The sequence below is a fragment of the Trachypithecus francoisi genome, unplaced genomic scaffold, assembly GCF_009764315.1.
Source record: "Trachypithecus francoisi isolate TF-2019V2 unplaced genomic scaffold, Tfra_2.0 Lachesis_group4, whole genome shotgun sequence".
Classification (NCBI taxonomy): domain Eukaryota; kingdom Metazoa; phylum Chordata; class Mammalia; order Primates; family Cercopithecidae; genus Trachypithecus; species Trachypithecus francoisi.
The window spans coordinates 147,259,796-147,331,884 of NW_022681469.1; positions in this window are offsets into that span (position 1 = coordinate 147,259,796).

Below are 72,089 nucleotides of genomic sequence, written 5' to 3' on the forward strand. Positions count from 1 at the left end.
GGCCCTGTCCTCACCTACCATGTATCCCTGTGTTAACACTGCTCTGCAGCCACCATATCTTGCTCACAGATGTTCGTGTAACTCTTTGTTTCTCCATAGCTTTGTATTTATAAACTATCCTCTTTTTTGATTCTGGAATTAGCCTTCCTTCATTTTACCCTCTTAATAAATAATTGCTAATCCTTTAAGAATAAGTTAAAGTTCTCTTCAGTCTAAGCTAGTTGATCACACTCTTCTTGTTTATTCTTTTTAGATAAATACATTGCATATCTAAGGATGAAATTCACTAATTATAGGCCTCTTTTCTTTCCATTAAACAGTTAATTTCTTGAAACAGTGTGCTTTGGAATTGAACAGATCTGTGTTCAAATCCTAACTCTGCAAAATAGAGTATCTCTCTAAATTAAAATATCCAAGTAAATTGTCTATAATAACAACTTACTATATTACTATGAAATTATTCAAAATCCCATATTTCAAATACATGTCAATATATTTAGTGATAATAATGTTATTTTTTTCATTTCTTAGCAAAATAGAGTTTAGCGTAGCTTCAGCTGGCAATCTTATTGTAAAAATTTACAAACAAGCAATCAAATTAATGAAGGATTGGAAATAGTGATAAAAGTGACTAAAAAAGAAAAAAAAAAGAAAGCCAGTATAAAGAAGAAGCTTGAAGTGACCATAAAGAGTAACAGGAAGCAGCATCTCAGAGGGCTTGATTGTTGGTAGTTGAGCTTCGAAAAACTTTTCAAGCCTTGAAACATTTGGTCTGCTTTTCCCAAAGTCAAACGTTGAGTCTTCGCTTTGCGATAAATGTTGGTAATGTGTTCTTTATAGCATTGTATGCCCTTCTGTCTCACGTATCACACTTTCCCAAACCTCATTCTCTCTGACAGACTTAAAACACAGTCAAGATTTCATGGTGTTCATGAAACAGGTTACATAATTATGAACAGGTTTCATAATTATAAACAGGTAAACAACATTTGAAGAAAATGCCATGGAGGCAAATTTTGGCTGATAGCTATATCAGAGCTTGGAGTTTTTATGTTTGTTTTTAAAATACGGCAAAAGGTCTTGAATCAGAGAGTGCTCTACTTACCTGACAAGGTACCCACTTAAACATTCAAGAATAGCAAATCAGTTTAAAATCTGTGCATGACAAAACATTTTACATCTTTTCTGTCTCTCATGCTTTGGAAAAGAATACATTTTCCTTCTTCCTGGAAGAATTTGCTCACATCTAGCTTACTACTTACTTGAAACATGCCACTTATCACACTTAATTTCAATTGACTATTTGCATGTTGGTTTGGGCTAGGCTGCACTACATTGTTTAGTATTTCTTCCCTTGTATGTTACTGGTTAGCATGAGCCACAGAAAACGTTTTTGAGCAAACTAGGAAGAGTATAATTGAAACATGCAGGGGCCCTTGAAAACAATATGCTGAGAATAGATAAGGCTCAAGGACCGTATCTCTAGCTAGTTGCACTTTTAATGAACTCCAGTAGTCAAGGACACTATCTTTAGTTGAACTTTTAATAAACTCTAGTAGGCGCCAAGAAGGCAGACAAATAAGAAAGAGCTTAGAGACAAGGAACTAAGCAGAAGGTTACATCTAGGTACAGAAAGTTTGTTTTGCATTATGTTATTTTTGCTGATGTGGGATTTATGGAGTATAAATAAAGTGAGGCGGAGGCTCTAGGCGCGGCCGCCATATTCTCTGTTTGTCTTTGTCTCTTGCGTCTATTCATTCTCCACCACCACCACCGCGGTCCTCAATAAGTGGCGCAGCGAGCAGGGTCCCCATGGGTGAGTAGCGGGGAACAAGAAGGGGAACCCCCTAGGAGCGGGTAAAACCCAGAGATTGTTAAGGGGAACCTTCTTAAGCTTTCATTATGGGGAATTCCAGTTCCTTGCCCTCAGAATATTTGAGATTATTACAAGGGCTTTTACTTTCGATTGGGGTTGATGCAAAAGAGAGAAGTTTGCGGAAATTGTTTGCTCATGTGGAACAACATTGTTCTTGGTTTCAATATCAAACTGAAGTACAATTAAATAAACGAGAGTGGCAACAGGTTGTTAAGACCCTTTGTCAAGCACACCAGTGCGGTGATGTAATGTCTGCACCTTTATGGGCCCTTTGTGCTTCTATTACCCAAGCTTTGGAGCTCTTAGAGACAGACTCTGAAAAAGGGGAAAATGGGGATGAGGAGTCTTCGAAGTCTCCGATAGCCATTTCCCCTCCTTTAGATAATCCTGTAGCTGGTGGAAATGGTCCTTTGTCTGATGACATGTCTCATGAAAAGGAATCAGAAATTCAAAAGGAGCTTCAGCCAGTTGTCCAATTGCTACAACAAATTTTACAATTACAGTTATCTCCCCCTCAGCCTTCTCCTCCACCCACTCCTGTTTTTACTTTTCCTGTGGTCCATCCACCCCCATTGGCACCCAAGGTGGAAGAGGAGGACAGTTTTCCCCCACCGCCACCGCCGGTGGAAATGCTGCCTCATTCAGGCACGGTTTTTGCTGTCCCCACTTCTACTGCTAAGGCTGTAATTGAGGTATTGGATTCTCAAGAGGATGAGGATCCTCTACAATTGTTCCCCATTACTAGGCAACCTTTTGGCCCTAATGGTCAATTTCCTCAAGGAGGTATAAATGTGCAGTATAATGTCCTTCAATTTAAATTTCTTAAAGAAATGAAGGCAGCTGTTGCTAATTATGTCCCTCAATCTCCTTTTGTCATGGGGCTTCTAGATTCTTTCTCCTCTGAGAATTTGTTTTTGCCTCTTGATTGGGAGACTTTGGGAAGGCTGTTTTGGACCGCTCTCAGCGGCTTCAGTTACGCAGTTGGTGGCTGGAAGATGCCAAAGAACAGGCTCACCGTAATGCCGCTAGAAATCCTCCAGGGCCAACAGAGGAGCAATTAACAGGTTCTGGTCAGTTTGCTACCATAGCGGCTCAATCTGGACTTGATGATGTGGCATTATCACAAGTTAAAGGACTGTTTTTAAAGGCTTGGTGTAAAGTAGAACCATCGGGGAAAACTGCCTTGTCTTTTGTTAAGGTTTTGCAGGGTGCCAATGAACCTTATCCTGATTTTGTTGCTCGGCTTCAAGATGCTGTAATAAAGACTGTGGGTAGTGGGGCTGCAGGCAAAATCCTGATAACCACACTAGCCTTCGAGAATGCTAATCAGGAATGTCAGAGGTTGTTGCGTCCTCTAAAGGCTGCTGGAAACTTACAAATAGATTTTATTAGAGCCTGTGCAGGAGTGGGAGGGGCTGCCTATAACGCTCAGTTGTTTGCTGGAGCTCTATCTAAGGCACTCCTGGGAAAAAAGGGAGTTTGTTTTCAATGTGAAAAGATTGGTCATTTTAAAAAGGAGTTCCGTAAGCTATCTAATAAGAGTGACTCCTCAAGAGTAGGATCTAAAAAGCTTCCCACTGAGCCCTGTCATCGCTGCGGCAAAGGGCGACACTGGACTAATGAATGTCACTCTAAGGTGGACAAAGATGGTAATCTTTTACCTCCGGATTGGGAAACTTGCAAAGGGGCCCTTCAGCTTAGGGTCCCAACAACAATACAAGCCCTCTTCATTTGCAATTTCCAGTCAGCTCGGGGGTCCAGCATCAGCAAGCCAGTCAATCAATGTTAACCCCCAATTTTCAGTAGCTCAGATTTTCTCTGCTACTTCTGGTAGCACCGCTGCTGATGTGGCGATTTTGCAGGCTGTCAAACTCACCTCGGAAATGGGAGTTGTTAAATTGGCTACAGGTGTTTTTGGGCCATTACCTCCACATACTGTTGGATTGCTTATAGGACGCAGTAGTAGTATTCTACAGGGTTTACAAGTTCATTTGGGTGTTATAGATTCTGATTATAAAGGGGAAATTCAAATTATGGCACAGGCTCATAAACCCATATCCTTGAAAGAGGGGCAGCGTATTGCACAACTCCTTTTATTACCCTATTTTCAGTCTCCTTCACGGAAGCAAGAAAGAACCGGAGGTTTTGGAAGCACGGGTAAACATATTTTTTGGGAAACTTTAGTAACTCAACAAAAACCCTTATTTCCCCTCGAAGTAGAGGAAAAAAATTTTCAGGGCCTGATCGACACTGGAGCTGATGTTTCCATTATTGCCTCCGACCAATGGCCTTTACAGTGGCCTAAACAGCCTGTTGCTGTTTCTCTTACCGGATTAGGTTCCACCTCTGAGGTGTATCAAAGTTCTCAATCCTTGAGTTGTCGAGGGCCAGATGGTCAAATGGCCCAAGTCCAGTTTTATATTTTTCCTATTGCCCTAAACTTATGGGAGCGAGATTTATTGCAGCAATTTGGAGCTTTTGTTTCTATTCCTCATGTCTCTAATTCTGCCAAGAATATGATGTTCCGCATGGGCTACAATCCCCTTGAAAAATCTTTAAACATGTAGCCACTGTTCAGCAGCCTCAAGCCCTTCCCTTGATTTGGAAAACTAATGTTCCTGTATGGGTTGAACAGTGGCCTTTAACATGTGAAAAGCTTGAGGCATTGGAAAACTTAGTTCAAGAACAATTATCCTTAGGTCATATAGAACCTAGTACCTCTCCATGGAATTCCCCTGTCTTTGTGATAAAGAAAAAAAGCGGTAAATGGAGACTGTTATCAGATCTTCGTGCTATTAATGCATGTATTCAACCTATGGGATCTTTACAACCTGGCCTTCCTAATCCTTCTATGATTCCTCAAGATTGGTTGCTCATGGTTATTGATTTAAAGGATTGTTTTTTCTCTATTCCTTTACATCAAAAGGATTGTGAGCGTTTTGCCTTCTCTGTCCCTGTTTTTAATAATTCTCAGCCACTTTCTCGATATCAGTGGAAGGTTTTACCTCAAGGTATGTTAAAGAGCTCTACCTTGTGTCATGAATATGTCCATTGGGCCCTGGATCCTGTTCGAAAGCGTCATCCTTCTGCTCTTTTATATCATAATATGGATGACATTCTTCTTGCTGCACCTACTAAAGAAAAGCAGCAAGATGCTTTCGCATCGTTGCAAACTCAGCTTTCTTTATACTCACTTAATATAGCCCCAGAAAAAATTCAAGTGGATTTTCCTATTCAATATTTAGGTTATACCTTGGGAGCACAAAATATTCGACCCCAAAAGATTCAAATTCGATGTGATCATTTAAAAACATTAAATGACTTTCAAAAGCTTTTAGGAGACATTAATTGGATGCGTCCTGTGTTAGGAATACCAACGTATCAATTACAACATCTTTTTTCTATTCTAGAAGGAGACAGTCACTTGGACAGCCCACGTCATTTAACTCCTTTGGCTTTACAGGAACTCCAACTGGTAGAAGAACAGCTTCAAAAAGCCCATTTACATTATATCCTTCCTGATGTTCCCCTTTCTTTGTGTTTATTTCACACTTTACATTCTCCCACAGGAATGATTCATCAAACAAATCGGCCATTAAAATGGATCTTTTTGTCCAACAAAACATCTAAACGCTTGACTACTTATGTTGATAATTTAGCTGAATTAATCATCAAAGGACGACATCACTGTCGACAACTCTGGGGAGGAGAGCCTTCCTTTATTATTTCTCAATTTACTCATAGTCAGATTACTTATCTTCTTTCCACTTCTGATTCTTGGCAAGTTGCTTGCGCTTCATTTGTCGGACAATTTTCTACCCAATATCCTAAGTCTCCGATTTTTTCATTCTTTAGGCAGCATTCTGTATTGCCCTTCTCACCAATATCTATATTTCCAGTTCAAGGTCCTACATTTTTTACTGATGCTAGTAGTAATGGTAAAGCTGGATATTGGAGTGTTCATCAATCTCGAGTTACAGTTTATCCTTATCCCTAGGTGCAACAGGGAGAACTGTTTGCTATTCTCATGGTTTTACTTGATTTCCCTTCCACCAGTTGTAACATTGTTAGTGATTCTCAATACGCCATTTATGTTACTTCTTATATTTCTCAGGCCACTCTACCTCTTTGTACTACTTCTTCTCTTCAAAAACTCTTTTCTTTGTTGTCTTCTGCTTTGAGTCAACGTCGAGCTCCTTTATTCATCACTAATCTTTGTTCTCATTCTCAACTTCCTGGACCATTAGTTCATGGTAATGCTCAGATTGATGCACTTTTAATCGGCCACCTGCAGGCTGCAGAACAAGAACATGCTGTACATCACACTAATAGTTCTGGTCTTCAACGGCGGTTTCATTTAACTTGTAAACAAGCTCATTCTCTTATTCGAACTTGTCCTTCTTGTGCTCCTTTAAGCATTCCATCTTTCCATCCTGGGGTTAATCCGCAAGATACTCAAGTTAATCAGATTTGGCAAATGGACGTCACACATGTCCCTCCTTTTGGACGATTAAAATATGTTCATCATACCATTGATACTTTCATTTTCAATGGGCAACTCCTTTGCCATCTAAAAAAGCTGACTCTGTTATTACTCATCTCTTAGCTTGTTTTGCCATCGTGGGCATTCCTCTTATACTTAAAACTGATAATGCCCCTGCCTATGTCTCTCGTAAATTACAAATTTTCTTACAACAGTACAATATTCGACATCTCACCAGTATCCTGGGCAACAGCCAAGGTCAAGCCATCATTGAGCGTGCAAATTTAACCTTAAAAACTCAACTGCAGAAACAAAAAGGGGGAAATGAGTCCCCCAGAAATCAGATTCTGAAGGTTTTGTTTACCTTAAATTTTTTGAATCAATGGAGACAGTTGCAGGACTCTGCTGCCGTAACTCATCTTTCCTCACCTTCCTCGGTGATAATCCCCGCCGACAATTTAAAGGTTTGGTATCCTAATAAAGAAGGTAAGTATGCTCAAGGGCAGGTTCTAAAACAGGGACGGGGCTATGCTTTTGTCCTTACAGAGAGCGGACCTGAGTGGTTTCCTACAAAGCAATTGAAACCCTGTTGAAAAGAAAACTGGACTCAGCATGCACCTCTTCTTTTGTTGGATGTGCCACGGCGGGGGACTTATTTCCCTTAGTGAGGCTTTGTATGAATATTGGACTTATATTCCCTTTCCACCCTTGTATCAGGGAGTCGCCTGGGGGGGAGGTGGAAATTAAGGTTTTCACCAATGACACTACTTAGATGCCGTCCCCCTATATGGACAAGGACAATATAGAACGGGAAACGGGAATAATAAACAGCACATATCAATTTGGAGTGGAAGGACTTCCGATTTGCATGGGAAATAGTCCTCATTGTCTCCAGAAATTTCATGAACCTTGGGCTGTTTGCTATAATCATAGCTATGTGGCTGCTAACACTGTTATTATTGTAACTAGAAGCTTTCAGTATAACCATACTGTATATAGTAATGAGACTATTCCTAGTTCCTTACCTTTTTGTCCTATCCCAGAGGTTTCCCCTAATATTGAGGTGCTGGAGTGGCAGCACTGTCGGGGAACTAAGCCCCGGATTTTAATAGAGTACAATGGGCTGAAAGTAACTGATTGGAGTGTGCACAGTGATTTTCAAACAAAATTTAGTCACATACCTTTGAAATGGCACCGGATAAATAAAAGTATTGCCGCTGATGGTAATGAGACCTTGGTATGGCATGAAGGAGGCTTGTCGCCACCTATGCCTCATCTTAAACACTCTTTACAAGTACAGAGTCATCTTTGGAAGTTATTAGCTGCAGGTGATGCTATTAGTACTTTTGTGGGAAATATGTCCCTTCATCTTTCTAACCTGAAGAGCTCCTATCATATTCACTTACGTCAGAATACCTCCCGATATATTATTGCTTGTGTCCGAAAGCCTTACCTATTATTAGCGGGAACCTTAACGTGGGATAATGATATGGGGATTGTTAATTGTAAAGATACGTATACATTTTTGTCTTGCCTCAATCATTCCTGGTGGCGCAGTTTTACGGGGGATATTTATATCCTCAGGGCTCGTAAGGAAATTTGGCTACCTGTCAACCTTACGCGACCGTGGGGGGCATCACCTCTTGAGACTTATATTTGGACTTCCCTCCAGCGGACCCGTCGTGCCCTTGGACTTATAATTGCCTCGGTGATGGGCCTTGTTGCCATTGCCTCCACTGCAGCCGTGGCAGGGCTCGCTCTACATCAAAGCATACAAAATGCTGAATTTGTGCAGCAATGGCACGAGCAATCTCACCGGTTGTGGCTTCAACAACAGAACATTGACTCTCAACTTGCTGAAAGATTGGACAATGTGGAGCAAGCCTTAACGTGACTTGGAGATAAGCTCACTGTCCTCAGTACGTGGATAACATTACAATGTGATTGGAACTCCACTCAATTTTGCGTAACACGTGTGCCTTTTAATGTTTCTCAGAATTGGACCGAAATCCAAAGATTATTAATAGGCCATAAAAATATTAGTTTGGAGATCCAAGAACTCACTCGAAATATTTCCAAAGCATTTCAACAACAACTACGTGTATTGTCTGGAGCAGCTACCCTGCAGGAGCTGAGTCAATGCTTTGCTGCCCTTGACCCATGGACCTAGATGAAAACATGGATTTATACCATCTCTGGAAGTATATTGCTTTGGGTGCTCGGATTGGGTCTACTTCTCATGGTGATCCGGCTAAGCATCGGCTCCCTCCATCGTATTCAAAAACAAAGGAAAACACAGGAACAAGTATGGGCTACCTTTCTAGGATTGAGGCAAAACAAAAAGGGGGAAATGCAGGGGCCATTAAAAACAATATGCTGAGAATAGATAAGGCTCAAGGACAGTATCTCTAGCTAGTTGCACTTTTAATGAACTCCAGTAGTCAAGGACACTATCTCTAGTTGAACTTTTAATGAACTCTAGTAGGCGCCAAAAAGGCAGACAAATAAGAAAGAGCTTAGAGACAAGGAACTAAGCAGAAGGTTACATCTGGGTACAGAAAATTTGTTTTGCATTGTGTTATTTTTGCTGACGTGGAGTTTATGGAGTATAAATACAGTGAGGCGGAGGCTCTAGGCGTGGCCGCCATGTTCTCTGTTTGTCTTTGTCTCTTGTGTCTGTTCATTCTCCACCACCACCACCGCGGTCCTCAATAAAACAGCCTCTGTATTCTCACGGAAGCATGCTGTCACCCATCTGCTGGCTCACCTTGTTGACATGAGCCAGCAACCAGGCTTGCAACAGCTCCTTCCTTCCCTGGCTCCTCTTGTAGCTTCTTCCAACCCTTGGGACAGTTGTGTGTGTAGTCTCAGTTACTGCAGAACACCCATACCACTGAAGTCACGGAAACAAGAACTTGCATTAATTTTATCTCCTTGGGCTCCAGTCTATGCTTGCAAGGCCCAGGTTGTTCTTTTTCTCCTCTCACTCTACATCTTTGTATCCCTCCTCCTCTCCCAGCTGTCTGCCCTGTGGACATCAAGCTCCATCATCAGACTTGAAGACAGCAGCCTAGAAGATGCTGCTTGATCAGCCCTCACAATCCCAAAAGGCAAAGTATGTACAACAAGTCACTTCATAGATAGACATGGATCTCTCTCTATATATACATATATTTATATGCATGCATGTATGTGTATGTGTGTATGTGTGTGTACACACAGACATGCACATACACACATGCATATGTAATGTATATTCATCAGAGACACAGAACCACTACACATATATGTGTATATGCTTATACACACACATATAAAGCCATTATAAATATATGTCTGTATCCACATCAGTAGGGATTCTACTTCTCTGATAAACCTCAGCATGGGTCATTAGCATTCATTCACTACACTATAAACTGCTGTAAGCAGGGACTCTAAGGCACTCTGTGGAACCATTGTATTAGCAACAACTAACACACGGTCTGACACTTTGTGGATGCTACATAAAACATAGCATATTATAATATTTTACATTTCAAAATATATTTTAAAATTTTTGTTCAGAAAGACTGAACAAAAGAATGGGAAAATTCCCTCTAGAAAACTCTCACAAAATAATGTAAAATAATATAAAGTTATATTATTAAAATAATATAAAGTTATAAACAGGATATAAACATAAAAATGTAAGTTTGAAGCAGCTATAGGACAATCGGTTGTTTACATAACTTCTGGAATGTGGCACCCGACTTTAAGAAACAAGTCAGTGCTAATGTGTAGAGGTATAAATCATTAGAACTCATGTTGTCATGGAAACTGTGGACATTAATACAAAGTTATATGTTTAACACAATTGAGGAATAGGAGCTGAAATTTGGGGAAGATCAATATTTAGGAGCAGACAGAGAAATATCTCTCAAGAGGGCTAACAATGAAAGTCAGAGAGGTTGTTAGAGAAATAAATAAAAGATAATGGTGCACTGAAAGTCGAGAGAGGAGACAGAGTTAAGAATGAGGGTGTGGCAAACAACTTTAAATATGACAGAAACAATGAATGAAATAAACAAGGAAGGATTTCCATTTGGCACACCTTTGCAGACGTTAGGAAGTACCATTTCAGTGGGATAATAATGGTTAAATCTAAATTTTATTGATTAATGAGTGAATTAGTGGTGAGCCATTGAAGGCAGTATGTAGATCAGTTATTCAAGAGAGGTATGTTTAAAAGGAACATGGTGGGCGGCAGTTGCAGACCTGGAGAATTTTATTCTTGATATTTTTAGACATGGAAACACCTAAGAAGATCAATGTATGTGCCGGGTAGAGATAAAGAAATAAGAAGCAGTTGTTAAAGACAAAAAAGAGCAGAAGCATTCAATAGAAGAAGGTCTCAGAAGAAGAAGGACATTCGCTATAAAATAGTGGGGTTTTAGGAGGCTAAATAATGCTATCTCTCTCTCACTTTGCTATCACCATCTTAACCAAATGATTAAACTTAGCATCATCCATGGCAGAAAAAGCTGACATGATACACCTTTTGACGTGATCCAATAAGAAATATTCAACATTGATTTTTAATATTAATATCCTCTGATTAAAGTTGATTAATTTAAAACCATCCTGAGTAAACTATATAAAAATAAACCCAGAATGTGGAGTGATCTACAAGTCAACTGACTTGCACTCTTCATAACAGTTGATTTCGTGAAAAACAATGTTACTAGCTCACTAACTCCACCATCAATTAACTAACTAAATCAGTCAATCAATGTGAAGGGATTGTTCTTCACCTAAAGAAACTAAGTAAATATGACAAGAATATTTAGTGTGTAAGCCTTGATTGGGTTCTAAAATAAACATGTAATTTAAAAGACTGTAACATGTATTTTTAATTTTAACATTTTGTGCATATTTTTTACATGACACAATAAAACTTTTGCTATATTCAGACACAATCATGGTATTGTGGTCCGTAAGAGGATAGCCTTACCTTTAGAAGATGCATGCTGACTTGAAGGGTGAAATGTCATGGTGTAGAGATAGGTAGACGGAGACAGAGTTTGCAAATGCAGCAAATGTTAACACCTAGTGAATTCTGGTAAAAAGCATAGTGGTGTTTACTGTATTATTTGTTAAAATTTCCTTACATTTCTAAGCTTTCAAAATAAAGCAATGCAGGAAGATAAAATTCCTCTCTTCCTTTTTCTTTCTGGATTTGGATATTAATGGAGACAGGGGGGACAGTGTTGGGGGAGGAGATGTATTGATATGCAGTTTATCCTAATTAGTCATGGATTTGATGTTTTCAAATTCACCTACTTGCTAATATTTATTGTAACTCCTAAATTCATACCTGTGGCATTTTCACGATGCCACTCTGCCATTCACAGAGCTGTGGAAAATGGGAGTCCCTCATCCCCATGTTCCCTGTTGAGGTGGAGACAGGTGAGCTACCTTTTCCTCATCAGCTCACACTGCAAACATGCGTCCTTTCCATGGCCCAGGTAGTGCCGTGAAGTTCATACTTTTTCTCTTTTTATTCATGATTTCACTGTTTCAATGCCCTGTGAGCCTAGGGCTGATGTGCCTTCTGGTGTCCCTAAGCAACAGTGGTCTGGGATGTCCCCTACGGAGAAAATGCCTGGGATAGATAACCTTTGTTTAGACATGAGTCACAACGCTGATGGCAGGAGTTCAGTGTTAATGAAGCAACAATATACAGTAACCAAAGTGTCTTCGAACAGAGACACACATGAAGCAAGGTCATGTACTGACCAGCTGATGAAAATGTAGATAAGAGGCTCACAGGAATCTAAGCCTGTACTTCCCCTAGGGACAGTGAGTGCTTTAGTATTCTTGGCCCCTTTGTAGAACGTAATTATCGCGAAGACTGAGAATCAACTGTAATATATGTAAGTCATTGCGGCTTTGGCACCGCCTTCAGCTGGGCTTGCTACTCACCAGAATTCAATTTTTTAATCCATGCAGTCATACACCCTCCACACCCTACCTCACCCCCAAACAACAAATAGACAGAAAAAGACAAGAGCAGAGCTTGCTCTGCTAAACGGACCACACAGAGAGAAAACAGGCAGGCAAGCCAGGACACAGGCTCCTTCAGCAAGGGTGCAGAGAGGACACCCAGCAGCGGAGCAGGCAGGCTGGCGGGAGGTGCACACCCGCTCAGTGCAGGAGGAAAGAGCCACCACAGCTGATGCCCTTCCAAGGGAGACACGGGATCCAGGAACTGCTGCAGTTTCCCTTTAACTCCACGCCCCAGAGGAAGAGAATATTTTTTCCGCAAGAGGAAGAAGCACTGTGGTGTGATACCCCACACACCTAGATAATGGTTATGAATCTGATGTCCTCAAGGCAAAGCTAGGAAAATAAAGGCACAACTGCCAGAGAAAGGCCAAGGGTGCCACAGAGGAGTGGACGCAGCATAGCACCCCACTGAACACAGTGATGGACTGTCAGGACAAAAACTGGCAAACCTAATGACCAGTCCCCAGAGTGTCTGCAGCCCAGAAGCCCTGACGGTCGAGGTCCCAGAGGCTTTGGCCTGAATCCTGGACTTTTTCTGTGACATCAGAGACTCGGTATTTGTAGACTCGGGGTTAGGTGGAGCCATTCATGGAGACCACTCAGGCCTTGCCTTAACAATAGCAGGATTCAACAGAAATGGGTCCCTGGAATATTGTTTCACAGCAAGCATTTCTGGGGAGGGTTTCCCCGTCAAGTTTCTGCCCTGTGTGCAGGAGGAGGTGCAGTCCAAAGAAGTCTCAGGCCCTCCTCCCTGACACGGGGCCTTTTCAAGGATGGAAATCTTTGGGTTTTATTATCTATGAGATTATTTCATATTTACATATACTTAGGGCAGAAAGACTATGCAAGGCTTGGCTTTAGGCCTAGATATTTAATGAAAAAACCTTCTTATTTGCTTTTAAGAGTGTTAAAGAAGCATTTGATTCACCACGTTCACTCAGCAGGAAGTAGGTGACTTTCCTGGGGTCTGTCAGATAATTAGTCTTCAGGGTCAGTCGCAGATTCATGGCTGGCTGCTCTAGGCACAAGCTGCTCCTTGATATGTAAGAATGTTTAGTGAATTTCTCTGGAAAATGCTTTCATGGCCCTCCAGTCCCAGATACAATGTGTGTCTCTGTGTCCTATGATATATACTATTAATTAAATTAGAGAGTCATAATTATATGTTCCAGAGTGGAAAGAAACAATAGATTGGGATTTAATGACGGAAGCATAAATAATCTGCCATAAAAGATGTTTTCTGTTTACTCAATAGGGGTCCTTGCTAACCCACTGCCAATGCCACCTACCCCCCTCCAAAAAAAACCTCATTTCATCATCATTTGACTTTCTTTTTTTTTTTTTTTTTTTTTTTTTTTTTTTTGAGGAGGAGTCTCGCTCTGTCGCCCGGACTGGAGTGCAGTGGCCAGATCTCAGCTCACTGCAAGCTCCGCCTCCTGGGTTTCCGCCATTCTCCTGCCTCAGCCTCCCAAGCAGCTGGGACTACAGGCGCCCGCCACCTCGCCCGGCTAGTTTTTGTATTTTTAGTAGAGACGGGGTTTCACCGTATTAGCCAGGATGGTCTCGATCTCCTGACCTCGTGATCCGCCCGTCTCGGCCTCCCAAAGTGCTGGGACATCATTTGACTTTCATAAAAAACATACATGGAAATGACTGGAATTGACTTAATCCATTCCTCTGGCCAGGAAGTTATTTAGGTCTTTGAGTAACACATCCTGATCTAGCGACGTGAGAAATCCATTGATGTGTTTCTAAGATAGATTTTCTCTTTCAATAAAAAGTTGCCCAAAAGGCATGCTCTTCCCTGGCACTATTGTGTGTGTGCTGGGAACTGCTGCACTTTGGGGTCCTTGAGGACCACATGGCCCAAAATGCTTGCATAGCAGAGGAACTAGAAGCAATTGGCCCCTAAATTCATCAACCCTAGAACCGCCTACTTCTAGGTTTCTAGATACATGAGTTAATGAACTCTTGTAATAGCCATTCTTATAACTGGGTCTTCTGGCACTTGCAGCTGAAAGCAATTTTATAAAATGCAGATTCATCTTTTGTGAGAAAGAACAAAAGGAATGAAGGCCTGAACAGATAACTTGCTTTATTTGCATATTTATCTAACTTTACTGAAAACTGTGTTGTTGAGATGTGATTTCGGTTAACAGAGAGAACCCATTCTATTTATAAACTTTGTTGTCAGAAACTTTATATCACAATCATCCTGAAATATTGTATGACATGTTTACTGATGCCAAAAATATGTCCAATAGAGTACAGTGGTCACATGCCATATTTTGATAATAAATTTTAAACTGTCTTATAGTAACGTGTTTTCAAAGAACAAATAACCACTTCATTCAAGGACACACACACACACACAGAAAGAGAGAGAGAGAATATGCATGTAAACCAAAGATGGGAGAAGTATATTTTTTTCTCTTGAGGTAGAAGAAAGTCAGAACTAAAGAGAGAAAATTGTGCAGAAAAATAATAAAAGGATTCATGAAAAAATGTCTTTGTATCACATAGATGAATAAAAACCATTCACAGAAGCACTTATGCAGCAAGCTTCACATAAAAGTTTAAGATTTTTAAAAATAGTTTTTGTTACAGAATAATTGATAATACTTGAGATGTTACTACACTATCCAGAGATCCACCATCATTTTTGCCCACTCTTTCAACTTGTAATATTTCAGTTTTATCTTCTTTTAATTCTTTCTGTTTCTAGGATGTTTTAAAATATTGTACCATACCTTCTTTTCACTAAATTTAATAATTCCCATCATGTTTAGAATCTATTCTTTTGAAAATTAACTAACTTGCCTATTTCTTTTTTCTTTCCTTTCTTCTTTCTTTTTTTTTTTCCTTCTTCTCTGAGTTGTGTATCAGGGGCAAAATGTTACCTACCTGCAAAACTCTAATGTGAGATTTCTTCACATGAGTGTGTGTGCTTTTCAATATCCCTCTTTCCATCTGCCACTTATATCTCAGTTTGCAAGAGAAGATCACATTCAATTCTACTTCCTGGCCTTCTTTAGAAGTTATTTGACTTGGAAATTACAGAACTTTCAGTTTCTGATTAAATGCAGATCTAGTATCAATGCAAGAAAAATTATTGTTTTTTCTTTTGAGTGATTTATGCATATGGATTAGGTTTCAACAACTATAAAATAGTCTAATTCATTTCTGAATTCTAAGTATCTTCTAAGATCAGTTTATCTTACCTATGTCTAAGTATAGAAATACCCACCTAAGCTTTTCCACTGGCATTTGTTCTTGTGGCCATTTGAAAACTTTATTTTGTTAAATCTATAATATTCACTGACAAGAATTTTGACAATTATTCATAAGATTAATTAACTATCATTAGTTTCAAGATATTATTCCATTAATGATTTCATTAATTGTCATAGCATTTATTTGAGTCTAACATCTACACATTAGGGGTTAACTTTATGCTGCTTTGCACTGTTTTCTATTATTAATATATACCAGTCTGTTGTTTTTTTTTTCTTCAATCACTTTGTAAGTCCTTAAGAACAGAGATTGTGACAATTATGTCTGGACCCAAATGCTCAGGCAGAAATTCAACCAAAAAATGCTTAGAAAGCCCTTCATTCCTCTCTGTAGAAGTGTGAATGTTTTGGTGTCCCTTGCAGGCATTTACAAACACGTTTCTTGGGGCTTATTTTATACCAAGAGATCATTAGTATGAGTGTGTGTGTGTGTGTGTGTGTGCATGCGCACGCATCACCTAGTTATACAACTGGAAAGAGGCAGAGATGAACGTCTCCTGACTGCACCAGTCTCAAGGCCAAGGTTTTCCTCCTTGGATGTCCTGCCTGTACCAGTAAATGAAATAATATTTGGTCAAACCATATGAGAAGCAAATCAGACCTTAAATTTCTTCTGAAAGTCAATGAAAGTGAAAAGCAACCTAATAGTAAATGAGCCAAGATTACAAGCAGAGTCATCATGAAAATAGATATTAGAATGCCCACTAAATCATGCCAGGTGCTCATCTTTAGCAGTGAACAGAGACACGCAGCATATGCAGTAGGGTCCCATATCTTATGTACCATGTGGAGACGGTGAGAAAGGCAATCATGTGAGGTGCCGAGTGGACTTGGGGAACTGTGTCTATACTACTCTCCGTGGGAGTGTTAACTCTTTTGTTTAATCAGAATGCAGTATTATAATTATATCATATGTAATATATATAATTATATAATATGTATAAATCTAGGAATGTATTTTACAAAAATGTAAATGAGGGCACAGCAATTTATTTAAAAAGCTAGTTATTGCCAGGTTGCTTATAATAGAAATAAATAAATTACTATCCACCAGAGTGGCTACAGAAAGCAGAGTGCATACTTACTGCGGGACATTATGCAGTTATGATGAGAATAACAGAGGCCTGTAGGTAAGGTGTTGGAAACATTTGCAAGATATGTTGTTGAACAGCAACAACAAAAAGATGTCACACTCTCCTACTCACCCTCACTCTTCTCTCTGCATATATTTATAGATTTATATATGCACACACATATACAAATGCACATATATTTATGATCTTCTCGTATAAAAATGAGCCCCAAGAAACAAAATGAAACATGCATTTTGTAATGCTTGAGAGACCTACCAAACTGTCCACCCATCTAAGAAAAAGGAATGAGAGAGGATTTTCAAGTTTTCATTGTTATATTATGCATTATTTGATTCTTTAGATGAGAATATACTTATATATCAGATAATAAAACAACAACAGCAAAAGTTTATCAGATGGTCTAAAGGAGGGAATTTGCATCCAAGTTAAGCAACAGAGAACACTTAAGCCGAAGAGAATACACTTATATATTAGGTAATAAAACAACAGCAGCAAAAGTTTATCAGATGGTCTAAGGGAGGGAATTTGCATCCAAGTTAAGCAGAAGAGAACATGGAATTCGGAGGTGAGGCAACTGGAGAGGACCGGAAGCCCCAAGTGGAGAGGTAGAGCTGAGTGAGAGCTGTGGGCAGGGGGCACAGTGCGGGAGGGAACGTTTCTCACACAGTGAAGCATCATCTCTTGACTGAGAAAAAAATATTTCGCAAAACTGTGTTGATCTTTAGAAATGGATAAACTACATTTGCTTCAAAAATGTGATGAGATACACACAAGTGTAGGCCCCAAATCTTTTGAACTGAATGAACTCTAGGTTATTGGCTGATCAAACACTTTATATTCATGTATTTAATATTCTAAATTTTTATAAATATTCATGTATTTCATAGTCTACATTTTTAATGGAGTAAACTATCCGGAAGGTCCTTTATGTAGTAATTTGGGATTTTTACTGAGACTCCACTTTGAACAATGCACGCTTACATTCTTAAGTTCAGAGCCTGTCATTACCTAGTGTCTGCCCATAGGCTGAGTGTGGTCACGCACTGAAGAAAGACAGTGAGGACACAGACAGAAGGCAGCCACTGCCTGCAAACCGAATCATCTAGCATCTTCATCTTGGATTCTGTTGCCTCTGATTTTTGAGAAAATAAATTTCTGTTGTTTAAGCCACCCAGTCCATAGTATTCAGTTATGGTAGCCCAAAGAGACGAATGCAATATCATATACATTTTATCTGAGAAATTAAATACAACAGTGATATGAGGAATACACAAAAACACAGGTTATACTCTATTGTAAGTGTAAAGGGTTTTCTTTCTTCAAATATTCTAATAAGGAGTTTCAAAAGCTTCTTACCCTGTCTTCATAAATCATTCACTGTAGTGTCTTCCACTTAAGGGAAAAATAAAGATGTCAAAAGATTATAATTAAAACACTTAATTTTAATAATTATTATTACTTTCCAAAGCAGTGATTTAATAATACATTTTTTTTCTAAAATTAAGGGGTTTAAGCATTATAAAAAATCTAGTACAGTGCTTAAGACAGCTATGTATATTGGAAGAAAATTAAATCAAAATTTATTAAAGGTTTAAGATAAAACATCATCACATTTTAAGTACAGTTTTGAAAACTGCTCATGATCTATAGAATCCTGTCAACAGAATAGTCTATGGCATTAATATGACCCATTTTTGGACTCGAATAGAATCTCTCTTTGAAAAATTGAGAGGAGTGTAGGATGAATTTCAGTGGCATCCAACAAAAGCTTCATTGTATTTGCTTAATACATTTTTTAAGAACGGTGTCTAGAGTCTTTTTCTGCTTGAAAACAGAATTCAGGAAACAAATGTATAGAAAGGGTGTCCTATTCTCTGTCGCTGTGCTAGTGCGTGTTCCTTATAGTTCACACTGGTTATACACCTGCTCTTAGGGAGAGACACTGCTGAGATTTCTTTATTCAGTTTTTTATTCAGTTTTGGAGAATAAAAGTTTTCTGATTTTCACTGCAGTAGACGTGTTGGCATTGTTGATGTCCTCTAGGATATGAGGAGGTGACTGGTGAGTTTCAGGAGGTGTACTATAGCAGTTTGTGTTGTTCGGACACCTTCCATCTCTCTTTCATGGATGTCCTTTGCTCTCTTCTAAACGGAGGTCCAGTGGTTGGGCTCCTCTCGGCTCTGCTGGAGAGAATTTAAATGTACAGTCATGCACCACATAAAATGATGTTTTTTCATCAACCACCTATATGATGATAGTCCCCTAAGATTATAATGGAGCCAAAAAATGTCAGTGATTAGACCTCTGTAGCCATTGTAACATCATAGCACAACACATTACTCAGGTGTTGTGGTGATGCTGGTGGAAATGAACCTGCTGCATTGCCAGTCCTGTAAAAGTCCTATGATTATGCACAGTACCTAATACTTGATGATGGTGATAAATGGCATGCTACTTTTTAATGTATTTACTGTATTTTTATAATTATTTTCGAGTATACTCCTTCTACTTACAAAAAACAAACAAAAAACTGTAAAACACCTTAAGGCAGGCCCTTTAGGAGGTATCCAGAAGAAGGTATTGTTATCACAGGAGCTGACAGCTCCCCTGCCTTCTATTTCCTCTGAAGACCTTCCAGTGGGACAAGATATGGAGGTGGAAGGCAGTGATACTGATGATCCTGACCCTGTATAGGCCTAGGCTAATGTGTGTGTTTGTGTTTGGTTTGTAACAAAAAGTTTAAGTTAAAAAATAAAAAAATAAAATATAAAGTAAGGCTGGGTGCGGCGGCTCACGCCTCTAATCCCAGCACTTTGAGAGGCAGAGGTGAGAGGATCACGAGGCCAGGAGATCGAGACCATCCTGACTAACAGGGTGAAACCCCATCTCTACTGAAAATATAAAAAATTAGCTGGGCGTGGTGGCATGCACCTGTATTGCCAGCCATTCAGGAGGCTGAGGCAGGAGAATCACTTGAACCTGGGAGGCAGAGGCTGCAGTGAGTGGAAATCTCACCACTGCACTCCAGCCTGGGTGATAGAGTGAGACTCCATTTCAAAAAAAATTAAGTAATTAATTAAAAATAAAAATAACCTTAAAAAGGATACATATATAACATAGGTATACATTGTGCTTCTATTTTAAGCTGTGTTATTACAGAAGAGTCAACAAGTTAAAAAAAAAAAAAGTTAAAGTTTATTAAGTAAAACAGTTATGGTAAGGTAAGGTCAGTTGATTATTGAAGAAATGGATGTTTAATAAATTAAGCATAGGCTAAGCACACAGTGTTTATGAAGTGTACAGCAATGCACAGCAATTTCCTAGGTCTTCACATTCACTTACCACTCCCTCGCTGACTCACCCAGAGCAACTTCCAGTCTTGCAAGCTCCATTCATGGCTATATTCTATACAGGTGTACTATGTTTTATCTTTCATAATGTATTTTCACTGTACCTTTTCTATGTTTAGATTTTTTTTTGAAACAGAGTCTGGCTCTGTTACCCAGGTTGGAGTGCAGTGGCGCAATCTCGGCTTACTGCAAGCTCCGCCTCCCAGATTCACGCCATTCTCCTGCCTCAGTCTCCCGAGTAGCTGGGACTACAGGCGCCCACCACTACGCAGGGTGTTTAGATATTGTTAGATGCACAAATACTTCCTACTGTGTTACAGTTGCTATAGTATTCAGGATAGTAACCTGTTGTACAGGTTTGTAGCCTAGCAGCAACAGGCTGTACCGTATACCCTAGATGTGCAACAGGCGTTACCTTCTAAGTTTGTGTGAGTACACTATGTGATGTCCACACAACAACAAAATTGTCTAATGACACATTTCTCAGAACACATCCCTGTCATTAAGTGACACATGACTGTACTTGCAAGTGTTCTTAGGTGACAAATAGAGTTCCTCAGAACCACTTGATTCCTGGATGCTTATTTCAGACTTATTGTTCCTTTCCTCTCCTTTATAGAATCTTTGCCCATTTTATTTGTTCAGAAAGGAGGAAGATTAATACCCACTGTCGGATTGAAATTGTAAGCATTGCTAAAACTAAAAGAATTATGCAATTTTTCACAAATAGTTTTTTAAAATTTTTAATTTTGCTCCCTTTATGCCTTGATATAGGCTTCAATTTTCTTGCTCTATTAGCCTTTCTGTTCTCTTTTTATTCCTATGTTTAATGTTATTTTTTCAGATTTAGACTGAATGATCTGTTTTAGTAAGCATCTCTGGGTGCATCAGCTTTGGTCATAAGTTTTGCTTCTTGTTCCACTGACAGATATTCTGTTCCTCATTTTCAGGCATATTATGTTTACTAGCAGGTCTCGAAATCTAATTCTTTCAATTCAAAAGATTTCTCTACCAAATGATTGATGTCAAAGCCATTCAGTGTAGCACAATTACATAGATTGTTTAAACTTTTTAAACTGAAGCATATAGATACAGTTCTAGGTAAGACATCAGTAAATTTATCTTCCCTTGAACTAGTAGGTGCAAAATTAAATCCAAGTGTGTCTTGAAGAGCAGCAAATATTGCTTTTCTATTCGGAATGATTCTCCTCATCCTGGAATGTCAGCTTCCAGAAGAGGAATACATCACTAGAGTTGTTATCATCATTGGAGTCCATGCCAGACAGATTCACTAACTTCCCTGGTTCTGAGCCGGTTATTCGGTTAGCTACAATGAAAGTTGTTCTTTTTTTTTTTTTTTTTTCCAACATATCTAGCCAGCACTTGAGTTAGAAAGTTTATTTCTCAGCTGTAAATGGATATCTTGTGCTTCTCTCACATTGGAGTTTTTCTTTCCCAAGCTAATGCCAACATTCTGTTGTTGCCCTGATATTTTTTCAGGAACTGAAAAGTGCTGGTGATTCTCTGGCATGGTACAACTACGAGAGTTGTAGTTCCAACGTCTGCAAGTTTTCATTCTGTTCTCTTTCATATTTTTGTTTGTTTGTTTACATCTTCTAAATTGTACTAAAAAGACTTTTTAAGACAACTTTCCCTCATCATCTTCTTCCTTGGCCACCACCTCTATTGTCAGGCCCCTCCTGCTCACTGGCAGTACTCTGCCATTGGAACCTCTGGTCAAGATGCAGCCCTGGCCCAGTCCCAGCTACCCGAGTCTGGCTCCATCTCCCATTGCAGATTTCCATGACTGCATTTCAACTTACCTTCTTCATTTGCCCGTTGGTAGCTTGGCAGGCTATGATCACTGAACTTTTAACATAGATTACCTCAATCCTGGTCAAGGATGAAAGGGAAAGGGGTAACAGTACTTCAGCCCATCAGGTATTACCAACAGGGTTAATCAGATTCAGAGCAATTTTCTTGTCACATACCCATGAGCTAACTGGTTGAGAGAGAAAGGAGGAGAGAGAGGGAGCGGGTGGGCCAGGAGGGGTAGAAAGAAAGTTGAGGGCTGATTCTTTGGGGAAAAAAATGGAGAGATGATACAAGACACCGGGATGAAAAGGACTTTGATTTTAAATCAAGCCAGCACCTGGGACAGCAGGTTAGGAGGGACAAGAGATGTTAAGCATTTGCATATCAGCTCTTCATCCAGTGCCAGAAAACACACTCTCCTCTGTTCCTACCAGGAGTCCACATCTTTGTGCTGGACAGACACATCCACACTCATGCTTGCCTTTGCGTGAGATTGAGGTTCCGAGGTCCTTCATCACTAACTCCCACCCCTGACCATGTGGAGTATATCAAAGTAAGCAAAGTGACCAAGCTCTGCCCTCAAATTACATAAAAGGTAAGAAAACAGGATTCTTTCTCTCTCTGAGCATCCATTTGAGGAAAGAAACCACAGCAATTTTCTTATAACAGTAGGATCTATATTCTGTTATTCAATATCCAGTCTCACACCTTTAAAAATTTCCAGTTTCTCTTTTGGTAGCAGATGCGATTCTTGTAAAGCAGGGTGGGTGTTATTTGAGATACAACGTTCACCTAATGCTAGAAACTCAGCGTAGACTCACTGTAATTTCAGATGAGACTGTAGGGCAGCGGAGGTGGCACAGAGGTCACTGAAGCAGAAATCATGATATTGCTCCCATTTACCCTTAGAACTTGCCTATACTCTTTGGAAGTTTTTAGGAAGCTTTGTGTGCTAGAATTATTGAAAATCAGCAGGGTTTTCACATGTGCACCCTTGGAAGAAAGGCACAAGGATGGAATTCATTTGTGGTCATGCACCTGACTTCTCATTTTGATGGAAAAAAAATCAAGCCTCTTTCCCTGTCACTTTTAGACAGCTGAACTTTCCTCAGGGAGGCCCCCTTCCTAACACCAGGTTTGGATATCAATAATATCAGAAATTTCTAAAGACAGTGAATTGTAGGCAGGATATGTGCAATAATGCACAGAAGATTGAATAGGTGATTGTCATCAGAATCTGAACTCAAGAAAAACAACTTATGTTTTTGACACCACAAACATCAGGGAACTGATGTGGTGGGAACACCCACCACATATCTTGCTGTGGCCTGCATAGGTTTGCAGTCCAAATCTTGGTCCTTCAAGAGCATTCTGTTTTTTTTGTTTTTTTTTTTTTTAACAAGAAATTTCAATGTAAAATACAGTGATATTTCTAAAAACCATTTATGTGAAAGTAATTACAGTTGGGATTGTTCCTAATGATTCATCAGCATTTTAGTGTTTTATAAGAAAATGTCTGCCAGCAAGAGAACTGATTACACAACTTTTTTTTTTTTTTTTTTTTTTTGAGACGGAGTCTCGCTCTGCCACCCAGGCTGGAGTGCAGTGGCCGGATCTCAGCTCACTGCAAGCTCCGCCTCCCGGGTTTACGCCATTCTCCTGCCTCAGCCTCCCGAGTAGCTGGGTCTACAGGCGCCCGCCTCGTCGCCCGGCTAGTTTTTTGTATTTTTAAGTAGAGATGGGGTTTCACCGTGTTAGCCAGGATGGTCTCGATCTCCTGACCTCATGATCCGCCCGTCTCGGCCTCCCAAAGTGCTGGGATTACAGGCTTGAGCCACCGCGCCTGGCCACAACTTTTATATTTCCTAGACATTGTTGCTTTAGTTGGGAAACACACACACCACACAATGTTGTCTTGAAAAACCACAGCAAAGTTATTTCTGATATGGCAAGATATAATTCTACATACTTAGGGACTGACCATGTTTTCAGAGCCTAATTTCTCAGAATTTAATGAATGGGTATTCATAAGTGGAATTTCAAATTTAATACTATAAAATTATAATTTCTTAATAATTTTACAAGGATTGCTAGAGATAGACAAGAGTTAGGTTCTAATACATTCTGTCAAATACATCCCTTTCAGTAGAGTCTATATTCACACAATTCAGTAAGACTAATGCTGAAGAAACTCTCAGGAGTCAACACGCTTGGTACCATTTTGGGTCTGTTTCATTCACCCCATTTCTGGCTATGTTTCACTTTGTATTTATCGCCATTCTTCCCTCCCTCCCTAATCCATCATTTCCTTCCATCAACCAGCACAGACCCGATACCTAAGCTGAAGAGACATGTATTACACAATATAAAATTGAGTCTGCCAGAGATTTATTGTACAATTCTAACTTTACATTAATACATGCTCATAGAATCTTAGAGAAAATATCAAAATATAGAAGCATATAAATCAATAAGCCCAAGTTGCACACATTTTCACTGTGTACTTGTTTCACATTTTTACAATAAACATTTACTAGGCACCAATAATGTACAGTGGTATCTTGGGAAACTGCAAGAGACAACCTCCCTTCAAGAACCATATTTTAATGAGAAGAGAAGAAACGGACATTGTTCTGTTAAGTGACAACAAAGACATAAAGCACTATGACAAAAGGAAAGGGTACGATATTTTAACCTAGCAACATTGGGAAGTTTGTTTCTTCGGAGAGAGAATCTGTGCAACTAGACTTTATGGGACTAGAGGGGCATTCATGGAATTACAGTAGAGATTCAGACAGAAAGATGATCAAAATGATAATCTCCAGGGGAGAAAGCACAGATTTAGCAGGACATCATAACAATCCCTTTGAGTATAGGTCACTTAAACCAGTGATCAACTAAGGAGAAGAGTCAACTGGAGAACAGGGATGGTCTTGAGTCAGACAAACATTAAGGGAAGAAGTAATATATGCCAATATTTAATAAGATTAGTCTGCGGTGGCTCTCGCCTGTAATCCCAGCACTTTGGGAGGCTGAGGCAGATGGATCACGAGGTCAGGAGTTCGAGATCAGCTTGGCCAACATGGCGAAACCCTGTCTCTACTAAAAATACAAAAAGAAAAAAAAATTTCCTGGGCATGGTGGCAGGCACCTGTAATCCCAGCTACTCGGGAGGCTGAGGCAGGGGAATCACTTGAACCTGGGAGGTGGAGGTTGCAGTGAACCGAGAGATCATTGCCATTGCATTCCAGCCTGGGCAACAAGAGCAAGACTCCATTTAAAAAAAAAAAAAAAAAAAAAAAAAGGGTTAGTCTGTGGTGTTAAAATGATTAAGGCAAGAACAGCAGGTAGGAACCCATTGCAATAGTCCAGAAAGGAAGGTATGATATTTGTATTTAGAGAAATGACAGAATTAATACAGAGGGTGAATACACATAAAAGGCATTGTGATTATAGATTTGACAAGAATTTCAAGCAATGGTGACAAGGGAGGAATGAGTTTTGCAGCTAAAGTTAAGTTCTTTGCTGTTGAGAACTAGGTTTAGATTTAACCATTAACAGATATGGAGGAACAGAATGGAGGGACCAGAAATGGAGAAAAGCTAAACCTTTATCGAAAGTAACTTTTAAATTTTATTTTAGCATAGTTCTGCATAAAATTCACAAAAGAGTCCCTGTATAAACCCTATACCTCATATTCCTTGTTGTTTACATCTTACATGAGCATGATACCTTTGTCATAACTTAAGAACCAATCCATTATTCATAAGGGAACCTCACACTTTATTCAGACTTCCTTAGTTTTAGCTAATTTTTTTCTGTCAGGACACCACACTACATTGAGCGAGCATGTCTCTTTAGGCCTCTTGGAACTAACAGTTTCTCAGATTCTTCTTGTTGTTGATGACCTTGACAATTTTGAGGGGTTTGGGTCAGGTGTTTTGTAAAATGTCTCTCAACTGGGATTGATTTGATTTTCTTTCTCATGAAACCACAGGGATCAGGGTTTGGGGAGGAAGACCATATAGGTAGAGAGCCACTCTGGTCACAGCATGTGAAGGCCACATACTAGCCACAGGCCTTAAGAACCTCGAGCATCCAGCTAGCGGAGTGTGTGTCAGGCTATTGCACCGCAAAGTCACCCTTTGCTCCTCTTTGCCCTTTTCATCTGGCCTCTTTGGGAGAAGGTCACTACGTACAGCCTACGCTTTGGGGCGGGGACTGAGGCTCCACTTTGTCTGGAGAGTAAATAGGACTTTCAATATCTGTATTTCAATATAAAAGTTTGTCCTCTGAAACTGTATTTGTTGGCCAGATCCATGCTCAGTCAAAATTAAGTTGTCATCCATGTAAGCCATAAAATTATCACAGGAGAAAACTAGAAGAGGCAGCCTTTGATGCTGTTTTTAGGATTTTGGTTAATCCACAATTTTCCTTTTCTAACAAATACTGTGTAGCACCCCATTTGAAATGAATCATAGAAACATAACCTATGTAGAAGCAAATTTCAAATATATATATATACACTCCCAGATATATTATATATATACATATATATAATATGTAATATATCTACATGTAATATATAATATATCTGCCTATACAATATATATTATATACAATCTGCATTATATATAATATATAATGCAGATATATTATATATTATACATGCATATAATATATATGTAGTATATTATGTATATGTCTGCATGTATCATTACTGAATTGTAACACAAAGGGAAATAATAAGAAAACAATAGCTAATGAGATAATGTATATATTTTTATATGTGAAGACTAAAGCATCACTACCCTAGTAGACATAGCAAACTAATCTGATCCTTCTGCCTTATATTAATCAGGGAAAGTAACAGCAGTTGCTGAAATAATCATGCCTCAATTATAGCAGCTTCACAGGCCAAAGGCTGGTTTCTCTCTGGGGTCAGTTCAAACCCCATGTGACTGTCAGGCACCCAAGCCTCATGCCCCTCCTCAGTGTTCTCCAGCAGCCTCGGCCTCTCCAGGAGACTGCAAGGGCAGCATGCTGAGAAGGCACCTGCTTTTAAACGCCTGGGTACAGAGAGGTGCTCTTTGGTGAAAAATGTTCTCATGGCCCCGCCTGATTAGGGGAGGCTGGAAAACGCAGGTCAGCTGCTTGACAGAAAGGAGAAAATGGAGACAGGATTTAGTAAGCACAGAACCCTCTGTGTGCCACTCACAGCCAAGTAAGCGGGTGACCACCAACACAGACCAATAGAGATGGACCTATGGGTACCTGTGTGTTTATACACTATTTCTGTCAGTGGTGTAGTTTTTCCCTGCAATGCAGACAAATAGTTGTTAAAGTTTTAAACAAAACAAATATTAACTTCGCTAAATTTTTATAGTACTTGGAAGCATTTTTACAGTATTGGAAGATTAAGTTGATAAAAATTGTACAAGATATTTCATGTTTATGAATATGGAAAACACAGATTGATCATCCACAGGGTTAATTATAACACAGGTCACCTGTATTATGGTCTGGCTTTACAACTTTTATATGAGATTCAAGGAACACCTTGTTGTGTGCAAGCATTCATGTTGCAGACATGTAGTGCTTGGGGCTCTGCTTAAAAAACACAAGTAGCATTACTCCACTCCACGTCAATTGCTAAGACAAAGTAAAGCACCTCCACCAGTTTTCAGAAGCCCCTTGCAGATGCTGTCTCCTGATTGTGAGCCATAGAATTAGTAGAGGAGGAGAGGAGACAGAGAAATAGACAAATAGGATGGACAAACTGAAAAAATGATGGTCACGTGGCAGAAGGGGAAAAAGTGAGATAGATTTAAAAACACAAACAAAGAGGCTGTTCCGTGGATATTTGGAGACAAAAATTTGAGAGTAGGACTGGGAATTTATTTTTCTCAGAACATTACCTAGGTTTGAAATTGTCATTTTTGTCAAATAGCATGTTGAATATTTCCTTGCTTTTGGTGGCAGTAAAAAAAAAAAAATGACCAAAGGATGTTTTCACAATGACAAAAAGTCATCCAAAATGCCACTGGACAATTTAATATTAATGCGGTCTTTCTACACATTATGAATATTACAGAAACATTATTGCCCCATTTTTGTCACAGATATATTTGGCATAGACCAAATTGTCCTCAGATACGCCTTTTATTAGCCTCCTGTTTGTATCATTCACAATTGCTTCAAAGAGAATAAAATACCTAGGAATCCAACTTACAAGAGATATGAAGGAGCTCTTCAAGGAGAACTACAAGCCACTGCTCAATGAAATAAAAGAGGACACAAACAAATGGAAGAACATTCCATGCTCATGGATAGGAAGAATCAATATCGTGAAAATGGCCATACTGCCCAAGGTAATTTATAGATTCAATGCCATCCCCATCAAGTTACCAATGACTTTCTTCAAAGAATTGGGAAAAACTACTTTAAAGTTCATATGGAAGCAAAAAAGAGCCTGCATTGCCAAGACAATCCTAAATCAAAAGAACAAAGCTGGAGGCATCATGATACCTGATTTCAAAGTACGCTACAAGGCTACAGTAACCAAAACACCATGTTACTGGTACCAAAACAGAGATATAGACCAATGGAATAGAACAGAGCCCTCAAAAATAATACCACACATCTACAACCATCTGATCTTTGACAAACCTGAGAAAAACAACAAATGGGGAAAGGATTCCCTATTTAATAAATGGTGCCGGCTATTCATATGTAGAAAGTTGAAACTAGATCCCTTCCTTATACCTTATACAAAAATTAATTCAAGATGGATGAAAGACTTAAATGTTAGACCTAGAACCATGAAAACCCTAGAAGAAAACCTAGGCAATACCATTTAGGACATAGGCATGGGCAAGGACTTCATGTCTAAAACACCAAAAGCAATGGCAACAAAAGCCAAAATTGACAAATGGGATCTAATTAAACTAAAGAGCTTCTGCACAGCAAAATAAACTACCATCAGAGTGAATAGGCAACCTACAGAAAGGGAGAAAATTTTTACAATCTACCCATCTGACAAAGGACTAATATCCAGAACCTACAAAGAACTTAAACAAATTTACAAGAAAAAAATCAAACAACCTCATCAAAAAGTGGGCAAAGGATATGAACAGACACTTCTCAAAAGAATACATTTATGCAGCCAACAGACACATGAAAAAATGCTCATCATCACTGGCCATCAGAAAAATGCAAATCAAAACCACAATGAAATACCATCTCACACCAGTTAGAATGGCAATCATTAAAAAGTCAGGAAACAACAGGTGCTGGAGAGGATGTGGAGAAACAGGAACACTTTTACACTGTTGGTGGGACTGTAAACTAGCTCAACCATTGTGGAAGACAGTGTGGCAATTCCTCAAGGATCTAGAACTAGAAATACCATTTGACCCAGCCATCCCATTGCTGGGTATACACCCAAAGGAGTATAAATCATGCTGCTATAAAGACACATGCACACATATGTTTATTGTGGCACTATTTACAATAGCAACAACTTGGAACCAACCTAAATGTCTATCAATGACAGGCTGGATTAAGAAAATGTGGCACATATACACCATGGAATACTATGCAGCCATAAAAAAGGATGAGTTCATGTCCTTTGTAGGGACATAGGTGAAGCTGGAAACCATCATTCTGAGCAAACTATGGCATGGACAGAAAACCAAACACCACATGTTCTCACTCATAGGTGGGAACTGAACAATGAGATCACTTGAACACAGGCTGGGGAACATCACACACAGGGGCCTGTTGTGGGGTGTGATAGCATTAGGAGATATACCTAATGTAAATGACGAGTTAATGGGTCCAGCACACCAACATGGCACATGTGTACATACGGAACAAACCTGCACGTTGTGCACATGTGCCCTAGAACTTAAGGTATAATAATAAAAATAAGAATTAAGAATTTGGTGGTAGAGTGTTAACAAAAGGGTAGAAGTTAACTGTTAAAACACCATCTGCTGTACACAGTATATCTCTTTGCCTCTTCCCCTTGAGAGTTGTATGCAGTTCCCTTCTGCTTTTAGCTTCCCCAATCACCTACCCATAAATCCATTCTCAGGACTTGAGGTGATGACTAGTAATTACTGTGCTGCAAATCAGGCAAGAGGTCTCACAAGGGGGCCACCTGCCTGTGTGTCTTCTGGAGTGAATGGCAAGCAATGGCAAAGGGACCCAGGGGCTGCTGAGGGTGGGGAAAATGAGAGTGTAGGCTAAGAAGCTGAGCTTTGTGCTCTGAGGAAGCTCAGAGAAGAGCCCTGGGCAAATTTCAAGTCCCAGGGACTCCAGCCATGCACTCAAGGGCATTGCACATGCAAACGATTCCTACTAGACTGAAACCTCTCCAAAATCTCTTTCATTCTGAGGATTCTTTATTGGTGTGACTCTGACGGTCTTCTCTGGGCTTCCCTGGGCTTGATTAACTGGTTAAAAAGAAAGATAACTGTGCAGCTTTCTGAGAAAACGTTAGGAGTTACGGGAGCAACAGATGGCAGCGGAGGAACCTTACCAATTAGTAGAGTTATTCCATCTAAAGATGAGAAGTCTGGTCCCTAAGTCAAAATTCAATGTTGGCATTAGATAATAGAAAAAAAATGAATAAAATTCCAGTCTGCAGAAGGTGTTTCATTAAGCAGAACAGAATCTCATTATTTCAGACTCTACTCATTCAGAATGCGTGACCTCCATTGAGGGACTACAGACATGTTTGCATTATTTTATGTGAAATTCTTACTACATTTTTTCCACAAGCACACCTAACAAATGCTAAGGAACTATTTATTTACAAAACAGATTCTGAGCACAACAGATGATTGCTACCTAGAAGCCTTAAGTGACAGTAGCAAATGATTGTTTTATAAAAGGAGTGCTTTAAATTTAATTTTTTTAAGTTGAAATACAGTAAAATGAATTTTCTGTGTGGAGCTCTATGATTTGTAAAACATGTACAGATGGATGAAATACCTCCACACGCAGAATACAGAGCAGTGGCCTCACTGCAAGAGCCTCCCCTCATTCCCCATGCATTCACTTTTCAGGCCCACCCCACCCCTAGAGCTGGGCGACTGCTGGTGCGTTCTCATGGAATTACACAGTACGTATTCACCTTTAGATACTAGTTTCTGTCACTCAGAATAATGTTTTTGAGATGCACTTAAGTTGCTGAGCATATCCATAGTCTATTCCTTTACATTGCTGAATACTCTTCCCTTGTATGGATTTGCTACTCTTTTTTTTTTTTTTTTTTTTAATCTATTAAGCTGTCGAGGGACATAAGGGTTGTTCCAATTTGAGACAATTATGAATAGAGTTGCTATCAATAATCGTGTAGAAAGTTTTGTGTGAATATAAGTTTACATAACTCTAGGATACATAGCCAAAGAGTAGGATGCCTAGTTCTCATGGTGTGTATGTGTTCAACCATACCAGGAGCTACCAAGCTTCTTGCCAACTTTTTGGAGTGGCTGTATAAGTTCACATTCTCAATGCAAAGTTCTCATTCACAGTACGAAAGAGCTCCATTGCTCCACATCCACACCAGAGGTATTGTCAGCATTTTATAGACCTACCATTATAATGTATGTGTGGTGGTAGTTTACAGTCACCTTGGATTGCCTTGCCTGTGATGTTGAACTTTTCTTTTTTTTTCTGAGACGGAGTCACCCAAGGTGGAGTGCAGTGGTGTGATCTCGGCTCACTGCAACCTCTGCCTCCCAGGTTCAAGTGATCCTCCTGCCTTGGCCTCCTGAGTAGCTGAGACTACAGGCACATGCCAGCACGCCCGGCTAATTTTTTGTATTTTTAGTAGAGCTGGAGTTTCACCGTGTTAGCCAGGATGGTATCTATCTCCTGACCTTGTGATCCACCTGCCTTGGCCTTCCAAAATGCTGGGATTACAGGCGTGAGTCACTGTGCCCAGCCTATTATGTGGTTGTTAATATCTTCTTTGGTGAAGAACCTGTTCAACACTCTTGCTGATTCAAAAATGGAGTTGTTTATTTACTTATGGTTGAGTTTTAGTGTTTTTCAAATTTGTTTATTCTAAAGACAAGACATTTGCCATATACACAATTTGAAATATTTTTTTCCTCATCTCTAGGTAGTCTTTTCATTTTCTCAACTGGCATTTCACAGAATAGGTGGCTTTAACTTTGATAAAATGCAATTTAACATTGTAATGGATTGTGCTTTTGGTGGTAAGTCTTATAATATTTACCTCGGGCAGGATGATATCTTACTTTTATTCTAAAAGCTTGATAGTTTTCATTTCAATATTTGGATACATGAACTGTTTTGAGTTACTTTGTATGATTTGTTGGGGTTTAGGTTAAAGTTTTTTAGTGTGTGTGTGTGCAGTTCTCCAAGGGTTCCAATTTGTTAAAGAGAATGCCTTTCTCCATTAAATTTTCTTTGCACATTTGTCAAAAGTCATGTGTCTATTCCACAACATTCCGTTCTGTTCTATTAATTGTTGTGTCTACTGTTCACCAATACCATACTGCATTGAGTACCATACCTAGCAACAGTAATCAGTTTTCACTATCTACAGTGAGAAAAGGAAAAAGAAAAGCTCAGAGCAGTCTGCGTTATGTGAGTTATGCAAAATTTTTCATGCCCAGGGAGATCAGTATGGACTTCAAGCATGCCCTCCACATCCATAGGACAATTGTTTAGAGGCATTTTGTTCCTGACTAGCTGCCTCACCCATTATCTTCTTGCTCCTGGAATTTGTGATGTAAAGAACAATGTATATCCAATCAACAGCTAGTGTTATCTTAATGTAAATTATTTGGTAAACAACATAGAAACTGTCTCTTCTTTTTCCTTAAAAACCCACTCGTAACTGCAGCTAATCAAAGTGTATATTCAGGGCAACTTGAATCTATACTTCCGGGTAGCCATCCTCAGGCCTTGAACTCAAATAAACTCTATACTTAATCCTATTTTCTGAATCTCGATGTTTAAGATTGGCAATCATAAGTCTTAAAGCCAGATGAAGTGATTCTTCTAACATGATTTATCTTTTCAGTGTTGGTTTGGGTATTTGACTTGAATCTAAATTTTAAAATCCGTTTGTCTATGTCTGTAAAAATTTATCCTGCTATTTTGTTAAGAATTTTGTTAAATCTGTCGTTCGATTTGGGGTTATGTGACACCTATATTATAATGAATGTTCCAACCCATAAAATAATATGTCTTTCCATTTATGTAGGTTCTATTTATTCCTTTTACTAGTACTTGTAGATTTTAGCCTACAGATCATGTCTATATTTTGATAAATTCTAAGTATTTCACTTTTGGGGGAACTTCTGCAAATGGTAGTAGTTGTGTTGTAATTTGGTTTTCAGTTTGTATTACTCATATGTGAAAATATAAATTTAACTTTTTATGTGTTGGTCTTGCATTCCATTGCTTTCATAAGCTAACTTATTAGTTCTATAAGGTCTTTTTGTATGTTCTTTAGAATTTTCTACATTGACAATTCACATTATTTGTGAAAAGCAACAATGTTATTTCATCTTTTCTAAGCTGTAAGCCTTTTATTTCTTTTTCATATTTTATGCAATGGCTAGAACTGTCAACACAATGTTGAAAAATGGATATCCTTGCCTTTTTTCCAATCTTAGGGTGAAAACCACTGAGTCTTTCATCATTACATAAGATATTTGTTGTGTGCTATTTGCATGCCATTTATCTGGCTGGTAAATTTCCTTCTATCCCTGGTTTGGTACAGATTTTCTAACAAATAGATTCCAAATTCTGTCAAATGCCTTCTTTTTGTGTCATTTGATATTGTCATATGGTTTTTCTTCTTTAAACTGAAAGTACGATGTACAATCTCCATTGGTTTTTAACATGGACTGAGCTTGCATTTTCAGGAAAAAACACATTTTGTTATCATTTTTGTAACATATATTGCTGGAGTGGATTTGCCAACACGTTGAAGATGTTTCTGTCTGTGTTCATGAGGGCTATTAACATACAACTTTTCTTTATTTGTCTGCTTGTGTTATCAGAGTATCTTGATTTCTTATGGCAACATAACAAATTACCACAGACTAAGCAGTAAAACAACATCCATTTGTTAGCTCACATTTCTCTAGATCAGAAGTTCAGAAACAGCATGATTGCTTTCTCTGTTCATGGTCTCAAGGACTGAAATGAAGGTGAGCTCTCATCTGTAGGCTCTGGGGAAAAATTCACTTCCAAGTTTATTCAGATGGTTGAACTAATTTACTTCCCTGTGGGTCTAACACTGAGGTCCTCACTTATTTGCTGACAATCACCTGAAGGCCACTCTCAGGACTTACCGCCTTCAGACAAACCCAGGAGACATTGTAGGTTTTGTTCCATACCCAGGAGACATTGCAGGTTTTGTTCCATACCACTGAAATAAACTTTTTAGTTTCCCAGTTCATATAAAAGTATATACTATACTGTAGTCATTTAAGTGTACAATATCATTATCTTTAAAAAGTACATATCTTAAGAAAAAAATGCTTTATTGCTAAAAAATGGCACGATCATCTAAGCATTCTACAAGTTGGATTTTTTCCTGAATGGTCTTGCCTCCACGTTGATGGCCATTGACTGATCAGGGCAGTGGTTGCTAAAGGTTGTGGTGGTTATGGCAATTTCTTGGCTGGGTGCGGTGGCTCACTCCTGTAATCTCAGCACTTTGGGAGGCCGAGGTGGGCAGACCACTAGCTCAAGAGATTGAGAGCATCCTAGCCAACATGGTGAAATCCCACCTCTACTAAAAATACAAAAATTAGCTGGGTGGGGTGGTGCATGCCTGTAGTCCCACCTACTTGGGAGGTTGAGGCAGGAGAATCACTTGAGCCCAGGAGATGGAAGTTGCAGTGAGCCAAGATCACACCACTGCACTCCAGCCTGGTGACAGAGACAGGCACTGTCAAAAAAAAAGAAAAAAAAAAAAGAAAAGGACCTATCTTAAGCAAAAAAAAAAAAAAAAAAAAAAAAAAAAAAAAAAAAAAAAAAAAAGCTTTATTGCTAAAATATGCCAACACTCATCTAAGTGTTCTACAAGTTAGAATTTTTCCTGGATGGTCTTGCTTTGCCTCCACGTTCATGACCATTGACTGATTAGGGCAGTGGTTGCTGAGGGTTGCAGTGGCTGTGGCAATTTCTTAAAAGAAAACAACAATACATCTTTCTGCATCAATTGACTCTTCCTTTCACAAAAGATTTTTCTGTAGCATGTGAAGCTGTTCTTTGGAATTTTGCTCACATTAGAGAGCCTTTCAAAATTAGAGTCCATTTTTTCAAACTTTACCACTGCTTTATCAACTAAGTTTATGTAATATTCTAAATCATTTGTTGCCATTTCAAAAATGTTCACAGCATCTGCACCGGGAATAGACTCCATCTCAAAAAAAAACATGCTCTTTGCTGATCATTAAGAAGAAACTCTCATCCCTTAAATTTTATTATGTATTTGCAGCATTTCAGTCACATCTCCAAGCTCCACTTCTAATTCTTGTTCCCTTACTATTTCCACCACATCTGCAATTACCTTCTCTACTAAAGGCTTGAACAGCACAAAGTCATCAATTATGGTTGGAATCAACCTCTTCCAAACTCTTATCAATGTTAAAATTTTGGCCTCATCCCATTAATCACAAATGTTCTTAGTGACATCTTGAATAGCGAATCCTTTCCTAAAGGTTTTCAGTTTACTTTTCTCAAGTCCACAAGGGTAATCACTATCTAGAGCAGCTATAGCCTTACACAATGTTTCTAAAATAATAGGACTTGTAAGTCTAAACTACTCTTGGATTCATGGGCTGCAGAAAGGATGTGTTATCAGACATAAAAACAACATGAATCTCCTTGCATATCTCCATCAGAACTCTTACCTCTGACCAGGTGCATTGTCAATGGGCAGTAATATTTTGAAAGAATTTTTTTTTTTTTTTTTTCTGAGCAGTACTTCTCAACAGTGGTGTTAAAATATCTGGTAAACAGTGCTGTGAAGACATATGTTGCCATTCAGATTTTGTTGTTTTGCTGATACAGCACAGGAAGAGTAGATTTACCATAACTCTTAAGGGCCCTAGGATTTTCAGAACAGTAAATGAGTATTGGCTTCAAGTTAAAGTCACCAACATCATTATCCCCTAACAAGAGAGTCAGCCTGTCCTTTGAAGCTTTGAAGCCAGGCATTGATTTCTCTCTAGCTACAGAAGTCTTAGATGACATCTTCTTCCAATGATGTAGTCACCTTCATCAATGATCTTAGCTAGATCTTCTGGAAAACTTGCTGCAGCTTCTACATCAGTACTTGCTGCTTCACCTTGCACTTTTATATTATGTAGATGACTTCTTTCTTTAAACTTCATTAACTTACATCTGTTAGTTTCAAGTTTTTCCTTTGCAACTTTCTCACTTCTCTCTGCCTTCATTGAACTAAAAAGAGTTGAGACTTCGTCTGGATTAGGCTTTGGTTTAAGGGGATGCTGTACCTTATTTGATCTTTTATCCAGACCACTCAAACTATCTCCATCTCAGCAATAAAGCTATTAACATTTTACTTTCTTATTATTTGTGCATTCACTGGAGCAATAACTTAAATTTTATGAAAGAGCTTTTCCTTTGCATTCATAACTTGGCTGTTTGGCACTAGAGGCCTAGCTTTCAGCCTATCTTTGCTTTCAACATGCCTTCCTCACTAAACTTAATCATTTCTAATATTTGAGTTAAAGTAAGAGACATTGGAATCTTCCTTTCACTCAAACATGTAGAGGCAATTGTAGGATTATTAAGTGGCCTAATTTCAACATTGTTGTGTCTCAGAGAATAAGGAGGCCAGAAGAGAAGAAGACCAATGGAAGAACAGAGCAGTCAGAACAAACACAACATGTATGGACTAAGTTTGCCATCTTACATGGGCTCAGGTTTTGGTACCTCAAAACAATTACAATTGGCCCAGTGCACTGGCTCACATCTATAATGCCAGCATTTTGGGAGGCCAAGGCAGGTGGATTGCTTGAGACCAGGAGTTCAAGACCAGTCTAAGCAACATAGTGAGACCCTCCCCTCTACAAAAAGTTAACAAAAAAGTTGAGCGTGGTGGCACATATCTGTGCTTCCAGCTTCTTCAGAAGCTGAGGTAAGAGGAAAACCTGGGGTGGGTAGCTCCTCTCCTCAGCTGGTCATCTCATCATCTCTTCAGCTCTCAGTAGAGAGGAGACCCTGGTGTGGGTAGCTCTTCTCTCTGCCACTGATCATCTTGTAGTCTCTTGTTGAGTCTAGACAAGCCTAGGGGTATTTCTGGCCTTCAGAGGAGAGAAAGTGTGTGCTGATTGGTCTATGGGCAGCCATGAGTGGACCCGGGGAAAGCCCCCAAAATTCCCACTCAGGTCTTCATGATGGGCAGCCCAGCCCCCAGGCTTCAGGTCTTCCTCAGTTTGAAGGTGAGGCCCCTCCCAGGACCTTCCCCTTTCTTCCCCACAGCCTGCCTTTTGGCGCTGTTCATGGCTCCAGAGTGTTCATTCACGTTCATCAGTGCCCAAAGTCCGTAAGGGGCCAAGGCAGCAGGAGGATGGCATGTTAGTGCTGCCACAAGTGTGTGCACACCCAGCTTGGTTGTGGCAGTGCCCAGGCTTAGCTACAACTTTGCTATGAGATTAGAGTGGGCACTGGGAGTGGGGAGAGGCGAGACAGTGAAAGCAGGCACTTCCAAGGGTGAGAGGGGAGCAGGGGACCCTTCCCAGGCCCATGAGAGTGCAGAGATGGCTGGGTCCACAGCCGCGGCTGGGCAGTGGCAGCTACACTCGGGAAGGTGGAACTCCTGCCTGCTCCTGGTCCCCAAGAGCATAGGAATTCCCAAGTCTGCAGCTGTGGCTGGGCAGCCACTACTGTGCCTGAGGGGCACAGGGCTCATGTCCTGCCAACTTAGAAGGGGTCAGGGCATCTGCCTGTTCCCAGCTCATATGAGCTCCATGGAGTGCTCGGCTCTGGCTGCTCCTCCCCCACTGCAGCCAGCATCATGGCAGCAGCTGCTCTGGATGGGCTGCCACTGCCATCAAGGTAACATGCTCTTTGGGACTTTGTGGTTCCTGGAATCTCCAAGCTTCCAGGCGCCACTGCATTACACTAAACCAGACACAGGTGCTTGCAGTGAAAGCTGCAATGCAGTACATCTGGTCCAGCTGCAGCCTTGCACAAAGCCAGCACCTGTGCTGGGACTTGGAGCTGCCTGACACACCACAACAGCCAGCGTGCCTGGCTGTGTGCAGTGACCGGACCCTGCACTTGCTCACCACACACGCTTCACCACTCTGCATCTGGCTTGCCCTTGGCAGGTGTGAGACCTGAGCTGAACGCAGCCTGCTACGCAGAGCAGAACAAGCTGAAATAATGAACAATATTCAAGCAGAAGGTGCCAGCAGCCGCAGAGGTTTCTGGCTGGCTAAGTGACACCCTAAGGATTCCACGACGCCACCACAACCGGTCATTATATTTTCCGTCCTTTTTTACTGGCTTTAGGTATATTTTTGCTTTTCTATTTTTTCATGAGGTGGACAATGAGATTATTGGTTTTAGACTTTTTTTCTTTTCTGAAGCAAGCAATCACTGCTATACATTTCCCACTATGAATAGCTTTAGGTATATACTTACAATTTTTTCTTTTCTTTTCTTTTCTTTTCTTTTCTTTTCTTTTTTTTTTTTTTTTTTTGAGACAGAATCTTGTTCTGTTGCCCAGGCTGGAGTGCAGTGGCACAATCTTGGCTCACTGATACCTCCGCCTCCCAAGTTCAAGTGATCCTCCTGCCTCAGCCATGCTAGTAGCTGGGATTAGAGGCACGCGCCACCATGCCCGGATAATTTTTGTATTTTTAGTAGAGACAAGGTTTCGCCATGTTGGCCAGGCTGGTCTCAAATGCCTGACTTCAGGTGATCCACTGGCCTTGGCCTCCCAAAGTGCTGGGATTACAGATGTGAGCCACAGTGCCCAGCCTATACTTACAATTTTTCATCTTGTACTTTTCTTTTCACTCAATTCAAAATAATTTCTTAACTTCATTTGGTAATTCCTTCTTGACTCATTAATTATGCAATATTAAGAAGTGATTGCTTTATTTCCAACATTCTGGTGATTGTCTTGTTAGTTTTCTGTTACTCATTCTTTGTTTAATTCTATTATAGAGTAATACATTTCATATAATTTGTATCCTCTACAATTCCTTGCTCTTTGCTTTCACTGTTTGGGATATTATCTATATTGGCTGCTCACCAGGTGCACTGGAAAAGAATATGTATTTTACCATTTGGGGGTGGAGTGTTACACAAATGTAAGTTAAATCCAGTCATTCGTGGTGGTGTTCATTTTTTCTGTACACTTGCTGATTTTCTGTCTACTGGTTCTATCAATTACTGAGGGAGGACATATCCAACTACATTGTTGATTTGTCTGTTTATCTTTTTCAGTTATTTCAGCTTTTTCCTCATGTCTCTGAAGCCTTGTTTTTTATGTTCATATGAGGGGCTCCTGCAGGCCAGTGCCAAGCTGCATTTAGCCCTTAGCTTCCCTCCCATGTTCACCAGTGACAAAAGTCCGGAGGGGGCCAAAGCAGCAGGGGATTATTTTGACTTTTAGGATTATTATGACTCATCACAATGAAATACCTCTTTCTGTCCTTAGCAACATTTGTTTCTTTGACATCTACTTTCTTTAATATTAATATAACTGATTCTGGCTTTCTTTATACTTTGTTTTTAAATTTCTTATTGAGATTTTACAGTAAATATTTTGCAAATTTGTTTTGAGATGAAGTCTTGCTCTGTTGCCCAGTCTGGAGTGCAATGGCGTGATCTTGGCACACTACAGCCTCTACCTCCCAGGTTCAGGTGATTCTTCCACCTCAGCCTCCCAAGTAGCAGGGATTACAGGCAACTGCCACTACACCCGGCTAATTTTTTTTTTTTTTTTTTTTGTATTTTTAGTAGAGATGGTGTTTCACCATGTTTGTCAGGTTGATCTCAAACTCCTGGCCTCAGGTGATCCACCCACCTCAGCTTCTCAAAGTGGCACATATTTTTAATATACTTAATTTTTTACAGAAATTTTATGTTTACAGCAAAATTGAGTAGAACCTATAGAGAATTTCCATGTATGCCCTGCCTCCACACACTCACAACTCCCCTCACTCTTAGCATCCCACACCACAATAGCACACTGTAACATGGATGTTCCTACACTGACACATGATTATCACACAAAGTCTACAGTTTTGGTTAGCATTCACTTAGTGTTATGCATTTTATGGATTTTAACAAATATATAATGATATGCATTCACCACTGTAGTATAACACAGAATAGTTTCACCATTGTAGTATATATAACATGGAATAGTATCACCACTGTAGTATAATGTGGAATAGTGTCACCATTGTAGTATAATGCAGAATAGTGTGGCTGCCCCTAAAAGTCCTCTGCCTACTTATCACTTTCTTCTCCCCAACTGCTAGCAACCATTGATCTTTTCCTTCTCCACAGTTTTGCTTTTTCCAGAATGTCATGTGGTTGGAATCATACAGCATGAAGTTTTTTTAGATTAGCTTATTTCATTTAGTAATACACATTTCTGTTTCCATATCTTTTGTTGGTTCAATACTTTCTTTCCAGCATTGAGTAATACTCCATTGTCTGCGTGTAGCATAGTTTGTTTCCCTACTTAAGGAAATCTTAGTTGCTTCTGAGACTGGTCTATATAAATAAATTTGCTATAAACATTTATGTGTAGGTTTTTCTGTAGACAAGTTTATAACTCATTTGGGTAAATACTAGAGTGTATGACTGGGTTGTATGATAAGAGCATGTTCAGTTTTCTAAGAAATGGCAAAGCTATCTTACAAAGTGACTGTACCATTTTGCATTCCCACCAGCAATAAATGATAGTTCCTGTTGTTCTACATTCTTACTAGGATTTGTTGTTGTCAGTGTTGTGGATTTTCACCATTTCAATAGGGTATGAGTGTTATGTCATTGTTGTTTAAATTTGCAGTGCCCTAATGATGTGATGTTGAACATCTTTTCCTATGCTTGTTTTCCATCAGCATAGTTTATTTGGTGAGATGTATGTCTATGTCCTTTGCCATGTTTTACTTAGAGTTTTCCTGATCTTATCATTGAGTTCTAAGAATTCCTTTTGTATTTTGGATAATAGTTCTTTTTCAGATGTGTCTTTTGCAAATAGTTTCTCCGAGTCTGTGGTTTGTCCTCTCATTCGTCTGACATTGTCTTTTGCTCAGCAGCAATTTTTACTTTTAATGAAGTCTAACTTATCAATCGACTTTAACATGGTCATGCCTTTAATGATATATCTGTAAAATCATTGTCATTCTGAAGTCCATACACATTTTTTCCTAGGTCATCTTCTAGAAGTTTTATAGTTTTGAATTCTACCTTTAGATGTTTGATGTACTTGAAATTAATTTGTGTGCAGGATGTTAAGTCTATTAGTAAATTTATTTTTTTGCATGCGGATGTCCAGCTGTAGCACTGTTTATTGAAAGACTATCAAGATTATCCTTTCTCTATTTTATTTCATTTTATTCTTTGTTAAAGATCAGTTGACTGTATTTATGTGCTTCTGTTTATTATTATATCAACACCACAGTCTTGAATAAACAGTTAGCTTATGGTAAATCTTGAAGTTGGGTAGTGTAAGTCCTCTAACTTTGTTCTTTTTTATTTTTTTTATTTTTTATTTATTTATTTATTTTTTTGAATCGGAGTCTGGCTCTGTCATCCAGGCTGGAGTGCAGTGGCGCAATCTCAGCTCACTGCAACCTCTGCCTCCTGTGTTCATGCCATTCTCCTGCCTCAGCCTCCCAAGTAGTTGGGACTACAGGCGCCTGCCACCACGCCTGGCTAATTTTTTTTTTTTTTTTTTTGTATTTTTAGTAGAGACGGGGTTTCACTGTGTTAGCCAGGATGGTCTCGATCTCCTGACCTCGTGATCCGCCTGCCTCGACCTCCCAAAATGCTGGGATTACAGGCGTGAGCCACCGCGCCAGGCCAACTTTGTTCTTTTAATTCAATAAAACGTTGGCTATTCTGTGTCTAAGATAACTCCATACACATTTTATAATCAGTTTATTAACATTCACAAAATAGCCCACCGGAATTTTGATGGGGATTGTGTTGAATCTATAGATCAATTGAGCAGAACCAGTATCTTGGCAATATTGAATCTTCCTATTCATAAAAATGGAATATCTATTTATTTAGTTCTTTCTTGACTTCTTTCAACAGATTTTGGAGTTGTTTTCATATAGATATTGTACATATCCTGTTGGATTTGTATATATTCGGGGGTGCAAGTGTAAATGGTTGTGTGTTTTTAATTTCAGAGTTCATTTGCTCATTGCTTTTATATAGGAAAGTGATAGGGTTTTTAGATATTAACCTCATATCATATAATCTTGCTATATTTGTTGTTTATATTTTTCACACATTTACTTTTATAACCTGCATATAATATCACATTTGAAGTGAATTACTTCTAAGGAGGTAATTTTTTTATTTTGCAATCTCTGCTTGTTAACTGATGTTTTTATCATTTTTATTTAGTTTATGACATGCTTAAATTTAGTTCTTTCTAAAATGTGTTTTTTTAGGTGTTCCCTCTCTTTTACACTTTTGTTTTCCTTCCCTTTGGGATTGGGTTACTCGAACATCTTTTACTATTCTATTACAGTCTACTTAGAATAAATATTTTACTCTTTAAGTTGAATACAATAATTTTACAGCCATATATGTCCCTGTTCACTTCTGTACTTTATGTTGTAGTTACCTTATGCTTTAAGTTTAGATACATAAAAAACTTTTCCAGAAATGCTAAGGTTTTGACTTTAAAACTTCATACATATTATAAAAAATCTCAAAAGGAGAATAATAGTCTATTACATTTTCCCAGGTATTTACCATTTCTGTTGTTCATGCTTCATTCCTGATGTTCCAGGGCTTATCCATTATCATTTCTCTTCTACCTCAATACCTTTCTTTTTTCTACACCAGTTGTTTGGAGAAAATGTTTTGCATGGAATTATCTTAGTTTTCCTACCTCTGAAAATTTCACATAAATCTCAAAGATTACTTTTCCTGGATATCTAGTTCTTTGTTGACAGTTCTTTTTCTTTCAACACTTAAAAAAGTTTCCTCCTGCTTCTTTCTGGCTTTCAGTCAAGACTTCCACATCTATTTGAATCTTTGTTTATGAAAAACAATGTGTCATTCTTTTTCTGTTTTCAATTTACCTGCCTTTATTATTCAGCAATTTGGGGTTGCTTGGAATCTTGAATTGATATGTTTATGTCTTTTGACAGATTTGAGAAATTTGCATTTATTTATTTATTTATTTTACATTTTTGTTGAACACCACATCTTTCACCAGTTCTGTAATTGCAGTGATGCAAATGTTAGATATTTTGGTATCTTCCCACAGGTATCTTAGGCTCTGTTCATGTAAAAGATTTTTTTTCTGTTGTTCACATTGCACTATCCTGTTACACAGGACTACTTGAAATTCACAGGCTATAATCAACTAAACAGTGACCCTCAAAAAAAGTATGTCCATGCCCTAATTCCCAGGATTTGTAAATGTGACCTTACATGGAAAATGAGTTTAGAGGAGGTCAGTCTGAATTAATGGAGTGGGTTATAAATCCAATGACAAGTGTCCTTAAAAGTAACACACAGCAAAGAGGTGGAGGCAGTGTGACAATGGATCCAGATATTGTAGGGATACAACCACAAGCCCGGGAATGCCAGCAACTGCCAGAACTGGGAAAAAGAAAAGAATCACATCTCACATAGAGCTTTCTGATAAATCACAGCTCTGCCAACACATTCATTTCAGACTTCTCGCTTCCAGATCTGTGAGAGAATAAATTTCTGTTGTTTTAGGTCACCCAATTTGTAGTAATTTGTGACAAGAGTCACGGGAATCGAATGCATGGACTCTGAGCTAATCTAAGGTTTGTTTTTGTTGTCACTTCTCAATTAATGTTATGTTTTAGTTCTAAATATTTCCCCTTGGCGTCTTTTTTGTTCTATTTCTTTCCTGAGATTTTCTATGTTTTTATTTGTTAAAAGAGTGATTGCCTTTATTTATTGGGCCATTTTTATAATAGTTGCTTTAATATCTTTGTCAGAAAATTATAACAAGTGCATCATCTTGGCATATATGTCAATTGACTGTTCTTTCATATATGAGTTGCGAGTTGTGATTTTCCTAGGTTATTGGATGCCAAATAATTTTGGATATTATCCTGTATATTTAAAATATCTTATTATGAGACTGTGGGTCTTTTAAAAAATCCTACAAATAATGTTCATATTTTTGTTTGACAGGCAATCAGTTGGGCTTAGACTACAAGTTCCAACCAATCTTTTACGGATTATAAATTATCCAATATAACTGTTTTCAAAGCCTTTGCAGTGTTGTTTATATCTGATCCAGGTGAGCACCACCCAGTGGCCAGGCTGGGACATGGGCGGTGGTTTATCCCATAGTTCAGTTCTCAAAATCCATTGACGCTAATACGGGTCAAAGCCATGCATATATCATTTGAAATGAACTCAGAAGTACAAAATCAACACTCAGGGATCACTTTCTCAAGCTCTCCTCTCTCTGCAATCTCCCTAGTACTTCTGCAGTACCCTTGGTCTTCCCCTCGTGGTCATCATACCAGAAATCTAAGGCTTTGGGTGTCCCACTCTGTTGTTTAGTGACAGGTAGGCAGAGACAGGCAAAAGCAATAGAGTTTCATACGACCCGTAGGTAATGACAGCTCCTCTGATCAGACAGGGAGGTGCCCTTCCTTAGTTTTGGCTCTGCTGCCAATGCTGCCATGAGTTGCTTGGGGACTGGGGCGTCCAAGAATAGAGGGGAAAAACGCATAATAATCCCTACTCTCACTGAGTGTTAAGAGTTATCTTTCTTATTTCTTTCTTTCTTTCTTTCTTTTTTTTTTTTTTGAGAGAGAGTCTCACCCTGTCACCCAGGCTGGAGTGCAGTGGTGTAATCTCCGCTCACTGCAACCTCCACCTCCCGGATTCATATGATTCTCCTGACCCAGCCTCCCAAGTAGCTGGGATTACAGGCACACAGCACCATGCCTGGCTAAATTTTTTTGTATTTTTAGTAGAGATGGGGTTTTGCCATCTTGGCCAGGCTAGTCTCGAACTCTTGACCACAAGGGATCCACCCACCTCTGCCTCCCAAAGTGCTGGGATTACAGGCATGAGCCACTGCACCCTGCCATGTTTCTTGAGTTTGAACTAGAGGATTGCTCCTGTCGTTTTCTGTATCAATGCTCTGGTGACTACTTCTGGGTTTGGGGTGTGGTCAAGTTCAAGTTAGAGGATATTGGAGGCAACACTAAGAGTTCAGTGGTACTTTAAATTCTGGTCGTTTCCCCCAAACTGTCTGCTACTATTTACTTTTCAGAGTTCTTAATAGCTTCTTCATGCATTCTGTTCTAGTTTTATGACAATTTTAAGTAAGAAAGACAAGTGTGATTATTTCCTCTTCTACTAAAAAAAGAATTATGGTAGATAATTTTAAAAATCACATTGTAATAATTTTACCAAAATTTACTCTATAGTAGTGAATAATGGATGTGTGATGCAACAGGATACAGTGACAGATTGCTGATGTTACAGTGACCCAACCTGTGTAATAGGGAAAAGACGACAATGGCACCAACCATAATGGGCTGATGGATAATGCTTCATTCAAGCTTCCTCCATTTGTGAAAATCTTGTCAATTTCAATGGTCAAACCTCATTCACTTCTAAGCAGGAGGCAGTCAGTAGAATATGCTGAAAGAAAAAAAAATGAGACCTTAAGAAAAATCAAGTAATAAAAATGTATATGTGTATCTTTACAACAGAGCTAATGTAATATCTTCTAGTTCCAATTTCAAATTCTGATGATTAGCGATTTTGTCATATTCCATTCTCTAGTCCTGTAACCAAGTTTTTAAACACATGCATGCATGTTTGCATAGACATAGTATATAAATACAATGCAAACACATGCATATGGGTACCTGTATATATAGTACATAGGTGCATACAGATTTACACACAAAGATACACATATATTTATTTATCTTTATATATCTAGAGATGGAGTCAAATATTTTATAATTTTCAATAAATGTAAGTATACATTTTATTGCAAGTACTAACCAAAGAAATATGTGATCTGTGCCTGATACTACGCCTTTATTATTTTCTCTTCTGTTATTAGTTTAATTTAAAAGTGATGGATTCTGTTAGTCAATGCAACTCATGTTGGCATACTATATGTACTGTGAGTCATATTATATTTTGTGTGCTATGACATCTTTTCAAACACAGTGACTGTTATAATCAAGCTATCCAAATATCAATAATTTAAAATAGGCTAATCACTGTATATTCCTTGGAAAAGACAGTTTATTGTTTATATGAGTCATATCTGTTTATGAAATAGGTTTCCCTATATATCTCTACTAGGAAAAAATTTTTCAGATATTCATTTGCTACAGTGCAATATTAGCAATTGCCTCTATTTAAAATTCTAGACTTAAAAATTGGATTTCTTCCCAATCTTATGTAATTCAGATTTTTAACTAATTCAGCCAGCCATCTCATTAGTCTGGATTTCTGAAGTTGGACTGTGCTTGTCCTGAATCTCAGCTTTGATTATTCTACGGATCCAAAGAATTGTTCAGTGCCTAATAAACATTGTTCTGTCCATTTGAACCTTTGAGTCTTTCTTTTCCTACTTTAAAGATATCAGTTACTGCTGTAACTTCTGCTTGACTTGGGCAAGAGCTTTAAGATCTTTTTCAGCTGCAATACCCTAAAATTTAAATCATCACCTCTGGTTAAAAAAAAAAGTGAGTTTTAAAGCTGGGAGTTCCAACAAAGCTTTAAAAACAATAAGCAAGAAAGAGTGACAGTTTCCAGAGATTTCTCCTATGTAAACTACTATTTATGTCATTTTTAGTGCCATTGGCACCGAGCCAGCCACAGCCAGGGCTTTTTTTTTTTTGTTGCTTGGTGAAATGGGAAGGGCAGGAAAGAAGCTCTATACTAGGAAACAGTTTCTTAGTATTTTCATGTCTCTGCAAATCTTATTTAATAAAGTTAAGCTTTGTTGATTAAAGCTCATAAGTGTTTTAATAATACTTTTAGCTTTTTTATATATGTTCCAACCTTGTCTAACACATAGGCATATTAGTCAATTATAGGGTTTGACTTAAAAGAGAGCAAGAAAATACATCAACCCCTCAATGAAGCTCTGTCCCCAAATAATCTTTCCAGACTCTGCTGATGTTTACTTTAAAAACTCCAGTGTCAACTGTAACATCTAAACTGGTCCATGCAATGAGGACCTGCAGGCTCAGAAAGTAATGGAAGGTAGTAGTTGAGGCCATTCAATCAGGATGAGGGACCAAAAAGCAGAGAGATGCAGGCTAATATGTAGGCAGAGATAAGAACTTTGAAAGGCATGGAGCCACCTAGTGTAAGAGGCAGTAGAAATGAGGGTGATTCTGGGAGGGGAAAAGGGTAGGTGGGGTGCATAAGTGGAGGGTGATGAGGTTTAGAGCTGGACACTGATAAATCTGCATGAAGCCAGATGTGAATTTCCACATGAGTAAAATTTCAAAGATAAACTCTCACCTCTCTCCAAATGGTTATCTGTGAAATTATACTTCCTCCACACCTGCTTATGCAGCTCTGCTCACACGCTGCTCACAAGCAGGCCGAGCCAAAATTCAATTGTAAGAAAAATTTAAAACCTCACCTGTAGCAAATGCAGCACATTAATATAAGATATGAAGAACAGGCTGGGTGTGGTGGCTCACGCTTGTAATCCCAGCACTTTGGGAGGCTGAGATGGGAGGATCATGAAGTCAGTAGATACAGACCATCCTGGTCAAAAGGGTGAAACCCATCTCTACTAAAAATACAAAAATTAGCTGGGTGTGGCAGCACGTACCTGTAATTCCAGCTACTTGGGAAGCTGAGGCAGGAGAATGGCTTGAACCCGGGAGGCGGAAGTTGCGGTGAGCCGAGATCGTGCCACTGCACTCCAGCCTGGTGACAGAGCGAGACTCTGTCTCAAAAAAGAAAAAAAAAAAAAAAGATATGAAGAACAGGGGTCACTGCGGAGCTAGACGAGTGGAGGTGTGTAGGAATGCTTTGTAATTTCCACTCATTTTTTCTGTGAACTTGAAACTGTCCCCAAAAGTAAAGCCTGTTAATTTTTTTAAAACATAAAACAGAAGACAAATGGAACTTATGATATTTTTTCAGGATGAGGACTTCACTGCACTGGCATTCTTCAGTAAAGTCAATTGCCCATGATTCAAAATCCTTGTCATCGCTGCCTAATCCTCTGGGGCAGACATGTCCTTGCACTGGTGTGTGAGGACTGCTAATTTGTTTAGGTTTGCTTTTCACTGAGAGTCAGCTGTGTGTTCTTCTCACAGGTATATCTTTTCCTCTGAAGTGATCAGCAATTACTTCCTGGTTGATCATTTCGTTATTTATTTATGATTTTTTAGGTTGCAAAGGTGGTCTTCCAAGGGAAGTCCTTTGGAAATTGTATGAACTTTTGAGAGGGAGAGAGGAAGAGAAACAAGCACTGAGAAAAAGCAAATGGCAAAGCTATGCCTCACAGATGATTCAGGAGAAAGCACAGGAGATGGAGTGAGAAACAGGAAAAATAATTTTTGGGGTGGTAAATATTACAAATAAAGAAACACAGAGTAGTGGGGAAACACATAACAAGATGAACTCACCTAAAGTGAAATCAAAGTATCCAGAAAAGGATATTAGATCTTGAAATCAATAATCTCTTTGAAGTGTGAATGCAGAGGCTGAGGTGGGTTCTGAAGGACGTGAGAATTATACATCCCATAGTTACTACTGTTACGGATCAGAACCCTCAAATTGAATCAACTGAGAGGAATACCGGTATCTGTCCAGGCTTGATGCAAGTGTCCACAGACAGGATGTGTCTGCATCTTTACCACACACCAAAAACCCAGCACCAAACTCAGGATTCAGGTGTACAGAGGAGGCCAGGCAATGCAGAACCCCTCATTAAAAGAAGGCAAGGACACTGGATGATTTCCAAAGAAGGATGAATGATAGAGAGATGGGTCATAACAAATGCTAAGTGCAGGGGTAGGGAGAGGTTTTAGTCCCTCTCTGATTTTGAAGAGCTTATTTATTACTAGGAAAATAAGCTTTGGATTACAAATTTTTTTTTACTCTTTTTAACTTTGTTTAAGGATGTCTATAATGGTTACACGTGTAAGCATAACCATGTTTGCAATTATAGCTTCTGAATTTGATGTCCTTTTTGGAAAGATGTCAATACTGAGCCCATAAGCTTCTTTAAAATAATTAGTTCAGGTGTAATATCAGCCCATGTAATGGCCTAAAGAAGGCAGTGATGGAAGGAAGTAGGCTGCATTTCAGGAGATGGAAATGGCAACAAAATGATTGATGACTTAGGCGTGGCATTGATTAGTGGGGAGGAAGACCATCTTTTCACATATGTCACATTTAAGGGAGTTGAGCAGTGAAAAGTTGAGAACTCTGAGAGAGGTGTGAATTGGAAGGTTAAGTGAAAATTAGCTTTAGCTCATTCCATTTCCATGGAAATAGAAGAAATTTCAGGTGATTTTTTTTTAGATAGGTGATAAGAAGAATCGTGAGACAAAAGCAACCAAGTGAAGAGCAACCTTGGTGTGGGAAGCAGTGACGTGGATACAAGAACAGTGTTTATGGAAATAGATATAGATAACCAGCAGGAGTGACCTGAAGTTATCAGGGATGAAGGATTTACTTCGGTGAGAGTCACAGCGAAGGTTCACATCTAGATTTGGGGAGAAAGTATTGTAGTGACAAAATTCCACTGAAAGTGAGGCATAGGTTCTGGATATTAGCCCTTTGTCAGATGAGTAGATTGCAAAAATTTTCTCCCATTCTGTAGGTTGCCTGTTCACTCTGATGGTAGTTTCTTTTGCTGTGCAGAAACTCTTTAGTTTAATTAGATCCCATTTGTCAATTTTGGCTTTTGTTGCCATTGTTTTTGTGTTTTAGACATGAAGTCCTTGCCCACGCCTGTGTCCTGAATGGTATTGCATAGGTTTTCAGGGTTTTTATGGTTTTAGGTCTAACATTTAAGTCTCTGATCCATCTTGAATTAATTTTTGTACAAGGTGTAAGGAAGGGATCCAGTTTCAACTTTCTACACATGGCTAACCAGTTTTCCCAGCACTATTTATTAAATAGGGAATCAACAACCCCATCAAAAAGTGGGCAAAGGATATGAACAGACACTTCTCTAAAGAAGGCATTTATGCAGCCAACAGACACATGAAAAAATGCTCATCACTAGCCATCAGAAAAATGCAAATCAAAACGACAGTGAGATACCATCTCACATCAGTTAGAATGGCGAGCATTAAAAAGTCAGGAAATAACAGGTGCTGGAGAGGATGTGGAGAAATAGAAACACTTTTACACTGTTGGTGGGACTGTAAACTAGTTCAACCATTGTGGAAGATAGTGTGGCGATTCCTCAAGGATCTAAAACTAGAAATACCATTTGACCCAGCCATCCCATTACTGGATATATACCCAAAGGAGTATAAATCATGCTGCTATAAAGACACATGCACACGTACATTTATTGCAGCACTATTCACAATAGCAAAAACTTGGAACCAACCCAAATATCCATCAATGACAGACTGGATTAAGAAAATGTGGCACATATACACCGTGGAATACTATGCAGCCATAAAAAAGGATGAATTCATGTCCTTTGTAGGGACACGGATGCAGCTGGAAACCATCATTCTGAGCAAACTATCACAAGAACAGAAAACTAAACACCGCATGTTCTCACTCATAGGTGAGAATTGAACAATGAGATCACTTGGACACAGGAAAGGGAACATTACACAATGGGACCTGTCATTGGGTGGGTGGAGGGGAGAGGGATAGCATTAGGAGATATACCTAATGTAGATGATGAGTTAATGGGTGCAGCACATCAATGTGGCACATGTATACATATGGAACAAACCTGCACGTTGTGTACATGTACCCTAGAATGTAAAGTATAATGATAAATAAATAAAAAGAAAGTGAGGCATAAAAAGGAGATGAATTAGATTAAATGAAATAAGGGACAACAGCATTTGTTAAGATTCACTTTGCACCAGGGTTGATGGAGAAGATAGTACTAGCAAGAAATTTGACACTTGTACAGTATTCATTCCCAATATTGAATTGAAATTCAGAAATAGAAATGTCTAGTTAATCGCCCAAGCTTATGGAATCAGGAAGCTGCCATGCCACTGTTTGTGTGATACTTGTCTGATTCTGAGTACTATTGTGTTTGTGCATATTCATCCTGATTCCCTGTGTGAATGTGTGTGTACCTGTGTATGTGTGTCACTTACAATTTGTGTGATTTCCAGCAGGTCTCTTCATTTCTCTTAATATCTCTGAAGTTCTCTTCATTCCCTTATGTATTATATATCATGCCTATAAAATATCTACCTTACAGGGATGCTGTCAAGTTTAGAATTTATGAACATAAAAGCCTTGGTATGAGGTCTGCAATGTAGCAGGTGATCATTAATTGGCAGTTCAAGGGAAACTTCTTGGTCATCCCAGTCATACATTTTTGTATAAAGGATATGTATGCTACTTTACTAATCCAATTATTTCATCCATATTTTTGGACTTTGTATTTAATGTTTGCCTTTATTACGTCATTATAGGTTCATTTCCCTGCTCTATAACTTAAAATAGACTGAGTGCTATTAATTGCTTGTGAAGTCACTTCACTTTCTGATTTGGAAATACAATAAGTTTTTATATCTTCATCTGATTCTCAAAGGAGCAATTATTTGTGATTCTACTACTTTACTTTGTTTTCCCCAAATGACAAACAACAGTGATTACTTATGGTGATTTATATTTAAATACAATTTTACGACTCTATGTTTGCGATATATTTTTCCTAAGATATCTTCTTGAAAATGCCAAATATCTTTTTTTTTTTTTTTTTGAGACGGAGTCTCGCTCTGTCGCCCGGGCTGGAGTGCAGTGGCCAGTTCTCAGCTCACTGCAAGCTCCGCCTCCTGGGTTTATGCCATTCTCCTGCCTCAGCCTCCGAGTAGCTGGCACTACAGGCGCCCGCCACCTCGCCCGGCTAGTTTTTTGTACTTTTTAGTAGAGACAGGGTTTCACCGTGTTAGCCAGGATGGTCTCGATCTCCTGACCTCGTGATCCGCCCGTCTCGGCCTCCCAAAGTGCTGGGATTACAGGCTTGAGCCACCGCGCCCGGCCAAATATCTTTTAAAGTTAAATGTTAAATGTCTCTTTAAAATTATCTTGTAGGGCAGATATCTAGGTGTGCAGTGGCTCACACCTGTAATCTCAGCACTTTTGGAGGCAGAGGCAGGAGGATCGCTTGAGGCCAAGAGTTTGAGACCAGCCTGGGCCATACAGGGAAACCCTATCTCTATAAAAAATGAAAAGAAAATGGCCAGGCACGGTGGCTCACGCCTGTAATCCCAGCACTTTGGGAGGCCGAGGCGGGAGGATCACGAAGTCAGGAGATCGAGACCATTCTGGCTAACATGGTGAAACCCCGTCTCTATTAAAAAATACACACACACACACACACACACACACACACACACAATAGCCGGGCATGGTGGCGAGCACCTGTAGTCCCAGCCAACTGGGAGGCTGAGGCAGGAGAATGGCGCAAACCCGGCAGGTGGAGCTTGCAGTGAACCGAGATCGCACCACTGCATGCCAGCCTGGGTGAGAGAGTGAGACTCCATCTCAAAAAAAAAAAAAAAAAAAAAGAGAAAAGAAAAGAACTAAGCATGACAGTGTGCACATACATTCCCAGCTACTTGGGAGGCTGAGGTGAGAGGATTGCCTGAGTGCAGGTGGCACAGGTTGCAGTGAGCCGTGATCAGGCTACTGCACTCCAGCCTGGGGAACAGAGTGAGGCCTTGTCTCAATAATAATAGTAATAATAACAACAACAAATAAATATAATATAATAAAATTATCTTGCTGCTTTAGTTTTACTGTGTTTGAGATTATTTTTGATGAGATTAGACTCACTGAGTTTAACACGATGAATAAACATGTAAATTCCCTCATGAAAATACTTTAAAGGAGAAACTAATAGTACCCATCTTGTAAAACTTATTTCCACTAGATTTTTTTAAAAATTCTGCATCAGCATAGTTCCATATGAAATACTGAGATAGTTCTACTCCATTCCTAAGACTTTCTTTAAACATAACTTTTGTCATTATTGCAATTTAATATGAAGAAATATGCTCAACCAAATGCCCGAGGAAATAGTTTACATTTTGTTGTTTTGAAGGACATCTAGAGTGAGCCCTGTGTGTATATAGAGAAAACCATTTGGAAGTAAACGTAGACTTGAATCCCAGATCCGTGAATGAAACTTTAGGCATGCTGCATAGCCTTTCTGTTCCTCAGTTTCCTTATGCAGAGAGATTAAATGACGTATTATTTAAATCGATTCTCTCCAGTGTCTTCTTGGGTGATGAGTGAACTGTCTTTGTAAAGCCGAGCATCTTTTTTCTCTCTCTTGTGCATGTGTGGTAGGGTGAAAGGCTCTCTGCAGAATACTGTCAGAGTGCACTGCAGCCTCTCAGGCACTGTGGGGGAGCTGTGATGTCAGTTTGGGGCAACCCTGAGGAGCAGAGCAGGAGGCAATGGAGGGTGATGCACCCTGGGCACTGGAGAGCAGCCTGGCCGGGGCTCAGGTGCCAGGGAGACCAATGCTTGGGAAATGCTCTTATGAACCTCCCTAGGTCCCAGTCTGGGCCACAGGCTGCTCCCTGTTTTTTTTTTTTTTTTTAATTTATATATTGTGTAACATATATATGACATAAAACTTGCTATTTCAATCATGGTTAAAAATACAATTGTAAAGATTAATTGTAATCCCCTTGTTGTGCAAACCTCACTACTATCTATTTTCAAAAGCTTTTGTTATTCCAAGAAGAAACTCTGTACATGTCAAGTGACATCTCCCCATGTACCTCTCCCCCAGACTTGGAAACCTCTAATCTGCTTAATGTCTCAATGAATAGGCAGCAGGTTCTAATCGGAAGGTTCTAATCAATATACCTCTGGGTTTACCTTTGTGGAGGACTTGGAAGCAAGCTTTAGAAAAAGGTAAGGAATAGGTGTGCCATGTTGGTGTACTGCACCCATTAATTCATCATTTACATTAGGTATATCTCCTAATGTTACATATGCATACATAGGTAACAAATCTGCATGTTGTGCACATGTACCCTAGAACTTAAAGTATAATAATAACAATAATAAAGGTAAGGAATATACGTGTGTGTGTCTGTCTGTCTGTCTGCATTAGAAAAAAATAGTTGGAATTACTAATGAATAAAAAGGACAGACACTTGAAAAGAGGAAGAAAAAACGGGGACTGACTGTTAAGCTTGTTATTGTAGTTTAAGGACTTTATTATGAGAAGTGAGATATATAGTATAAATGCATTTTCTACTTTAACTTTTTCACTTCCTGGGATGCGAGCACACACATGCCCTATGTTATTAGTCTTTTTTGTTTGACATATGTGCATGTATGTGTGGACCTGTGTGAGATTAAAAAAGGGACTAAGTCCTGTGTCTGCCTTGATTTTCAGCCAAGAGATGTATACAGCCAAAGCTGTATGGAGAAGAGATCGGGAGACTGGGAAGTCTACTTAGAGTCAAATAGATCCAACAGAACCCCACAACCTCCCCACACAAAAAAAAAAAAAAAAAAAAGTAGGAATCATGTGGATAGCAATGTGTTCTGAAGTGTGAGCTACATGTAAAAATGTGAATGATGATACTGATAAAACAATAACGAGAAGCAGATGAGGTAATATCTGTGAAACTCCAAAGCAAGATGACTACCATATCCTAAGTAATCAGTGCCTTCCTCTCCTGCCTTCATTTCCTTCATTTCTTCCCTTTATTTTCAGGTCAATCAATCAGTGAACACTCAATACCTTCTGCTTGGGTGTATGTAGAGATAGGAAGCTGCCCATAAGACAGAGGAAGCCCATTCAACTACTATTTAGCTCCTCCCAGTAGAACGTGTTTGGTGGAGGCTGCTGGGTTGTTGATCTGTCTCTATTGGCTTGTCCTTGGAACTGCTTCTCTTTCTTCTTGGGAAATTTTTTTTTTTGTTAGTTTACTTGACTGTTTTTTGTTTTAACATCAGTAATTTACTCCTGGCCCGATGCAGTGGCTCACGCCTATAATCCCAGCACTTTGGGAGGCCGAGTTGGGCAGATCACGAGGTCAGGAGATCGAGACCATCCTGGCCAAAATGGTGAAATCTTGTTTCTACTAAAATACAAAAAAAAAAAAAAAATAGCTGGGCATGGTGGCACATGCCTGTAATCCCAGCTACTTGGGAGGCTGAGGCAGGGGAATTGCTTAAACCAGGGAGGCAAAAATTGCGGTGAACTGAGATTGCGCCACTGCACTCTAGCCTGGAAACAGAGAAAAACTCCATCTCAAAATACTACTACTACTACTACTACTAATAATAATAATAATAATTTACTCCTAATACAGGCAGAAAGTGTAGGTTCCTGCCACTTAGAGTATGAGTCACGATACTCGAGGGTGTGCACAAGATCCAGTGCAGGCCAACCAAGTTTCCAGAGGCTGCTTTAACAGGAGCCAGAGAGCATTCATCCCTCTTGTTGGAAAAATGTTGCTATATGAAGCATGATTGCCAATGTTGCCACATCTCCCTTCCTTATGGATGAATGTGGATTGAGAGAACAAACTTGTGTATGTATAGAGTCCTAGAAATACTGAAGTTCCCTGAAAGCTGTTTTGGCTTTTCTAAGATGTGTAATGAGAGCTCAAAAATATTTCCTTTTTATTGAAACTGGTTCTATTTGGCATTCTATGTTTGCAACGGAAGTATCTGAGCTTTTATCATATCTAAATATACATGTTCCCTTTTGGTTCCTTGGACTTTGATTCTGGCAGAATGAATTACAATTTTGTTCAGTTGTCAGTCATTCCAATATTCCTGGCAGTAGTGACTTAATCTTTTTCTCTCAAGCTCTTCTAAAAATTCTTCATATGATATAGATTACACATGGTTACCGTCCTAGGAAACCTGTTTTTGTACTTGATATGTCAACGTCTCAGATCTCGTCCACATACCTTCAAAGGCTGCTCCGCTCTAGCTTCCCCATAGATTTTGGATTGTAGCCTTCGTTTCTTCTCTACCACTCTCCGTCTGTGATCTCATTCCTGACCCCTGAGCTTTGCAATCATAAAAAAAGATCCAAATGTATATTTGGATTTTTTAATTGACTTCCAAATCAATATAGTTTGGCTACTAAATATTATCTCATGAATCTTTTAAATTCCAAGTCTGAAATAAAATTTGCTGTATTTGCTTATCCAAATTTTCTCTATTCCTGAAGTCATGGGGTTGGTAAATTATTACCTGTTATCCACCAAGTCACCCAATATCAGAGCTCCAAATAAGGCAAGCTTTTCCCAACCAGGTTCTTTATCTGAATCACAGAACAGAGGAAATTATTTGAATCACAGATCAAAGGAAATACTATTTTAGCTCGGTCATAGCCCTCTAATTTCTGTTTTTGTTAAACCTGCCAAAGATTATTGTTTTAAGAGTAATATTACTGTGCAAACTCTGAGACTATGAAACAATTTGCTCTTGGGTGGACGAAAATCAAGGTGAGGTCTTAGAAGCTGGTTCTAGGACATTTCCAAGTCTCTTCAATTCATCTGAATTACGGAACAAAGGAACTATTTTCTCCATTATTTCAAAGATGGTGAGTAATTATACTGTTCTAGCTGTACAGGATATGTTAGTTAATTGCACACAATGAGTGTCTTAAGACACTATGATGTAATCTGCTATGGAAACCTGACTGCCAATATTTTTCTTACCGTAAGTGTTCTTTTACTATTTCATGTCTCCTTATTTCCATTGCCACAACTTTAGTTTGGCAAATATAATAAGATTCTTGAATTATTGAAATGGCTTTCAAAATAATTTCCCTGCCTTATATCTTGCCCTTATCATTTATCAGTGTGTTATGTCTAAACTAAAATTGCCTGTCCCCTCACAAATCCTTCAATAGCTCTATAACGGAATAAAATGATCTTGAGACATGCCCACCCTGTGGGAATGCTTCATGGCTTGCTTGATTTCATCCAGTGATGCTATCTTTTAAAACATTGTCTGAAATGAAAGCATTCCTCATTTGATGGGAAAAATTTTCACCCAAAATTTTAAACTCACAATTGTAAATACTCTTTGTCAAGACTTTTGCTTTAAGTTTCTATATTCAACTAAGTTGATATCTGTTTTTAGGTAAATATTTTTAAGATTTAAGATTTCCAGTAAAGCACAAAGATTAACACTATTCCATGTGATGGAACAAAAATTTAGCAACTCTGAGACCATACCCTCTACCCTTGATGTGAGGATCAGAACTGAGAGCCGACATTTCCCATGCCAACCCCACTTGGGGGAACCACATTGAAGAGAGATTTGGAGCTGTCCTCGTGACAGCTTCTAAGACCTCACCTTGATTTTTGCCTTCCCAAGTGAAAAGAGTTTCATAGTCTCAGAATATGAGCAGTAACAACCATCTGAAATCAATAATCCTTGGTAGGTTTAACAAAAACAGAAATGATTAGAAGGCTATGGCCTCATTACTAAAATAAGCAATGGGATAGTTGAAGACGTAGGCTTAGACAATGATTAGGAAATCAGGGAATCTGGCCTCAGGCAGAGAACCAGTCTGGACAAGGGAAAATGGCTTTCACTGCTGTTCCCCCATCAAGGATACTCCACTGCCACTTGCTACTGGACATTGGTTACTCACTGCCTCTGACAACAGAAGGAATTCCAAACAACCCCAGCTCCTTTCCATATTAGTTCTGGATGGGATGTTCTATCTCATAACTTCCATTTGGTTCAACTTCCATTTGGCTCAGTTATGTGCCCATGCCCTAGGTTCCAGGTATCAAGGAAAGCTAATATTTGAGGGGCTTTTTCTAGAATGGGAACAATCACCCTTCCTTCTACTGAGTGGCATACAATTTTGGATTTTGAAGAAATATAGGGATTCTATTGTTAATGAGAAAAAAAATTAAATATCCTCAATAGTTTACTTCTTTTAATGAAGTATCCACCTATACAGTTATTTCCATACTGACCACTCAGTCATAAATTTCCTCCAGTTAACTCAAAGTAACTTCTTTCCTTCCTTCACCTCCTCTCAAAAGCAGACGCTGGTTATCATAAGTAACTGTCTCCATAACCAGGCAGAGTCTTGGAGTGACATTTATGTTTTATCTATATGTACTATTACCTCATCTCAATACCAGAAAATATTTCATAGTGGGAGTTCAGGAAATATTGTCAGATTTAGGGGACATTTCTTCCCACTTTGACCTTCATATTTCTCTGTTACTCAATTCCCAGGAATTAGAACTTGGCTTCTCCAGTTTTTCTTCCTTTCCACTTTTCTTCCCAAACCCTATTCCAAATCAGCAGCACTAACCAAGTTCAATTTAATTTGCAAAAGGTTTAATCCTAATACTCTTAATAATCTACAGAAGAATTAAAACAAGTTTGTGGATATTCATTCCCATATAGAAACTCTTTCCTTCCTTTGAGCCCTTCCCCCGCCCTTTTTTTTTTTCAGTACAAATTACAGAAGTGAATGTTCTGTGCCTCTTTATATTACGTTAAATAACCTCATTGCCGGCACCATTCTTCTTCCAGTTTGAAGAATTAAAATGCTTGTAGTTCATGCTAAAGGATGATGCCCCATCAGTACAGAGGAGCTCCTCCCCGCATCTGTTCACCACTCATGGCCACGTGCCTCCCCAAGAAGTGTCCCAGGTTAAAAAAAGCCACTTTGCCGAAGGTTACACATCCTCTTCAGGGATAGTCTCCATCCAATGATAGGTCTATTTGTAGAGTACACAGACTGAGTCCCCCTTATTTCAATTCTGCATTTAGGACAGCTGTGGTTGCCATGTCAGGGCCAGGAGCCCACACAGACCCTTTTGTGGCAACTGGATTCCTATCAGCTGCTCTGGCAAATCTGTTTTCTTCATTCCTTCATAGGTAGCATCTGTTCCTGAGAACAATACCAATAATCTTACTGCATGTGCATGTCCATCTCAAGGTCAGAAACAATCTTGGATCATAATAGAAAAACTGGTTGACTTTTTATAAAAATGTAAAATAATTGTAAGACAGATGCATTTATGCATTAAGCATATACTTTTACTATAATTGATGCTATTTTAATGACAGTGGTGAACTCCACCAAATATTTTAGAAGAAGATTACACCAAATCTTACATTAACTTTGGTAGATAATGTAAAAAGAGGAAATATTTCCCAACTCATTTTATAAAGTCAACATGCTTTTGATACTGGTGCTTGACAAACATGTTTTAGGGAACTAAAATTATAGGCCAGTATTTTTCAAAAGCACAGATGCAAAAATCATAAATAAAACACATCAAATTAAAACATATAACAACCATATTTTTCCTGTAATTGTAATTCTCATCATATATGCTGCAGAAATAAGACATATGTGAACCAAAATCCACTAATAACAATTATAGACATATTAATTTGACATAACCAGAAAGTGAAAACAAACAAATAACCATCAACAGAAGAAAAGATAAATAAAATGTGACATATTTACAAGGGAATAGCATGTGGTACTGAAAACAAACTACAGCTATATACAACAACATTGATGAATTTCACAAAATAATTTTAAGTGAAAGAAGCCAGACTCCAGAGGATACACTTTTGAATCTCCATTTCTATAGAGTTTTAAAACTAGCACACTTAATCTATGGGTATAGCAGTTAGGAAAACCATGCCTTTGAATAAGAGGCAAGGACTAATTATTGGAAGACTGTTACATTGCAAGCAAAATAAAGAAAAATCCCTACTCGTGGAGCTCATCTAGTTGAGGTTGACAGGCAATAAAAGCAAGAAAATAAATAAAATATTTAGGCTGTCAGTTAATAATAAGGTCCATAGAGAAACATATGTGTGTCAGGAACTAGAAAGATATGAAGTGTTATGGTGAAATGGGATGTGAATGGTGTGTAACTTTCTTGATTTCAATAAGATTTTCAGAAAGGACAGAGACCTGAAGGCGGTGAACAGGTAGGCCAGTGAAGAGGTCATGGCAGGCCAGGCGCAGTGGCTTACACCTGTAATCCCAACACTTTGGGAGGCCAATGTGGGTGGATCACTTGGAGTTCAAGACCAACCTGGCCAACATGGTGAAACCCTGTCTCTACTAAAAATATAAAAATTAGCTGGACATGGTGGTGGGTGCCCCAGCTACTTGGGAGGCTGAGGCAGGAGTATTGCTTGAACCTAGGAGGTGGAGACTGCAGTGAGCCCAGATCTTGCCACTGCACTCCAGCCTGGGCGATGGGTGACAGAGTGAGACTGTCTCAAAAAACAGCAAAAAAAAAAAAAAAAAAAAAAAAATCAAAAACAGAAAAAGAAAAAGAAAAGGAAAAGGAGAAAAAAGAGGTCATGGCGACTGGGCTCGGTGTCTCATGCTTGTAATCCCAGCACTTTGGGAGGCCAAGGTGGGTGGATCATGAAGTCAAGAGATCAAGACCATCCTGGCCAACATGGTGAAACCCCATCTCTATTGAAAATACAAAAATTAGCCGGGCGTGGTGGCGGGTGCCTGTAGTCCCAGCTACTCAGGAGGCTGAGATAGGAGAATCACTTGAACCTTGAACCCAGGAGGCGGAAGTTGCAGTGAGCCAAGATCACCCCACTGCAATCCAGCATGATGACACAGTGAGACTCCTTCACAAAAAAAGAAAAAAAGAGATCATGGCAACCATTCAGGCTGGTAGTGACTGTACAAGCTTGGACAGACGTGATGATATTAAGAGACAGAATAAGCAGAAGTAGGCAGATTCCAGGTGTATTTGGAAAACATAGGTGATATAATTTGGTGATGGATTGGATATGTAGTGTGAAACAGTAATCCAGAATGAACACAAGGTCAGATGTGGTGGCTCACACCTGTGATTCCAGTATTTTGGGAGGCCAAAGTGGATGAATAGCTAGAGCCCACGAGATAGAGACCCACCTAGGCAACATGGTGAAACCCTGTCTCTACAAGAAAATACAAAAAATTAGCCAAATGTGGTGGCATGAGACTGTAGTTCCAGCTACTCAAAAGGCTGAGGTGGGAGGATCACCTGAGCCCTGGAGGTCAATCAAGGCTACAGTTAGCCATGATTGTGCCATGCATTCCATTCTCCGTTTTGGAGTGAGATCCTATTTTATAAAACAAAAAGAATGAACACAAGATGTGTTTAGCTCAAGAAGTTGAAAAGATAGGGTTCCCATTTCCTGATGCAGGATTTTGGTTATGGGCTTGTATGGTTTGAGTTGCCTACTACTCATAGCAATGGAGATGTCAGTAATGAAATTGTTTACATGATGTGAAACTCAGGTGAGGTCTGGGCTGGGACAAAACTTTGGCAACTATCAGCAAATTTATGTGTTATATTATGGAGGAGATTTTATGTGTTATACTATGGAGGAGATTTCCAAGGGAATTTCAAGAGTATGAGACACTCCAATCTTAGATTTCAAGGATATGGAAAAAGACAAGCATATGGGACTAAGGGGAACCGATGGTAAAGTAAGAACCAAAAAAAATAAAAACAGTAAATATGAAAAATCCAGCATGACTGGCTATCCTGGAAGTGACGTGAAGAAAATCTTTCAAGAAGAACTTTCAAGAAGTATGGAGTGATCAGCCATGTCAAATGCTACTGACAGTTCAGTAAGGTAAGGATTGGAAAGTAATCATTAGGCTTACGAGTCTGGAAACAACTGGTATACCTGACAGGAGTGAATTTTGTGCAGTAGTGGGGTAAAAGCCTAAGTGTAAAGCATTTAAGAGTAAATGGGAGATAACTCATTGGATACAGTGAGAATAAACAATATTTTAACAAAACTTTGCTGTAAAATGAGCAGTGAGAAAAAAGAAGTACTTAGAGGTGGGCAGAAAAATCTAGAGTTATTTTTTTTTTCAAAATGAGGGAAATTATACTATATTTCCTGGTGAAAGTTAATAAACATTGAAGAGGAAACTGAGGATTAAGATAGAAAGGAGATAATTTCTATGTAATATTCCTGAGTAAAAGAAATAGGATCAGAACAAGTATACAGTTTGAAGGGTTGGCTTTGAAAGGAGCACAAGGAATTCATTCCTGATTACAGGAAGAAAGTCAAAATATCTGACCACAGAAGTAAATGGGTGATATGGCAGCAGGCTCGTAGATACTCTTTTTTGATTACTCTCCTCATATTTACTTCTCTGTCTTCATCTTCCAGTTCTCTCCCAGTCTTCCTTCCCTCTTTGCTGTCCTTCAAGTCAGTATAACTTCCTCTAATCTTCGTGTCTTTTTGCTGATTGTTTTCCATAAATAGTTATGGGGCTTAATCTTTCAGCTTCTGCAAGTTTATACACATATGCCCCCTTCTCTCTGAGATCTGCTCTGGCCATCATACAGAAAATGGCCATTCCTTCTTATTTTCATTCCCTGCTGTATTATTCTCCTTATTATTTAATAGCTATCTAATACATTATACCCTTTACTTATTTAGCTTATTCAATAGCTACTTTTTCCACCATATAGTTGAATGATTTGGCCATAACTCTATTCTCCATTTCTCCCTTGGGGGAGCAATTGCTATGGGCTGGTCATATTTGGACATACTATTCCTGTTTTACAATAATCAGCAATTATTAATAATATACATTGTTGATATTGATTTATTAACTAAACTATTTCAGAGTATAACAGAAATTGAAATGATTCTCAAATATCCAAAAGAGACTAGCTTAGCATTAACCTCATATAGAAATCAGACAAAAGGAGTACAAATAAAGATATAGACTAATTATTCTTATTAATATATATGTAGAAAACTAAAATAAATTTTAATAGGAAAAGAATAATGCTTTATAATAAACTAGAGCTTACTTGAATTTCCTTACTAACAAATTAAAAGAAAAAAACATTAAGTTATTATCCTCACCATAGATCTTGAAAACTGTATAGAGCACCCTTGATATAACTCACTTCATCTTAGAAAAAGACTCTATTTTGTATGTCACAGGGAACTTTGCCAACAAGGATATGATATTTTGCTTAACAAACAAATAAAAATATAGAGACTGTATCCAACCAGGTATGAACATAAACAAGCACACTCTTCCACTATCAGCCCCACCAGATGACTCTGTGGTCATAAAAAGAGCAGGTCTTCAGTAGCTCCAAATGGCCATCTTAATCCACAAGTGTTTTGCTCTCACTCATGATAAGAACTTGGCATCTGCCACTGAAGACTCTGCCACATCACAGACTCTTCCTTGCAAGACCCACAGAACAAATGGCCCAGACCAGGAGATGCTTTTTGTCTTTTTCACTCTCCTTGGGCTGGTTTATTAACCCTTTCCCCTATCTCTTTTCTCTTGATGTTAAGTGTTACTTTGTTTGTTGTGGACTGTTTAATCTATAACATTTATATGTTGATTAGGTATAACAACATGTATGGTTTTTTATATTGACTAACTTGGGGAGTGGTTTGAGGTTCTGTGCTCATGGCTCTGACTACCAAGTGAATGGGAAAAAATTGTGTCATTGGGAACGCCAGGTAGCTTGTGGCTTGTGACTGAAACAGTATCAATAAAAGTCTGAAATTTGGAAAGACACAAATATGCATGGATCTGGTTATAGTTAACCTTGCATCACCTATGAGAAAATTTATTTGATAAAATTCAAGATCCATTTCAGATTTAAATATACATATAATCAAACTAGAACGATAACTTGATAACTTAAAAGAAACCTACCAGAAACCTACAGCAAACATTGAGCTTAATGTTGGAACATTAAAGGAAACCCTCAGACCAGCGTGCTCAATGTTGCTGGAGCAATTCAGTAATGAACTGATGATTCTAGTCAGTGCAATAAGATCAAGTCAAACAGTAGACTATAAATCTGAAGAGAAGAAGAAATAAAATATAATTTAATTTGTTAATAATATTATCTACCTAGAGACACAAAGGGATGGCAAAAACTGTAGGGTACCTAGGAATAATTATAACAGGAGTCTCAAGTTCTCTACTAAGTTCATTTAAAATTTTACTCTATATATTTGTTTTATAAAGACTGAGGAATGTTTTATCATCTTCAACAATGGAAATACATAACACTTCAATGTAACGATTATCTACAAATTGATATTTGAATTCAATTGAATTTATTTCAAAAATTTTTTGAAATATTTATATAGAACATTGGCCAACAAACTATGACCTGTGGGCCAAATCTGACCCATTGTCTGATTTCTTAAATTAACTTTATTGGAACAAAGCTCTGGCTGTTTGTTCAAATATTGCTTATGGCTGTTTTTTTGGTACAATGACAAAGTTGAGTAGTTGTTATAGAGATTGTATGTTCTGAAAAGTCTAAATATTTACTACTTGGACTTTATAGAAAAAGATTGCTGATTCCTGATATAGAATAGCAAAGATCCCAAATAGGTGAATGTCATTCATAAAAAATAATCATGTATTTAAAACTGCATATATTTTCATGCATTTAAACAATTAACACTAGAAAGAGTGTTAATTGTTTAAATGCATGAAAATATACAGTTTGATCTCACTAAGAGAAGAAACAGAAGACTAAATCCCAGATTTAAGCAAATCTACACCTACAGAAAAGAAGGATGTGGAGGTAGTTGCCGATGGAGTACAAGTACATGGGAAGGGGGTGGATTGAAATGTTTGTCTTAAATATGTTTTTATTGTTTGTTTTTTTCTGAGTGTATCTCTATTTCAAAAAGAAGATGATAAAAGCAGAAAAGTTCAGCCCCTGGATAGGACTTTTGTCTCTTTTCTCTTCCTTCTGGAAGCTGAATGATCACTATGTAACCTGCCTCTCCCCTTTCCTAGTGGTCTAATCAGAATTATGACATCTTACTAGTTCTTCACTCCATGCACTAAACAGACACCAACACTCACATCTGGGCCAGAGTGCAGAGGCAGAGGCATGGGTAGGCTTGCCTCCCCACGTGTTACCAGGGGCTGTAGGGGCAAGTCTTCAGGCCTAATGAGTTCAGGGGGCCTGCAGGGATAGCTGTATTCTCTGTTCTCCACTTCTAATTGTATGCTTTGAGGCCAGTGCCTCAGTGAAATTTTACAAGTTCTGTTTGCCATTGTTTCTGGTGCAGAAATTTCCCTAAAGAACCTCATACAGCTGGGTGTGTCTGGTTCCCAGGGTCAAGTATCCACTCAATAACTCCTGATTATCACCACACTTCTAACACCATCAATAAAAAGCTTAGGAAACCCTTATTTTCTATCAACAAGTAATATATAACACACACATACACTCTGTGTGCGTGTGTGTATGTATGTGTATATGTATGTATATTCTGGGACTCACACAATTCTTGGAGGATTCCATTGTGCTTTCTAGTTTATTTTTGAATACTTTGAACATCAAGTATTTCTCTAACCTCATGAGAAAATCCATTCCATTTTTAAATAGCTTTAATTATAATGAAATTCTTTCCCTCAGGGAGTTGAAATCTGCCCATGAATGACATTTACCCATGGGTTATACTTTGAGCTTGAAATCCAACACACACAAGATCTTCCCTGCAGGAAAGATGTTCACATGACTAGATGGCTGCTGTGTGGTCAGAGCGTTCTCTTTTCCTGGTTCACCTTTCTGGGTTCTTTCTGCTGCTCTTTTCTGTCACCCCATCTTCCTGCACATTTTTCTTTATCCATGATTCGACTCATCACCTTGATTTGTTTAACTCTGGGCACAGATTCCTGGCCTTCTCTCTGGGAAAATGACTTGTTTCTTGTTTTTTCCAATCTGTGGATGAATATTGAAGATCTTGGTTTGTCACTCTGAAAACTCATGGCACAAACCCCAGTGCAAGACACCCTGCCTGAAGATACATCTCCCGGTGCTAGGTAAGGCATAATTCCCTAAGAAACAGGTCCCTGGCCTTTGACCAATCAGTTGAGAAGTATGTGTGCTCTTGACCGTTCAAAACCTTATTAGAAAGAGAAATGATGGTTTGTCTTTCAGAGAGACGTGCACACTCCGGTCCTGAATCGGGCTGGGTGAATGATTCTGTAGCCCCATTCACTAGGCTAGCTGTGCCTGTGAGCAGCCAGATTGGAAAAGGCTGCTTCCCCTGCTGGCCGCTTGGTCTCCTCCCATTTCATGCTGTCCCCCATTAAGGCAGTCACCTTGGATGCCTGTGTGGCTGAATAGACCTGGCCTACAGTTGGCCATTTTCAATGTGGTCCATTTGGTTTTATTCCTAACTCATTTTATTACTGATTTCTTTTAAGAAGCAACACCTTAATCTGCTATTGTCTAATTATTTGATAATCAAAGTAATGCTTTCCTCAGTTTGTCTGCTCTGTTCAAAGCCCCTGTCATCAGTGAATATCAATGACTAAGCCAGAGGGATACTGTTCCCTATAAATATGTATTGGAGATGGTCAAAGTGCAACACAAAGCTTTTTTGGCATGTGGTGAAGTGGATAGCAACCACCTTCCACACCACAATTCTCTATTTCTATTATTTGCCAATATGTAATACTTGGTAATAAAAAAACCTTTAAAACTTCCACTGTTTTAAATAGTAAAAAGTCTCTAGTTTCACTTGAATTCAATATTTTGCTTGTCTATTTCTTTATTTCAAATCCTAAATACACTGTAACTTTTCTACTGTTTCATTTGGAAATGTAGTTTTTCTCCAGTAGGGAAGCACCAGATGTTTAAGCAATAAAACTTGTTTCCCAGATGTTCTACTTCTTTAAAACCACAGCAGCTAATTCACTTACATGTGAAGACTTTTGAAAAATAGATCTTGCCGTCTTCAAATAGAAAATATAATTCTTCCTCCCACTTAAAAAAAAAAAAAGGTTATATATCATCCCAGTTAAATGGTTGATGGCAAACAATTTGCCTTGCACTCCCAGCTATTGGACTCAGAGGTGGCTGCATGAGAAACGTGACACCACGGAACTGAAGTGTTCCCCAAGTCAAAGAAAACTAGACATACATCCTTGTCCCTGATGACTGCCACTGCAATAAATTGCATTCTGTTTCTTCCTGGAAAATTGACTAGGGTTTTGGAACATGAAGGCAAACATGTGCTGATCTCGCTGCCAAAGAATGCTCGGAAAGAGGCAGAGAGGTGGCTGATTATGGGGATCCTTTTCTGTCCAGCTCCACGGTTGGATCTGTGCTGTGTGTGAGGACTGCTGGAGGAGGGAGTTGAGTCCAGGTGGAGAAACCCCAGGTTGCAATTTAGCAGTTTCCATGGTTCCCTTATGGCCCCATCGTCTTGGGAGATTCTATTGCCTTACTTTCATTTTACCCAAGAAAATCACTGCAGCCTTCTTAGAACTCTACCCCAGTGGAATCCTCTTCTCTGCATATCGCCATCCTGTTTGTTAGCTTTAGTGCAGGGAGAACTAATTTCAGGTGTCAGGAACAGAAGCCCAGGAGCATCAGGCGACTCCAAATCACTCTACCCTGGCAGAGGGAAACCACAGGATCATAAAAGAGACATGCAAATGAAAACACCACGCTATCGTTATTCATCTTTTAAGACATAGTGCCAGTCTCTGTGGAACAAGACAGAGTTGCAGAAACGAAATAGTCAGAGGTGTCTCCGTCCTTTCCAAATTAGCCATTAAATTTCAGTAGGAATATAAATTATGAATCAGATCTAATAAAGTGTAATGGCTGGATACTTGCTGTCATTAGAAAGGAAAGCTGCAAATGAATACTTGGACATATTCACAATTAGGTAAAAGCAGATGATTTCTAGACCCTAAACTAGATGAAAGAACTTGTAATGTCCCACCAAGCCTAGGTAATTTAAAAGCAAAATGTGCTGTTTCTAGTTTCATGTGTTTTTTATCTCATTGACAAAGCATGCTTCCTGTACAAAGCAATGAAAATAGAAATCCTTCAGGGATGGCAATAGTAAAAGCTGATAATTGAAAATAACTAAGGATCACTATCATTATTATGATTGATACATCCTTCCAAATGCTTTGGTGATATTATCTCATATAACCTTCCCAAGAACCACATTAGGCAGGATACTACTATTAACCCTGTTTTTTAGAAACTGAGGCACACAGAGTTTAATTTGGCCAAGATCTCAGAAAATAAATAAAATGAGTCATTTAGGATTCCATTACAGGGAGGCTCTAGATTCGAAGAAAGTGTTTAGAATAGATCTCCCAAAGAAGATGCAAAGAGAATTTTAGAAAAATCAGGAATCATTAAAAGAAACATTACATTAGAGACATGAAGAGGGAAAAATGCCTGGAATGTTTTCGAAGACTGTGTTTTCCAATCATTTTCTTCAACTGATGTCTCCTCTTGATAACGCCTTCCTATGACATTACATTACACTTGGCAGTAAATTTAATATCATGTCTAAATTAGGTTAATGTCATTTGTGGTGAAAATTATATTTTAGTCTAGTTATTCTGTCAGCTTGATTGTCAGATTTTTATTTAAATGATAAGGTGAAAGAATGTGTAGAAGATATAGAATATGCAAATAACCAAATGTATAAGCTTAATATAATTGACATTAATCCTGTACCCAAGCATTACTATAGATTTCTTCAAGTAACTATAAAACATTTGTAAAAATTAACCATGTACTTCTTATGAGACAAATCTCAAGATATTTCAAAAAGTAAAATAAAACATACCATAGTCACCAATCACAATAAAATTAAAATTGATATAAAAAATAAAAGCAAGTCTTTGTAACCTAAAAAAATTCTCAATGGTTTTAGGATAATAATATTAATTATAATAACATTTTCAAAATACGATTAGAACTAAATGATTAAAATAAAGCATTGCAATAATGTATTAAGTGAAAATTGTATTAGATGAAACTTTATACCCTTAAAAACTTATTGAGGTACAAAAATAGTAAAAATCAAAGAGCTAATTGTCTACCACAAAAGTTAGACGACTAGCTAAAGAATAAATTGAGCCAGGCACGGTGGCTCATGCCTGTAATCCCAGCACCTTGGGAGGCCAAGGTGGGCAGATCACTTGAGGTCAGGAGTTTGAGACCAATACACTGAAACCCTGTTTCTACTAGAAATACAAAAATTAGCCAGGTGTGGTGGTGTACGTCTGTAACCCCAGCGTCTTAGGAGGTTAAGTCAGGAGAACTGCATGAACCCCAAAGGTGGAGGTTGCAGTGAGCGGAGATTGCACCACTGCATTGCAAACTGGGCACAGAGTGAGACTCCATCTTAAAAAAGAAAAATAAATAAATATAAGTAAATAAATCAATTGACATTAAAAAAGAGATAGTAAGAAACTAAAATAAAGCAATAGGCACTAAAATAGGGAAATAAAACAAAACACTGATAATGTCAAACATATATGTTAATGATATAGATACGTGGTAATAATAACATAGACAAAAGAAGCATGTATTGAAAAAGTGGTGACTCATGCTTGTAATCCTAGCACTTTGGGAGGCCAAGGCTGGTGGATCACGAGGGCAAGAGGTAGAGACCATCCTGGCCAACATGGTGAAACACCGTCTCTACTAAAAATACAAAAAAATTAGCTGGGCATAGTGGTGCGTGCCTGTAGTCCCAGCTACCTGGGAAGCTGAGGCAGGAGAATCACTTGAACCCAGGAGGAGGAGGTTGCAGTGAGTTGAGATCATGCCACTGCACTCCAGCTTGGCAACAGAGTGAGACTCCATCTCAAAAAAATAAAACAAATACTATGAATAAAACAGGCCAATTATAGGTCAATCACTCTCATAAATATAAATTTTAAAATGTTAACAATCTTCATAAACTAACACAACAATGTACAGGAAATGTATTTTGTTTACTATCAAGATTGATATATCTAAAACATCTATTACTGTAATTTGCCATATTAACAGGTTAAAGTTTGCGTATTATATAATATATGCACACATTATGTATATATTAAGAAATATATACATATGTAAACATAGCATAACCATATCAATACATACAATATAGCCATATCAATAGGTAGGGATAAAAGCTTCATGAAGTTAAATGTCAGTACATGATACAGAGGGGAACTTCTTTTATAATTAAAGAGTACCTACCAAAATCCAAAGCAAACATTATATCTAAAACAAGAAGAAGACAACAAATACTAGGTATACCTACTATTTTTTCAATGTCATCCTGAAGAACCTACCTGGGACAGCAACAAATTTTTATTGCAAGCTGATCTAAATTTTTTCCATAAGCAAATCCCAAATAATTCACTAAGGGATTACTGCAATAAAAAAGAGAGTTTTACAAGTTTGCTGAAAATAAGAAATACCTTTAAAAATAAAAAAAAATGTATTTTTGTATACCAAGAGCAAGAACAATATAATTTTTAAAAACTACATTTATAATATCAAACTGCAACAAACCTAAGGATAATAAAACATAGCTGTGGAGAAAAATTTAAAACTTTCTTGCACATTAAAAAAACTGTAACAATGAAATATTTTAGCAAGTTCAATGATATAAAATTCAGTATCTTAGTGTTGTTAGTTTTTTCATATTGTTTTGTAGATAGTCTCAAATGCAATTCCACTCAAATCCTAATTAGAATCTCATATGAAAAGACAAGAATCAAACAATAGTTAAAAGATAAAAATTGAAAAGATATTTTATAAAAAAAATCAATCTTTATATAAAATTACAGAAAATAAATAATGTTTATAAGGATACAAACATAGATATAAATGGAACATAAGATAGAGACTCCAGAAAAAAGTTCATGTCTATGAAACCTAATATTTCATAGATTGATCATTATGATCATGCTGAAAGATGTAGCACTGAATTAATAATATTCAGAAAATTTCTATCCATATGGAAAAGTAAATAAATTTAGAATTTTATCACACAAAACATAAAATTCAATTCCAGGTGGATTAAAGACTTAAATATAAAAGGTAAAAACTTTAAAATATTTAAAGAAAATGAGTATGTTTCTATCATCTTGAAGTCACTATAGATTGCTAAACAAGACACAAATATGTCAAAGTATCAAGGGAAAGACTGTCAAACATCAATCAATCGCTTTAAATTAAAACCTTCTGTTGTAAAACTGTGATAAGGAATGTGAAAGACAGTCTAAAGTACAGAAAATATTTCCCACATATCAACTATAAAAAGTCTAGCATATAGAATACATGAATAACAACGAAAGAATAAAAATGGTGGATAAATTAGTGTTGGCTAACTACTGGAACAAATATTCTAAAAATTTCAGTGACTTTACACAATACAGTTGCATTTGTCACTCATGTTTCATTCTGGTTTCTCATTTGACTTGTGACCTTCCAACTGGTGATTCAGAGAATGAGTCCCTTAATAATGACTCACCTTAACTTGGGGCCTTAAATCCTTCACTAGATCTAGACTTTGTTGCAGGATGATACTATAGATAAGATTTGGAGAAGAATGAAAGGAATTTTAGGGACAAATCTTAGGAGCAGTACATATCCACCCACATTTCATGGCCCAGGCAAGAATTCATAGACAGATGTATATACGCACACAGACATATGGACCACAGCTACTTTTCAGGAACACACAGAGAGTTTGGTGAATGAACAACTACAATCAGAATTTGTATCACAAATACTTGCAGCCCAATGGAAAAATGAATAAGAATCATGATATAAATGTTTCAGAGAAGAAAAGAAAGTGTCCAATAAAAATATTTAAAATATTTTAACCTATTTGTAATCAAATAAATGTATATTAAAATCA